The sequence below is a fragment of the Bidens hawaiensis genome, unplaced genomic scaffold (assembly GCF_021521415.1).
Source record: "Bidens hawaiensis isolate Kalapana, Puna unplaced genomic scaffold, B.hawaiensis_p1.1 tig00034611_1, whole genome shotgun sequence".
Lineage (NCBI taxonomy): Eukaryota > Viridiplantae > Streptophyta > Magnoliopsida > Asterales > Asteraceae > Bidens > Bidens hawaiensis.
In genome coordinates, this window is record NW_027495983.1 from 72,277 (window position 1) to 144,365 (window position 72,089).

At 39.4% G+C, this 72,089-nt stretch overlaps 4 protein-coding genes and 1 pseudogene across 8 annotated transcripts; 4 read left to right on the plus strand and 1 right to left on the minus strand.

Moving 5' to 3' along the window:
* Positions 1-3,709: 3,709 nt before the first annotated feature.
* LOC143586323 (protein FAR1-RELATED SEQUENCE 3-like) lies at positions 3,710-9,785 on the minus strand. Of its 2 annotated transcripts, none has more exons than XM_077067888.1 (6): positions 9,561-9,785; positions 6,096-8,348; positions 5,567-5,656; positions 5,040-5,189; positions 4,370-4,486; positions 3,710-4,047 (listed from the first exon to the last, which is right to left on the minus strand). In XM_077067888.1, the coding sequence occupies exons 2-6, from the start codon at positions 8,259-8,261 to the stop codon at positions 4,003-4,005; spliced, it is 2,568 nt and encodes an 855-aa protein (XP_076924003.1). In that variant the 5' UTR covers positions 8,262-8,348; positions 9,561-9,785; the 3' UTR covers positions 3,710-4,002. The 2 variants fall into 2 exon arrangements, with proteins under 2 accessions (XP_076924003.1, XP_076924002.1); XM_077067887.1 differs by having other exon boundaries at positions 6,096-8,338; positions 9,553-9,785.
* An 8,154-nt stretch (positions 9,786-17,939) lies between these two features.
* Positions 17,940-34,610, plus strand: LOC143586331 (uncharacterized). Its single transcript, XM_077067899.1, has 6 exons — positions 17,940-17,972; positions 23,981-24,053; positions 24,169-24,262; positions 33,220-33,330; positions 33,424-33,487; positions 34,064-34,610. Exons 1-6 carry the CDS (start codon positions 17,940-17,942, stop codon positions 34,523-34,525), a joined length of 837 nt encoding a protein of 278 aa, XP_076924014.1. The 3' UTR covers positions 34,526-34,610.
* Positions 34,611-37,064: 2,454 nt separating this feature from the next.
* LOC143586325 (uncharacterized) lies at positions 37,065-39,821 on the plus strand. 4 transcript variants are annotated; one of them, XM_077067890.1, is made up of 4 exons: positions 37,065-37,505; positions 37,581-37,678; positions 38,443-38,606; positions 38,695-39,821. In XM_077067890.1, exons 1-4 carry the CDS (start codon positions 37,072-37,074, stop codon positions 39,736-39,738), a joined length of 1,740 nt encoding a protein of 579 aa, XP_076924005.1. In that variant the 5' UTR covers positions 37,065-37,071; the 3' UTR covers positions 39,739-39,821. The 4 variants fall into 4 exon arrangements, with proteins under 4 accessions (XP_076924005.1, XP_076924004.1, XP_076924007.1 ...); XM_077067892.1 differs by having other exon boundaries at positions 37,372-37,505; positions 38,430-38,606; XM_077067889.1 differs by having other exon boundaries at positions 37,065-37,678.
* Positions 39,822-41,631: 1,810 nt separating this feature from the next.
* On the plus strand, positions 41,632-49,254 carry LOC143586330 (uncharacterized). The gene is made up of 2 exons (XM_077067898.1): positions 41,632-42,951; positions 46,949-49,254. The coding sequence occupies exons 1-2, from the start codon at positions 41,754-41,756 to the stop codon at positions 48,853-48,855; spliced, it is 3,105 nt and encodes a 1,034-aa protein (XP_076924013.1). The 5' UTR covers positions 41,632-41,753; the 3' UTR covers positions 48,856-49,254.
* Positions 49,255-62,183: 12,929 nt separating this feature from the next.
* Positions 62,184-69,141, plus strand: LOC143586334 (uncharacterized; annotated as a pseudogene).
* The last annotated feature ends 2,948 nt before the right edge of the window (positions 69,142-72,089 follow it).

The following is a 72,089-nucleotide window of genomic DNA, read 5'->3' on the forward strand; positions in this document are numbered from 1 at the left end:
GAATAACATTTTTGTATAAATATCTAGATCAACGATCTATCTTTAGACCTTTAGTCTATTTCGTATAGCTTTAACCTTGATAAAATCATTTGTTTATATAAAACATTTGGACCTTTAGTCCCCTTTTTTATTTACCGTTTATATGCTACGTTTCTTCTTCATGAAGAAACGTCTATACTGAGTTTCTTCTTCAAGAAGAAACATTAATTTCATAACTTAATCTCTTGTATTATATTTCTTAGTCATAAAGAAATACTATTTTGACTATAACTTTTGCTTAAGAAAGATTATATTATACTTATTCGTAATCAAGGTTCAGCTATAATTTCGACTATGGTCTAAGCCATTTGTAATAATAAAATAATAACTTAGGCAGAACCCCTTACCTCGCACGGGTATTCGGAGTTAAATATTCCTAAGTTTATACAGGCAACACTTCTACTCTATGCATGTTTATCGAGGCGTTTTTGATCAACCCTTCTTGTCACGCAAATCGAGGCAATGTTCGGTCGCCGGGTCGTGCACATACTTCGAGACGGAATGTCAGGTTTCTTGAGTGGCACGCACTTCGAGGAAACACCGGTATTTGGTACGGATTATGAGGTAATGATTGTCGGGTATGTGGCACGCAAAACGGTGTTCGGCACGCAAACCGCGGTAGAGAGAGGGTGAAAATTTAAAGAGAGAGTGGCTGTGATGTGTGGAAAATGAGCCGGATCCCTCCCCTTTTATAACCAATTTTGGATCCCATCGCGTCTTTTCCTGGCTTCGTCGCGTACCGCGATCGACACGTGGTCAGACACATTCTGCCACGTGTCCTGGTATGCTGCCACGTGTCACCCGGACGTGACATGTGTCCCTGAGTCATTACGGCCCATTGCGGTACGCGATGGCCGTCTTCTTGGACTCGTCGCGTAGCGCGAGGGGTCCATACAAGTGCAAAGTGTGCCATCAAAGCGCCACATTGCGCCCAACGCCCTTCGCCGTAGCCCGTGCCCGTGCGCGTGCGCGTCGGGTGCTACGCACCCTCCGCTAGGACCACTTGGTGCATGATATTCATAAAAGAATATTACTATGGAAATTCTATCTATTATAAAGAGCTTCCATTTCTTTACCACTTTCCATGTGGGATGGATTCCATCTTCCTTATTTATACCTTGGTGGAATGCTTCCACTTTCTTACATCTTCCAATGTTTGATGGAGTTTTCTCTTTACTTATTTCCTCTATGTAAGAATACTTAGCTTTAGGAAATATTTTTATTTCCTTATTTTTCTTATAACCCCTTATTTAATATTTTCTCATGACTTGTCTTGATATTATTTTTGATCCCTCAACTTTCCTAAGTTGTCAAATTTGGATCAAAATTTGGGGGATGTTACAACGGGCCTACTGATCTGCCAAGTCCGGACCGAATTTTGCAAAATTTTTATCTAAATACTATGCAATGCATGATATGCAAGTCAATCAACAACGAAAAAAATAGGTAACAAAAACAAACATTATCTATAATATATATAAACGAAAACATAAAATCATACGTGTCACGATGTGGTCGCTCCCCTGTTTTTGGAGTCATCAGATTTGCTTGATTTTTAAATGGAGGCTTCTCATTCATTTGACCCGAATTCACGGGTATGAGTCTTATCAAACTCAGATATTTCTTAAACGGGTTATAACATCTCATTAAATTAAAAACTTATCTCATCAAATATTTGATATAAAAATCCTATAAAGTAGGGATATGCTATATATTATTTATAATTACCAATTTTATAGTAAAAAAATAAACGGGTCTTGGATCTCATCATATAACATTTTAAACCGGGTTATAACATCTCATTTATCTGTGAAACAATTTATTATCAAACCATAAGTATATTATTAACTTTCATACAATAAAACAAATAAAAGTTCAAAAAGTAAATAAATATCATAAACAAATAATATAAAATAACTATCGTAATACGGGGGATGAAAACTAGTTACTTAGTTACTATAATATAAAAAAGAATTTTGGTGCCGCAAGTGGCTTATTGGGCCACTTGACGGCACCGTATTGTTAGATGAATTTTGTTTTTTAAGTTCAATTATCATAATAAATGTAATGAAAACCGACCAAACGTCATTTTTTTTGTTTTAGTTCTGGTATCATAAGAAACCTGAAAAAAAACCCGACCGAGTTCGCGCATACTCGCGACCTTATTTGAAGCTCATGACTGACAACGTTCGGGTTTTACCAATGCTCATGTTTACCGATACCACCACCACCACCCCCCCAAAAAAAATAATAAATATAATTGGTCGTTGGTCCACCTCAATTTTTATAATTGGTTCTGGTATCATAACAAACCTGAAAGAAACCGGCTGAGTTCGCGCATACTCGCGGCCTTATATAAAGCTCACGACTGACAACGTTCGGGTTTTACCAATGCTCATGTTTACCGACCCCCCCCCCACACACACACAAAATAATAATAATAAATAAATAAATAATCAAATGTTTGCACATTATTTGCTGACTTCAATCATTGTTTTATTATTCATAACCGCATCAAGTTCACAGAGTTTGTGTTTTATTAGCTTATGGAACAATATCAACAATCCTATCTTCCAAGATTAGTCCATTTAGTGGCGCGTTAAATGTATGCATCAGGTGTATATTAAGAATAAAAACTAGAAACAAACAAACTGCATCCCCCCCCCTTTCCCTTCTTAGGATAGAGGTGTACAAAAAAACCGGTTAACCAGAAACTGAACCGATTCATTTCTCAAACCGGTTCCCAAACCGCCAGTTCGTATAGCGATCTAGGTAACGTTTCAATCAAACATGTTTAAACCGGTTTAAAAACCGACCCGAACCGGTCTGGATCAGTTTGTTTACTTCTATGCTTAAACCGATTTCTAAACTGAATCGGTTTGAAATATGCAAAAACCAAACCGGTTCGGTTTGTAAAAAGAATCGGTTTTGTATATCTTTACCTTAGGATATAATCTTAAAGGGGAAGAGTAGAGGTGCACAAATCGGGTTTTCAAATACCCGGTTCCGGGCATGACCTGGTATTGGAAAATCGGGTTTGGCAATAATCGGTTCGGGTCCGGTTATTGTCTCTGAAAACCATACCCTATGCATCAGGTTCGGGTCGTGTATAGAACCGGGCATTATAAAACCGGATATTTGAATACCCTATTTTCGGGTATTGAAAAAACCATATTTTCGGGTATAGATTGGGTTTTTTAAAAGGTTGCAAATTTTTAGGGGTATTTATGGGTCTTTTTAAGGTATTTTTCGGGTATAAATAAGATATTTGATAAACCAGGTTTCGGGTATAGGAAAAATCGGTTTCGGGTATAGAACCGGTTCGGGTTTCGGGTACAAAAGGGTCCAGTTCCAGGTATGGGTTTTGGTACTGAAATGCATACCCTATCCGTACCCTACGGGTAGGGTCGGGTACGGTTTCTGGTATTAAAAACCCGGGTATAAAAAAACGGTTCCGGTTTTTTTTCCGGGTTTGGGATTTTTGTGCACCTCTAGAATCCTAACCTTCAGGATTTAGCATTCACAGACTAAGTCATGAACAAATGATAGTAAATTCATTTTCAACCCACCCTTTGAAGATGCCAATAAATAAACAATGTGCATACACACGCCATCTGATCAATCATTTTCCGGATGCAGGAGAAGCGATAAATCGATAAACAATAAAGCATTTACAAAATAAACTCGAACCAATTTGGTTTAAAATCCAACAAAGGGCCAATAAGCATGAAGTAACTATTATCAACAATGATGCTAAAGCTCGATACTGTCAAAACGTATATACATTAGATCACAGCAGCAATGATGATAAAACACGAAAACAAAAGTTTCATTCAGGGCGAAACCTACAACACCTTTTTTTCTATCTTAATTAAAATAACAAACAATATGTAATCAACAACTAACATATCTGTAAAACAAAACCTTCTAATGTCTTGTTGACATTACGGGTGAGCGGTTCCTCTATTTTCTTGGTCTCTTGGATAGAATCTCTGATCCGGGTTCAGCCTGCAAAATGGATCATCTTTCTTATAATCCGCAATTTATCATTGAAATATTGAGAGAAATTTTGGTATTAATGTTAAGTTTAGCATATTTAAAATTGTATCTTGGTATCTTACAAGGAGTCCAAATTTAGTATTGTGTAAGATTTTAAAAAAAATAAAAATGTGAGATTTCGGACTGTATAGATACAAGCAAATGTATCTATGGTCTAAAAAATATACAAAAAAAAATAACAAATGATTTTACGTCTTTTTGGCTATTCTAATAAAATAGAAACAAGTGCTTATAACAAAAATAATAATCAAATATATTATATGAAACTTACTGAATTTGAGAGCTGTTCCCGAATATAAGCCATTGATCTCAACATGGCGCCTAATGTGTCCCGAGACACCTGAAATTTCACCTCAGATTCTCCTGTACTAGTGTCTGTATCTTGAAGCTGAAAACACATCATTACATTAGTTTGAAGGCGAGTATGAAAATTGAAAATATATAACTTGAGCTTATGTATGTGAGTTCACATTTAACTTAGAGGTGGCAATTTCAATCCATTTTTGTATGAATTAGTCGGTTATGCTTTAACTCTAATGGGTCAAACAGGTACAGAGAAATAATAAACTTGAAAAGAAACGAACCAACAGGGTTAAATGGGCCGAAGTCAAATAAGTATATTTTTAATACCTGAAACATCCTAAATCTTATTACTCAAATAATAAAACTAATCTAAAAAGAATGTAATTCTGCAAACATATTTGACACTATTTACTTTTACAGAAAATAATATTTATGGACGAAAGGCTGTCAACCCTACCGACCTGTCTCGTATGAAAATTTTACCCGTTTTGACCCATTACACAACATGCCTTGTCCACCCATTTTGCCACCTCTAATATTTATAAAAATATATTTCATGCTAAATTCTCAACTACAATAAACTGGTCACGCATAATTATATTTTAATGAAAACAATATTTAGTTTCTAGATGTTGTACCTTCAAATTAATGACTGCAACCTTATTAGCAGGAGCAGATAGCTGTTCATTAATGTTAGCCATTGACCTCAACATCGCCTCTAGTGTGACTGTTGAAAGCTGAAACTTAACCTCTGATTCCCTTGCCGGCGTCCTTTTATGATCTTGTAACTAGAAATATCAATAATGAAATATCAAAGAGAACCAAATAAGATAATAAACTATGTACAGGAAAAAGCATCAAAGATGATATTCATCTTTTTAATAGCCTTAAAGAGTTTGGTCTATTGTGGAAATAAGATGATGTTAATTTATTCCCAAGCACGCATCGACACAGGAAGTTATAAAAAGTCATTTCCCCCCTTAGAATAACGTTTCATTACAATTGCAAAACTTTTTTTTATTGCAGGGATTTAAACTTCTCCCTTGTCTAGTAAGTTATGTCCAAAAGATTACCATTGGTAAGATATTTAATATCATTAAAAACATTTAAGAAATAAGCAACTAAGACAAATTAGAATATAAAAAAGACAGCGTTAAATGCATACCTTTAGGTTTATGACAGCTACTCTGTTTGCTGGAGGCAAATTTTTGTTATCCATCGCCCATGTCATTGATTTTAGACAAGGAAGAATCACCTGCGTGGCAAATATAAAGAATACAATCATACATAACAAGAAAAAGAATATGTAACAGAAATAAAGATGCCAAATGTGCGGGTTGGGTAACGAGTCAAAACAAGGATTTTAAGTACTGGTCAAGATGGGTTGACCTGATCCACTTTCTGTGCTAAAGATTTAGGCGGTTAGAAACAGTTAGCGTGATATGACTACAAATATTATATTATAATAATCTTTAACATTTAAAAAAATGATTTAACAGATACTATATAAACTATATATAGTTAAAATGATAATCATAATCTTTTTAATAAAGTGATTTACAAGGTTTTAACTACCAAGCATTTCAAAACATTCAGTTTTTAAGTTTGAGCCATATGCGGTGCAAAGAATAAAAACAAAACATAACAATAAAAAGAGGAAAACATCATAGAAAAAACAAGTCATAGTATCATACCATGTTATCAGGATATCCATCATCACGGCGCAAAGAAACTGGGGCCATACGCGGGAGATTCAAGTAAGTAGCAGGTGGAGCTAGAAGCCCACCATCATTAAGATTAAACCGTCTTGTTACTTCATCTTGGCGGGGCCACAATAAAGGTGTCATATCAGGTGCAGATGAACTGAGCTTACGGTTATCATACCCGGTGACATTGGCCCGTGAACTAGGCGGCGGTGCAAAACTTGCCACATTCGTCTTTGCAGCCGACACATTCTTCACACCTTCTCTAAGTGCCGTCATTGCAGCATTAAAGGTATCAGGAGCAACCGCCCCTTCTTCAGCAAATTTAATCGCTTCCCGGATTAACTGGTTGTAACGAGTACTTACTGACTCGGGCCCGTTTACATATAAATCTAATGAAATATTGCTTTTTGCATTCTTTGTCCATCTTTTTAGAATGTAATGAGATGGCAATGTGAGTATGTTTGTGACCGTGAAAACTGTCAAAATATGTCTACAAAGGATTCCCGAATACTCAAACATTTGACAACTGCAATTTGCCCTTAGTTCTCCAACATTTAAGGAAACAATATATAATTTTTGATCATCTTCAAACTTTGCAACCCTAAATGTGCTTACAGTACCATCTCCGTCAATCCTATTTGCAGTATACACAAATGTTTCAACTAATTCTTCTTGAAACTTTGAAAATATTGTTTTTGTGTATAAATTTGCTGCTTGTTTCTCCATTGGTGATGGTGTTCTCAATAATGATGTAGTGGACAATGAATCAAAATCTGCTACTATTTCCTTCTCGAATGAGTTTTCTAAGGCCCTTTCGTACTGTCTAAAAAATAAAGGTACAGTAGTGTGTTCGTTTAAATAACCGTCAAAAAACGAGCTCTCATAACCATGACTTAATGCAATTCCAGCAAAGAATGTATCACGAAAATATGCTGGGACCCACTGCTGTCGCATGGTGTATAATAACTGCATCCAGTCATTCCTTTTAAGATCATATCTATTAAGAATAATATCCCATGTTGCTTCAAACTCGTCATACGTATCTGTCGAGTTAATACAATTATACAACTCAACCTGAAACTCAGGATGCATGTGACAAACATATCCCAACCTTTTGTGACCCTCTCTTAGTACATCCCACTTGTTGAAGCAATGACGAGTTCCTGGGAAAACATGTGAAACAGCAGCTTGTATTGATTTCTCAGGATCAGTGATTATAGAAATGGGTGCACGATCATTCATGGCAGCAAGAAATGTTTTAAAAAGCCATGTAAATGTACACTCAGATTCATCTAGAAGCAATGCACAACCAAATAAAATTGTCTGACCATGATGGTTGACCCCAGTAAAAGGAGCAAATGGGACCTTGTACCGCTTCACTCGATACATCGTATCGAATGTAACCGTATCCCCAAAATGACTATAAGCGGTTCTTGATCTAGCATCAGCCCAAAACACACTAGCCATACGGTTATCATCGTCCAGTTGTATTGCGTAGTAAAACCCAGGGTTTTCAGCTTGCATTTTCCTGAAATAATCTAGAAGATTCTGAGCATCTCTCCCTAACGACCTTTTATTAGTTGCATGTCTAACAGAATTAGTTACCGAATCTGGAATCTGGGCCCCGTGGTTTGATTCCATAGACGCACTCCTGGAGAGATACATAACTCCATTTGGAGCAGATCCTGCAAGTGGATAACTTTCAGATGTATTATTCTTTGTAGCACCCGATAAATGTCGTTTTTGTCTACTGTGATTTATCATTTTACGGGAATTTGTGACTGGGTGGTTGTGTTCCTTGATGAACTTTGTAACCACCCAGCTATTTTGACTTTTTGACTCAATTCTAAGCATTGCATTACAGTTGCAAATCGATGCTGCACACAAAAAGTCAAACTTTGTAGTGGTTGCATCAGTGTTTTGATTGACTAGTGTGCTGAACCCAGACCGTTTAGCATACTCGTTGTAGAAAGATTTGGCAGCGTCCACATAAGCAAATTCCAGACCCACATGTGGGTCAGTTAAGTTGATTTTGTTTTGCAACGGGGAAATTCCAGCTGAATCTGTACCATTACTAAACCCATCAAATCGGTCAAAGTCAACACCATGTTGCCCCATGCAATCCTGTTCTACACTCATGAGTCCAACATACATGTCAAAGAGCACTTGTATGAATGCTTTATCAATAGTCGTTTCTCCATCTTTTGTTAGCTGAAAATTTCATTGACGGCCTTTTTTTTTCTGAAATAGAAGAGAAAATCATACTGGTCAAATACACACTCAATATCATAATAAAAAGATTACCAAAAGGAAACGTCTGCTAATTTAATTTGAAAGTTTCAATGTGTATAATGGAGCAAAAACGGACAATAGGTTTTGCCCACCATCATAATGCAAATACTCCCATCGACTTGAATACCAGATACATAACAAATGTAGTTTTTGATTTACTTTCTAAGATAAGAAATAGTCAAATAGCAGTCAGAGATAGTATCAACAGTGGCGAAGCTTGGACATATATGCCAAGGGGGCCGAAATCAATACGTATAAATAACTTCACAAACGAGAGGGAGTCGGGCTCAAAATTTTGGTTAAAAACTGGTAGAAATACACTGTATATAATAATTTTCGACCAAAAAAGGCTAAATTTACACTACCGAACAAAAAAACTGAGGGGGGCAGGGGACTAAGCTGCGCCACTGAGTGTCATTATACTTCAGAGTAATAGGTCATAGCATGTACTTACCGAACACTTAAGGAAATTTAATATTACACTGAACGATAAAAATAAGGGTTACTACATAAAGAAGTTTCCGTGTTTGATAACACTAAAAGGACCGTATCCGTAAAGAGCGGCCTCTTGTTTTGGATTCATATATTAATTTTACACATATATTAATCATATATTACTCATATATATTCTCTTTTGTTTCATAGCTAATAGTTTTGGTTAAATCCATATGATAAGATCAGAAGAGTCATTAAAAAAAATATCAAAAACCTTCAATGAGCAAACATGAACAAATAAACACGAACATAAATGGACGTAAACATACACATTATCGAACGTTCACGTACACAATTGAACGAACATAGACTCTGTCCGTGTTCATTCATTTAGTTAACCGAACGAAATTCCTTGTTCACGTCCGTTCACTTATTAAACTAACGAACTTCCTACCGAACAGTTCACCTAAAACTACAATCCGTATCCTAATTAAACATAAAAAGTAGACAAAATCAAAAGTAACAGCTTCCGTTCACCAATTTCACTATCACATATCATTCTAATCCAATGTTATCAATACTTCTAATCAAATCGATCGTAAATTCATGCATAAATTTCATCAGAACACACACAATTAGCTTCACACATATCATCAATACACAAAATACATAAATAAACGTATATACGAACACGTATGTATATATATAATATATGTACATATATACCTTTTCACGTCTGATCGTACGGAGGATAAAACCTAATCAACGATCGCCGCCGTTAGGGTTTCACCGGCGAGAGGAGAGAGTGAATTAGGTGTCGCGTAGGTTTGGGGTATAATATGTAGACGCGCGATGGTGACCGTTGGATTAAGATCTAACGGTTGTTAGGGTTTAAGAAATAATGGCTTTGGGGCAGAAGTATGGTTCGGACCCAAGCCCGCGAAGCACTCAAGTGTAGGGAAGGGAATCCATGTGGGACCAATTTGTATTTCTTTCATTTTTGGTTATTATTTATCCAAACTGAGGGTGAAAAGTACTGTTTTGCCCTTGTAAGATATTATTATTATTATTATATGACGTGGCAAAAAGGAAAGGCCCAAGACACCGTGTCGGAAGTGTTAGCGGGCCGTTATAGGGCGGTAATGGGTTAACGTTTGAGGCCTTGAGGGGAGCAAAGGAGGGATCGGCGTTAGGGAGGGTGATGCACGAGGCGTTTCTTCACAATACACAATCTTATATTTGAAATTTTGTTTCAAGCTAAAAGATATGCTTAAAAACAATAATTATAATAAATGGAATTTATTTATTTATTAAGAATTAAAATAAGTTGTAACCTTTTAAAAAATTAATTTATAGGATGAAACCCAAACAGGTGATTATTCAAAGATAAAACATTATTTTTCATTTTATTTTACAATTTGATACTTGAATTTCCAATTTCGTCCACTTTAAGAGAGGGTCACAAAAGGTAAGGGGAGGGACACCATCGGTAACCTTAAATCGGGTACTCATACCCTATAGTTAACAACGTCGTTGTCACCTTAAATGGCTTCTAGGGTACCAAAAATAATGGATTACTGCTGGATTAAGTTATGAGGAGAGAGATGACAGGTGTGTGTGGGATGATAGAGATGGTAGTTTAGTGGAGTGTTGCATTCGGTTTATGTGGTAGAGTAGTATATGGGGTAAATGAGGTGACATTATGTGATTGGTGGATATCTAAACTACGTTAACCAATCCGACAGGGCAACAATAAACGCTCAAAACACCCCTATCAAATGTGTTAATTGAGCGAGAGGTAATTGGTTAACGTTTGAAGGAGCGAAGGGGGTGGGCTAGTGGCAGATATAGAAAGAAAATCCAGGGTAACCCAAAAAAATTTTAAAAAATGTGTAACGGGATTTGACCTTGCGCAAGCAGATACCACGTGATTTACCGTCATGCATGATAGCCACTCTGGCATATCCAATTGATGATTTAAAACTGTTAAAGATAATATATATTAGTTTCTTAACAATGCTAACAACCTTGAATATTTGCATTTTGCCGACAAAGTTAAGGGGTAGCCTGGGGCACCCCTAACTATATAATAGATTTGCACCTGATGTGGGTGTCGTGATGGTGGCCGACATGGATGGTGGTGGAACCCAAGCGTTTCTCATAACACACAGCCTGATATTTGAAATTTTATTTCAAGGTAAAAGATATGATGAAAAACAATAATTATAGTTAACGAAAAGTATTTATTTATTAAAAATTAAAATAAGTAGTAACCATTTAAAAAACTAATTTATGAGGTGAACCAACACCATAACTTATACGTTCAACACATGTGTTGTCGAATGAACACATTAGACAATTTATTAACATTGCTAATAAATTTGATATTTGAATACCCAATCTCGTCTTTATGTTCTTAACTCGAATGAACACATTAGACGATTTATTAGCATTGCTAATTAGTTGGTGGTACTTAGAGTCAAATCGAGTGAAGTATGTTGATACAAATGACCAAGAAGCCGATATGTTCACTAAATGTTAGGTCGTGAAGATAGTGAAGTTTTGCAATAATCACAAGATGAAGAGTGCAAATGTCGAGATAGACTTTTAAACGAGCAGCACTTGGCTCGATAAGATGATTCGATCTAATATGAAGGGGTAACAGATGATTCATAATTGGTTACTCGTAAAACACAACCATTTCATCAAGAATTCCAGTTTCTCTTGTACTTGTTATCTAAGGAACATAATCAAACTGTTGGTATGCATCTATTAACATAAGGAAGTAAGAATCAACTTATTTATGACAACAAAAATCAATCTACAAAGTATGAAAACGATTTGGTCCACATATTATTATGGAATCAGAATAGCCAAATACTTATAAAGCACTATTACTTATGCTAGTGGCCTAGTTTTATTGGTAGCGTCTAGTGAATCAACCAAAAAAGAATAAAACATGATAGACAACTTGAATGAGGAATCTGGCTAAGACCTCATCAGGACATCAGATTTGTCGAATATCACCCCTAACGTGGCAGATCAAGTATCGGATATTAAGAGTCCTTCGATCAAAACCCGAAGACGCCACTAAAACCACGCTTGTTTTAATTCATCGAAGGCACAATCGTGACCAACAACCACAATTCAATGTCGTGCCACATAGACAAGGAAAAGAATCCGAGAACATATAGTACAATTCACTTATAAATCAAATTATGGTTTTTAAAACATAACTAGTATTAAGGACCTGCGTGTTGCGTCGAATCTGTAATCATATCCGTAATTTATGTAAACTATAGGGAATTTATTAATCGAGTATTTTACTTTATGTAATTGCTAATAAAAAAGAATAAAACATGATAGACAACTTGAATGAGGAATCTGGCTAAGACCTCATCAGGACATCAGATTTGTCGAATGTCACTCCTAATGTGGCAGATCAAGTAACTGGATATTGAGAGTCCTTCGATCAAAACCCGAAGACGCCACTAAAAAAGCGGTTATTGTTTTAATTCATCTAAGGCACAATCGTGACCGACAACCACAATTCAATGTCGTGCCACATAGACGATGAAAAGAATCCGAGAACATATACTACAATTCACTTATAAACCAAATTTTGGTTTTTATAACATAACTAGTATTGAGGACCTGCGTGTTGCGCCGAATCTATAATCATATCCGTAATTTATATAAACCACATAGAATTTATTAATCGAGTATCTGTTTTACTTTATGTAATTGTTAATAAAAATAAAAATTAGTTTTTTTAAGAAAGATTAAAAACACAAAGTAAAATAAAACTATGACATAAAAGAGATGATGAGCCAATGTTGTATATAAACGGCAAAGTTAATATCCATTTGTATCACATGCTATGGTGTTTGTACCATGTTACATGAACAGGTATAAAGAAGGCAAAAGGTACATGAATCAATTTTAATAATTATTAGTGAACGACTTTGGTACAACCGGAAGCCGAAAGACTTCGAAAAATTTACCACCCGTCTATGACCCATTTTATTTGAGTTTGAATCCTATAATAATGGTGTTCAGTGTTCTCCTCTATTAGCATCATGCACATATTGGAATCAAACGGAAACCTTGTATGATCCTCACAAAATTCTTGTCACACGTTTGGTAATTTTGATTATTATATAGATTTGTATATTTTATATTGGGTTAAGTTATCGTACAATAATCGCTTAACGCACAAGAGGTACGCAAATCACGCTCAAGCTCGTTTACAAAACGCTCAAGCTCAAAACAAAAACACTCGAAGCCAAAACACAAAAAAAGGTCAATTGAATTCAAAACCCTAATACGCTCAAGACATAAAATGAAAACGCTCAAGGAAAAACCAGTTACGCTTAGGTCAAATTGATTCGATTGAAGGTCCATATATGTTTGTTTGGATGAATTAATGATTACTTTAATCTATTTCGAAGTTTAACTGATCAATTGCTAAAACAAACTCGCTTAGGTCAAAATTGATTCGATAGAAGGTCCATATTTCCCACGGTTTGAACTTATAACCTCGAGGAGTTAATTTCCCTAAGCAACAAACTTACCAGTTGTGTTCGATACATAGTGGCTCATAAATATCGATTCCTCGTAGTCTCACATTCATATACATATATCGACTACGATCAATTCTAAACTTATTTGAGAGGGTGGTTCTAGTTCACTAGTACCAAGACTTCAACCTTAAAAACCTTCTAAAGTAGGGGTGTGCGTGGTGCGGTTCGGTTATTGACTAAAACCGAACCAAAAACCAAACTTTCGGTTTTATGATTTTTAAAACCGTTCGGTTTTGGTTTTTCGGTTTAGGTTTTTGGTTCGGTTCGGTTTTGGATGCGGTTTTTTCGGTTTTGCTAATCGAGATAAAACATTTTGGGCAAAAAATAGCACTTGACCCAAGATATTGAAATTGTGCATGATATTTTTTTCTTTAAACTAATGATTAATAGAATATTTAATATTTGGGCTTCAAATATTAAAAGCTAAAAAAAGATACATTTTAAATCAAAATTAAAACTAAAAACTAAAAGTAATAGTATTATTAGTTATTAACCATATGTAGCAACCAAATATATTTTTTAATAACCGTATGCTAAAACTAAACAAATGGTAGTCGGCAGATTTTGTTTTAATGGTTATGGTTAAGATATTATGGTTATTTCAAATTTTTGGTTATTTCGGTTCGGTTTGGTTTTTTTGGTTCTTAACAAAATACAAAACCGAACCAAAACCAATATTTCGGTTTTTGCTAAAGTTCAAAACCGAACCGTTGGTTTTTAATTCGGTTTGGTTTTTTCGGTTCGTTTTTTTTTTGGTTTTATCGGTTTTGATTCGGGTTTTTCGGTTTTGTGCACACCCCTATTCTAAAGTGCTTCTTCTTAAAGAAAAAGACAAAGTGTGACTGATTCATCTTCTAAACGCTGCAGTAACACAATTACAAGTTTATTACTAGTATAAAACCCGCGCGATGCTGCGGCGGCAAGAATTTGCAATTTGATACTTGTTTGTGTTAGTTTATCAATCCTCTCATGATATAATGTATAGTATTTATCCATACATATTCAAGTTATTCTACAAAAAGGAAATAACACTGAGAAAGATGCAAATGATTTGTGCTCATAAAAAAACCCTCAAAACAGTAATAAAAATTAGAGAAAGAAAGAAAAAGAATAAATAATATAATAAAAAAGTCATCACCCAAAATTTAATTAAAAGCGAAAAAAGTAAACAAAAAAAAACCAAAAATGTTCCTCTCGTCTTCCTCATTCTCAAAAAAAATGTTGAAAAAAATATCATTGTGTTTTTTGTTTATTTTCGTCATTAATTGTGTCTTATTTATTGATAGTGTATTTTTTCTTAATATTGTTATGTTAAGCAACATTATGTTATATTTTTATGGCATTATGTTATATTAGGTTTTCTTTATTCTTTTTTATTTATATTTTGAGTTATTATTTTTTTAATATTTTTCTTTAAATTTTTCAGGGGTTTTTCAAGGTCACAATTACTTTCACACTATTATTTTTTTCTCTCCCTTTATAGATGAACAGTTTTCCTATACTTATGATAGTTTTCTTAATCGTTATTGTGTGTTTTTCATTAGTTTGAACCTAGCCATAATATTTTACATTGAATTAATTGTTATGGCCATTATTTTTAGAGACCATTCAATAATGCAAAGTTTTAGAGTATATCTGAGAGTCAGCTGACGTAGGATGCAATCATGCAAAGAAAATGTGAAAAATAATTTGGGAGAAACATGTTTTGAACTCGGGAGGGAAGCGACATTGCGTGTACCCGTGTTGAGAAGTAGCAAGCTAAATTAGCTTGAACACTTTTGATATTAAAAGGTTGAATATATAAAAAAATACTCTATATATGCATGTTAACCTATCTACCGAGCCGAGCCACCTGGACTCGATTACAAAACAAGCCCGCTCGGCTCGATTGCTAATCTACCTTTTTCGAGCGCGTTTCTTTCGAGCGTTGGGTGAGTCGCGGGGTTTTTGGACACCCATGAATGTATATGTCACCAAAATAATTACAACTCATATCCAAAATAATATCAATTGGAGTTGATTTATTTCTTTTTATTTTGTAATTTGAGTTATATAAATGGGAAAACTGGTTTTTTGTAAATTCTAATTTGATAAAGTCAAACAGAGGGCATCTTTATGCGTTTAAACATTTTATAGGTTACTAATGCATATCTAAGTTGTACTTTAATGTTTCATTAACTTTTAAATTATAATCTACACACCGGTGTTGAAATTTTTTTATATCTAAACGTCGACAAAGACATGCACGCCGTAATATAGGTCTTGGTTCTTTTATAAACATAATATATTTAAAGATATTGAGGGAAAAATAAATATATAAATTTGTCAAATTATTGGCTAAGATGATGAGTAAAATATGCAACAATTCCTAAATATTACAAAAGCCGTATAAAGTTTAAGGGTAGTTATTGTAAATATAGTTAGAGAATGTAAATTTATTTATAGGTTTATAGTTGCATATCTAACTTGTACATTAATGCTTCATTAACTTGTACATTATAATATACATATTGGTTTGAAAGATTTTTTATATCTAAACGTCGACAAAATTAGCACGTCGTAATGGTATGTTCATTTTTTTTAAAACATAATATATTTAAAGATATAGACGGAAACAAAAACATAAACAAATTTGTCAACTTGGATAAAGATGAGTTAGATGTGTAACTATTCTTAGAAATTACAAATGATATCTAAAGTTAAGGGTAATTATTGTAACTATAGAAGGGTAATTATTGTAATTATTGAATTAAAATGAAAAGCTACGGTTAGTGAGTGTTGAGTAAAGACATAAATACCCTCAAATTTTTAAAAATATAAACATTTATAATTGTACATGTTGCATACTTGATTGTACCTATTAAAATTTAAGAGGTCCTTCACTCCCTCTTTATATATAGTAAAGATAGATATAGATTATAACCACTTTGTATGGTTCACTTATAGTTAAACCAACCCATTATGGCCCAAACCCGTTCTAACTCGACAACGTTCTGATCTGGCCCATTTATACTCGAACCCGAACCATAACCATTTTTTTGTACCGACTCATTCCGACCCTATTGTACTTTTATAAATGACCCGAACTCGCCCGACTCGACTTGTTACCCGGTTACAAATGCCTAAATGGTAAGCGCGTAACATGCGAAATATTTAAAACTAAAAACCATAACAATATTATACTCAAATTAAAGAGAATAAAATTCTCGTTTTTATGACGTAATTTTTTTGAAAAATTATTAACGTGTGAAAAAGTTATGCCCGTTAAAAAGTCGTGGGGTAGTTGGTTTTGAATTAGGGGGCATATGTGTAACTATTATTAAACTTTACAAAAAAGGTAGTGAAGTTGAGAGACCAAAATTGTAAGTATATTTTGAAAGAATTAAATTTACATAAGATTTGTAGGTAAAGACTTAATTACCCCTAGTTTTTAAAATTTTGGTGCATTAGGTGTTGTATATAAAGCAATGAGTTTGGTGCCTCTTAAAATTTAAGAGGTCCCTAACTCATGCTTTATATATAGTATTGATAGGAGTAAGCTAGTTACTTTTTAATCGGTTATAAGAAATATTTAGTCAAAAGTAATAATTTACAATTTTTTTTTACATTAATTTAGTTTTTTTTTGAACGGCCAACTAAGTAACGCCGGGTACCCCGTACGCGGCCCCCATTGGCTAAAGGTAGCCCGAGCCGGCCACTACTCCGGACGGACGGAGCCCCTAGCGGTCCACCTGTTGAGGGATTCACCGGATTAAACCCGACCCCCACGCCCGCCAAACGGCACGACAACGAGGAGCCGGTAAAACCGGTGGGATCAGAACTCGAACCCTGACAAGCCAGGGTCATCCCTCATATCTCCTATATAAATTGGTGATAGTGAGATTTGATCCCATAGCTCTCACTTGTAAATCATTGAGCCACAACCTTATTTACATTAATTTAGTAAAATATAATAATAATATTATCACCCAAATAAACTTTTGGAGGGGCAAAGGTGTACAACAACCTCCAAGTAACAAACATCCTAAATACATAACAACACACGTGTACAATGATATGGATGGATTCCTAAGACTTGCATGTCATTTGAGGCTCACGATCACTAAATTCTCGATAAATTCGGAATATTTATTGTTATTTATATCCTTTTTTTTTATTTTATTTTCTGTTTTTTCGCATCTTTAGTTTTTCTTTTACAAATTCTAGGGTTTTCTTTTTCTTAAGGTTAGGAAATCTTAGTTAGGCTTTTTATTTATTTTTTATTAATAATGAATCCATCACAATCGAAGTTTTATATAATTTACTATAAAACGATTACAATAAAGTGGCAGGCAAACAGGCAACAAGCTGCGCCGCAACCCCTTTTGAACAGCAAAGCCAATCCTGCTAAAAACGAAGCTTTGGGACCTAGAAGCTGAAGAGGTTCCGTGTACGACGCGCTGAACCCTACTAAAAAATTTCACAGCCTCTGGAGCCAGAAAACCAAATGTATCAAAGGCAAATGGTAGAAAGACATGTTGATATGAGGAAGAAGCTAGATACACGTTTCCCTGCGGTAAGTACTTCTGTTTTTTTAAACATTAATTTTGGGTTATGAGAATCATTGTTGTTGGAATATGCAAAAATTAGAACATGATGTTTTTTTTTTTATGAATGTTATTATTGGATGATGTAATAACTTGTTAATTTGATTTGACTTTATCTGGAGATTAATGTGTTTATGTTGTTTTTGGTTACATGAGTCAGGGTGTGCACGGTTTCGTTTGGGTCGGTTTTGGGCTTAAACTGAAACTTTTGATTTTTGAATTTTTGAAAAGCGTACGGTTTTGTTATTTTGGTTTCGGTTCGCTTTCAGTTTTGCCATTTGAATTTGGGCTGAAATTTTTTTTAGCACAAAAGAATGAATTTGGGGCTAATTCATTTTGTTAACTGATAACTAATTGATTATTATACATTTGGGCTAATATATCTGAGTTACATATTTATTAAATTTTTATAAATTACTTAATATAAAGATTGAAAATCTAAAAACTCAGTACGTTTTTATTGCACACAAAACCAAAACATGAATTTGGTTTTTTGGGTGATTGAGAATCATTGTTGGAATATGCACGAATTTGGGACATGTTTATTTGTTTCTTTTGATGAATGTTATTATTGTCAAAGCATGCGGTAACTTATTAGTTTGATTTGACTTTATCTGGAGATTAATTTGTTTATGTTGTTTTTAGTCATATAATTAAAACAATGCTCATTTGGAGATAGAACCTTAAATGTATATCGCGAAAGATTGACTTGTGGGCCCGAAAAGATAAAATGTATAAATTCATATCGAATCCAGAGGACCGATTAGCGACTTGTCCTCGACTAATCGTCGGTTTTTACAACCATGGATAAGTATTTCTTGAGTTGTAGAGAAGTCGGTTTTGAATCCTTCATGGTTTTAGATACAATAGCCAAATGTGAATATACACGTTTATTCTGTTTCCGTTATGTTGCTGCAGGGGTATGGTACTAAACCCGGCTTACGACATTAATTTATTATGTTTGACTTATTTTATTTTATGGACTAATACAATATTATTGGGCTGAAGGGGTTTTGTGGAGGTAACCCTAACTGGGTAGTCCTATTAGGGTACCATGATGGTGGCCATGAGGCTCCCTATATAAGGAGGTCTCCACCTCCTTATTAAGGGTTGTTGTTAGTAGTCACCTCCACACCCCCCAAAAGCCATTGCAGATCTGAGCGGAGAAGACGATCCGAGATTTGGTTAGATCTCAAGCTACCGGAGAAGAAGATCGAGTCGTGGTTCGTTCATCTCGAAGACCGGGGAACATCGTCATGGATCAGGTCAGATTCATTTCATGTTTCTATATTGGCGCCATCCATGGGACGGCAACGAGCTACCCTTCGATTTTCGTCTCGGTTCTCAGATCTGTTCATCCAAGAAAAATCCAGATATGGAAGTTTACAGAAAAATGCTTCAAGATTTGTTCTATTAAAGCTCAAAAAGATCCATAGATCTAAAAGATGCTTCCAGATCTGTGCAAAAATGAAGCTGAAAATGATTTGTAGATCCAAAAAAGAAACTACCTGATTCGGACGGTCAAGCCTCCGGATCTGTGATGGTTTTAAATTCTCTCCACTCCGAGCTTCAGATCTATCTAGATCTGGTTTACAGATCTATCTAGATCTGGTTTACAGATCTAGATCTAGGTTATAGATCAAGCGAACAAGACTCCCGACGCCGTGCATGCGCGCCCGCGAGTCATCACTCCGCCGCCATGCATGCGCTCCCGCGGAAACCAACATGTGGGTTGGAAGACGACTCCATGCCTTTGGCGCAGAAGACTCCACCGCTATGCATGCGCGTCCGCAAAAACCCACCATGTGGGTCGGAAGACAACTCCATGCCTTTGGTTTTGCGCAGAAGACTTCACCGGCATGCATGCGCGCCCGCGAGTCACCACTCCGCCGCCATGCAAGGGCACTGCGGAGGATCAAGATTCTGCTACCATGCATACGCGCCACCGGAGATCAAGTCTCCGCTTCCATGCATGCGCAGTGCCGAAGATCAAGACTTCGCCACCATGCATGTGCGCCCATGAGTCACCACTCCGCCGCCATGCATGCGCACTGCCGAGGATCAAGATTCCGCAGCCATGCATGCGTGCACCCGCGGATCAACACTCCACCGCCCGTGGAAGGTTTCGTCACCATGCATCCGCGCGTCGCGGCTGATGCACCACCATGCATGCGTGCAGCCGCGGATCAACACTCCACCACCTATAAAAGATTCCAACGCCATGCATGTGCATTCAACTCTTCGCCGTGCATGCGCACTCAACTCTCCACCATGCATGCGCGCTCAACTTTCAGCCACTATGCATGCGCGCCCGCGGATCACCACTCCGCCGCCATGCATGTGTCACATCGGAGGAACACTCCTCGCCATGCATGCGCCGCCTCCGAGGAAGCCGCATTGGAGGAACACTCTGACGCCTTGCATGCGCAACCCCGCGGATCAACAACCCGCCATCATGCATGCGCGCCGCCTCGGATGATGTATTCCGCCGTTATGAACAGGCGCCCTGCGAAACAACTCCCGCCATGCATGCGCGCTCAACTCCCGCCATGCATGCGCGCCCAACCCCAAAAAGACATTCTTAATCGCGAAGGTGACAAGAAGGAAGGCGGTGGAGAGCCTAACAGACCTTTACCAAGAATATGGACTCCCCTCACCAAACTAATATGCGTTCTATTACCTTTTGCATACATGTTTCATACTTCCTTTTATTAATTTTGAGCAATATGACAACATGGTATTGACATCAAACTAAAAATAAAACGAAGTAAAACATACATGCGCGAGCTCCAAGCTCAGACGCGTTGACGAGTTTTAACTCTAAAACGTCAGGGCCTTAGCCCAATAATATGAAACATCTGCGCGTGGCGCATATCACATGCACACAACACATACATTTAGTGTGAGAATAGAGAAGACCTTGCGCATCCTCTTGATAGGCGCATAAAGGCCGCGCGTAAGCGACACACAACAAATGAGACAATAGTCTAATCCAAATCAGGATAAGGACAACCATGATTGTACTCATCAGACAACCTTCCAGAAGGTATCTTTTAAGGAATAAAGAATGTGCTGATGTTGACAGCTGCCAATGAAGGGTGGACAACTCAGCAAAGCCCATGTGCTACCGCGTGATGGTACATGGGTCAGGTGAAATACCTTGGTCAGAGAATAATCAATGAAAAAGCACCAGGTGTCCTAAGTACACGTGGCGTGAAGCAATAGGAGGAGGCCAAAAAGGCCCTAATTGGGTCTGAGCCCAATCATTGGAAACCCTAATACTATAAATACCACACCACCTCCACAGTTAGAGCCATGCAAGAAAATATATTCTAAGTCCTTTACTCATTTTCACAACACACCGCCATGCATGAGCCCGCGGACCAACACTCCGCCGCCATGCATGCGCACTCACGGATCACCACTCCGACGCCATACAAGTGCGCTGCGGACGAACTCTCCCGGCCATGCATGCGCCGCATCGGAGGAACACCCAGACGCCATGCATGCGCAGTGCTGAGGGTCAAGACTCTAACGCCATGCATGCGCACGCAACCCTTCGCCATGCATGCGCGCTTAACTCCCGCCATGCATGCGCGCTCAACTCCCGCCATGCATGCGCGCTCAACTTTCAGCCGCTATGCATGCGCGCCCGCGGATCACCACTCCGCCGCCATGCATACGCGACCTTGGATCACCACTCCGCCTCCATGCATGCGTGCACCGCAGATCAACACTCCGTTAGACCAACACCGATCACTAAATAACGCATACATCTTCGCAACGCAACTTTTTAAAATCGACAAACTGGGGCGGAGGTCTTATTCTGCTCCGACACGGCATCCCTTACAAATTTGTGGGTCTTCGAACAAGAAACAGTTAGCTAAATAAATAATATTATAGCATGTCAGTAGTGCAACGTAGGCATTGTCAGTATCATCACATGTCATATGACAACAAAGTCTTGATGGAGGAATTTATTTCCAAATTTTCAAAACAGCCCCCTCAACTCTTGAGTCATATTTATTATGATAACAAAATAAGGATTTAAGCTGTTGACATTTACCCCCCTCTACAAGTATAACAAGGAAACCTTCCGCGATCTGAAAGAAGTCTCGCGTCAGAGGCGCGGAACACTTGCGTTAGAGGCGTGGAACTCTCATGGCAAAGCGAAAACAATTCTCGCGTCAGAGGCACGGAACACTCTTGTCGGAAGCGTGGAATCCTCGCGGCCAAATCCCAGAACGCTAACAATAGCACATGCTTGGTTACAAATTCCTCAAGTAAGTGAATTACTTCACAAGTTTTTACAAAACCTCAAACTTTTTGCCTATATTGATTTTGGTTTAACAATCAAAATAAAACAAAACGAAAAGTATGAGCATATAAGATTTACATGAAATGGCACAAAAATTGTGCTTATATTAATGCAGAACACACGGCTACGCTCCGAATACATAGGTTTGGGAATCCTCATAGACCCATACAGCTACGCGCCATACTTAAAGGTTGGGAATCCTCATAAACCCATACGGCTACGCGCCATACTTAAAGGTTGGGAATCCTCATAAACCCATACGGCCACGCGCCAAACTTAAATGTTGGGAATCCTCATAAACCCATACGGCTATAGCGCCAAACTTAAAGGTTGGGAATCCTCATAAACCCATACGGCTACGCGCCAAACATAAAGGTCAGGAGCCTAATAATATCCCAAAAGGCCACGCGCCAAACATAAAGGTCGGGAGCCTAATAATATCCCACATGGCCACACGCCAAACATAAAGGTCGGGAGCCTAATAATATCCCAAACGGCCACGCGCCAACGTAGGTTGGGCACACCTCATAATTTGCCCGAGGATGGGAACCTTGTAATACATCCACTGTTAGTTTATATGTTTTTGCAGGCTCGGCTACGAGTCGCGCAAGCACCTATGACATTATTATTATTATTTGGCCGTTTGTGCCTCAATTATTATTTTGAAGACAAGCCGGGATAGTCATCATGCGTAGAAGAGGCCCTTATGGGCCAATCATTATCATCATATTATAGCTCATAAGCCGCAACTCGCGCATGCTTCATTATTTTATAGCTCGTAAGTTGCCTCGCGCGCAAGCTTCATTATTTTCATAGCTCGTAAGCTGCCTCGCGCGCAAGTTGCATTACATTATTATCGAGATGCGCACTCTATCTTTTATCAGGCCCCGTGCCACTATTGTTATGATGCGTGCTATATCCTATTCATGCCAGTGCACCATCATTATCATAAGGATCACAACATGTCACCATCATGGAGAAAACCTCTCAAAACTCAAAGACAATAAAGACAAGGCCGAAGAAAGGGGAAAAAACCGCCTCATATCCTAACACACCTTATGAAGTCCAGCGCTCCACCTAAACGCTTGGACGCCTAGGAGCAACACTGGACTTGGGGGGCTTGTAGGGGTATGGTACTAAACCCGGCTTACGACCTTAATTTATTATGTTTGGCTTATTTTATTTTATGGACTAATACAATATTATTGAGCTGAGGGGGTTTTGTGGAGGTAACCCTAACTGGGCTAGGCCCATTAGGGTACCATGATGGTGGCCTTGAGGCTCCCTATATAAGGTGGTCTCCACCTCCTTATTAAGGATTGTTGTTCTCAATAAGAGCCACCACCATAACCATTTTTGTGTCTATAAACAAGAGATCCTCGAGATTTCTTAGCAGTCACCTCCACACCCCCCAAAAGCCATTGCAGATCTGAGCGGAGAAGACGATCCGAGATTTGGTTAGATCTCAAGCTACCGGAGAAGAAGATCGAGTCGTGGTTTGTTCATCTCGAAGACCGGGGAACATCGTCATGGATCAGGTCAGATTCATTTCATGTTTCTACAGTTACATTAAATCTTTACGTGCATATTCATTTCTCATTATTGGTTACATCGTTCGATGCTACAAATACGTTATGTGATTGTTATTTTCTTAAACAGGCTCGAATTAAAAAGATAATGCAATCTGACGAGGATGTCGGGAAGATTGCCATGGCTGTCCCTCTTCTAGTATGTAAGTAACGGTCCGTTAACTAGTAACTACAGTTTAGATAATTAAACATCAAAATATGGTCGATTTGATAAACGAAGTATGCGGACTTTTTTTTTTTTTTTTTTTTTTTTTGCAGCAAAAGCTCTGGAACTATTTCTACAAGATCTCTGTGACCGAACGTATGAAGTCACTCTTCAAAGAGGAGCAAAAACTTTGAACTCTATGCACTTGTAAGTAAACTGTAAACCGTACATAAGTACCTGAAGAGGTAGGTCCCAGCAGAGCCCAGTTGGACCCGCAGGACTCACCTTGAAGAGAGACGTCTGCGCGGAAACCAACTGGATCCGCAGGATCCACCATGCTCATAGACGTGACGTCCTTACGCGCAGTACGCAAGCTGTTCCCGCAGGAAATGCCTCCCAATGGTGAAGTACTCCGCCTGTTCCCGCAGCTGCGGATACAAGCCATCAGGGAAGGCCACCCGCGCAGCAAGGCTACACGCACAAGGCACTTAGCTCTCAAAATAAAGTAATGTCACCTGAAGAAGGAATGAGCAAAGCCGGGAACAATCCCGCACAAAGGCGGGAGGGGGAATACTCCCGCCCAAATGAGCCAGTCCGTATGATACTGGAGGATCTTTTGTACTGTACCTGACGAGGTATGGGCAAAAGATCTGACCAGAGATACGACAGCTCATTGACAACAGTATGGCGAGCAGCATGCTCTTGTACTGTATGTCACTATTAGCCGCTGCCAACTCCTGTCATACCACGTGCATAGCCTGCAGTTGGTGGAAAAGGAATAGTACACAGTAGGCCTGGTCACGGTCAGCCGCTGCCTACCCACCAACTACCAGCAAGGCACGTGCGTAGGCCACAGTTGGTAGAACAGGAATACTATTCAGCCGGCTATACCTTCTTGGAAACCTACATTCGGCTATAAATACCCCAAATGGTATGATCATCTTATCTTATCTTGTATCTTATATCTTATACCTGATATCTGCTCTAGCAATCTCTTAATATACACTTATATTCAAGAGCAATCTAGTCTGATTCTCACGCCGGAGGGTGGTCACAAGGAGGTACCCCCCCTTCTCAGTGACGAGCTCACGGTGTCTGTTTTGCAGGTTATCAGAAGAACCATCTTTGCCGGATCTAACTTCTCGTGGGAAACATCTATTTAACCCCCAGATTATCCGTAATCTGCCCGGGGTCGATTAGTGTTTCTTCATTGGCGCCATCCGTGCATAAAAGCTAGAACTTAATTCTTTTTCAGTTTTCTCAAAACTTCTGGAAAAATGGTTAAAGAAACTCCGGTAACCACAACCCCAGCTACTGGGGGGAATACCGACGACTACACAGTTTTTACGAACACTACCCCGGTTACCCAAGCCGGGGTAAGTGCAGTAAATTTTACGAACACTACCCCAGTTACCCAAGCTGGGGCAAGTGCAGTAAATAATCTCTCACTGGGATTCACCGATACCCAGTTAGAGAGACAAGGAACGAGGCTCCCCCGCCAAACACTCGTTGAAGTTAAAGCGTGGGCGGAGGCACGTCAAAAAGAATTCCAAGCTGAGTTGGATGAACACTTACGTTCACTCCAACAGCCTGAGGAATTCATAGAGTACTTGGATGATGATTCAGAGGAATCCGATAGTGACGCAAACCCTCGTCATAAGGCGAAAGGGAAGCGTAAGGAAACGGACTCCCAACCGAAAAGGCATTTTGGAGAAACCTTCAAACCAAAAAACGCGGGCGGAAACCCACGTGGCTTCTCCAAAACATTTACACCAACTGCTGCAAAGGCGGGAACGTCCAAATTTGCAAGGGACATTGCGGAAGCAATCGTCCCGAAAAGTGCCAAACAGATGTCCAACATCGGCACTTACGATGGTATATCTGATCCAGACGATCATTTGAACAGGTTCATAGCGGGGGCAACCGTCAGTAGTTGGACGGAACCTACGTGGTGTTACATGTTCCAAATGACGCTTGTGGGGGCAGCTAGAGTGTGGTTCGATCGTCTACCGGTCCACCACATCTACGATTGGGAAGACTTCCAGCAGAAGTTTAGCCAACACTTCAGCCAACAAAGAAAGTATACCGAAGAGCAATGGACAATCCTCAATTGCATTCGAGATGAAGATGAATCTTTGCCAGACTTCATCACTCGCTTCAACTCAAAGAAGCTAAGTCTGGGTAATATTAGCGAAGATCTTGTTCGCGCTGCTTTCATCCAGGGCGCGAACGACCCAGAGCTCATTCGCACCTTAACGGGTAGAGATGGCATGCCATCCACATGGGATGCCATCATGACAGTAGCTAAACGATTTGCGGAAACGGAGAAGCAACTGGGTAGAGATCTCCCCCAGAGCACAAACCTCTACACTCAGAAAACAAGAGAAGACAACGTCCTTACCGCCCGACTAAACAAAAAGCGGAAGCTAGGTATTTGGCAGTCAAGGGTAAACTTTGACACCTCATCCGGCTTGCAACATCGGTTGGGCGGAAGGGATAACGTACAGTCGAACCAAAACTCCAGATGGACGCCACTCACCAAAAGCGTCACCGAGATATTCGCCACTGAGGAGCTCCCATGGCCAAAGGCTCCAATAATCCGACATCGTTACAATGCTGATCGGAGCAAATACTGTGACTTTCACAGGACAAAAGGCCACAACACTGAAGAATGCACAGACGTAAAGGACATCGTCGAAGCATTTGTCAGAGATGGGACGCTCGCGCACCTCGTGGCGTAACGAACGCTGAGCAGGCTGATGCGTGCAGAACCCCAGTTTGGGAAAACACGAATAAAACTGCAGCTTCAATGTTGGAGACTACAAACTGCGTAAACAACGAGATCCCGAACCAGGTGCATATCGGCTCGATGACACTCCCAACCCAACAACATGGAAGGGAGCTCAATTACACAGTGCATGTAGATCAATTCAAAACTTGTAAAGAAAAAGGCCCAGAGCCACTTCTAATGGAAATGATTCTCCTTATCACATTGACGCTGATGATTTTACATTTGTACTTATGAACTTTCCACACGTATATGCCGGTCTTCACCGCATACATAAGTGTGAAAGAAAGTCGTTGCGTGGGGAAGGCGGCAAAACCCGCATAAACCCAAAAAACGGCAAACCTTCGCGCATGTCAGTTGAAGGTAAAGTTCAGTCATCCCGCTAAATGAAAGTGCCGGTCTATCCGCACGAATCATGATAGAGGAAACTGAACACTAACCTATTAACAACCGCGCGTCGAACGGTTAATTTATTCAACACTGATATGCCGGTATTCACCGCATAATTACGTGGAAAGTCGTTGCGTGGGGAAGGCGGCAAAACCCGCATAAACCCAAAAAACGGCAAACCTTCACGTAGGTCAGTCATAGGTAAACTTTGGTCATCCCACTAAATGAAAGTGCCGGTCCTAACCGCACAAATCATGAAAGAGGAAACCGAACTAACCTATTGACAACCGCGCGTCGAACGGTTAACTTATTCTAAACACTTAGAAAATTTCAAAGGAAAAGATGAGGAAAACTTCCACGCAGGTCAGATATAGGTAAAGTTTAGCCATCCTACTAAGTGCAAGTGACGGTCTTATCCGCACAATCATGAAAGAGTACGCAAAACTTTAACTTATTATCTACCACGTTGAAAAGTTAACTTATCTAAGTACTAAAGAAATTGCTAAGTTAAATCAGAATATGCGTGAAATAAACAAGGCAAGGGATTGGCAAATAATCTTTATTCCATCGAAATTCAAATATTACAAAGATTGCTGGGTACATACCCGCATACAAAAGAAGCTATACAAAAATAAAAATCTACTCTAATGGTGGAAAGGGATCTTCAGGATCAAGCTTCAGGACCACTTCCACTTGGACCAGCACCATCAGTAGAGTGTGGCGGTTCAAGGAAGGTCTTTAGAATGGCTAGCCCATCATCAGCAGCAGCAACTTCGTTCACCTTCTCCACCACCGGATGCGGGAAGGCGGCATACTGATTCACTGCTTGGTCATATACAGCTTCAGTATCAACATCATATAAAGGGAAGTTGGAAGGCGGGATGCCTTTCTCAACGAACCCTAGACCAAGCAGGAAGCCGGCCTTTTCCCCATCCTCGTGAGAAGCGTTGAGGGCTGCGCTCATGGCATCGTCGTATGATGTGTCCGTGAAGACTCGATGCACAACCTACAAGAAAAAATACAAGTATCAAAACCTTTTCTATTTACAAAGAAAAGCGTGAAGACATTAGGAAGCTAAGCTTACCTGCGACAACGCTTCTCGAAGAAGCCATTCCTTGGTAACCAGAGCCTCCTGGAGGGCAGCTTGAGCTTGGTTACGGACGCGTTCGGCTTCACTTTTGTTGAGGTTGGCAAGCAACACTTCTTTAGCCGCAGCCTCTTCAACGCCCTTTAGCTTCCGCTCAGTGTGGTCAAGCACCCCCCTCTAGTCCAAGATCTCTTGGAGCTTCTTGGCGTCTTCCATCGCCAAGGCATCATGAGCCTGTTGGAGCGCTTCTAGTTTGGCTTTTAGTTCCTCATTCTCGAGGCGTAGAGGCTCAGCAACAGCTTCAGCCTTGGTGGCCCTCTCAGTTGCGTTCCGTGCAGTTTCCTTAGCCAGCCGAAGCTGTTCGTTAACAGCTTGGGCAGCCTTGGAACGGGCCTCGAGCCGGGCCTGAACTTCAACCTCGAGGGCCTTGAAGGCCTTCTCCTTTTCCGCAGCCACTGCGGTAAGCCTCTTGTTCTCTTCCCGGACAGCCCGCGCCTGAGCTACTTCTTGAATACGAGCTGCTTTTAACTTGTCGTTTTCACGACAGAGCAGCTCGAAGCGCGGCTGCATCCGGGCCAGGAGAATCCGAAGCTCGTTGGTTAGCCTACCCTCCTGGTAGCTAGCCATTGCTTCCCCCAACGCACCACTGGGAGCTGCGTGACGAGCCCACTTCACGCACTCCACAGGCGTGCGAAGGGTTGTTCCTCGGCGGATGTTCCATCGTGGAACATACACTTCATTGGAATCCGACACTGCAAAAAACAAAAAGCAGTTAGGAAAAGATGATATATATATATATATAAAAAAGGGCCAAAAGAACCCTACACACCTGTAGGGTCGACAACAGGCCGATAGCCGCCAAACCCACATCTGAACCCAAGGGAAATCCATCCAAGAGGTCAGGCAGATGGGAAGGAGGCAGAGGTTGGCGAGAAGCCCCAAGCATACCTGAAGGATCGGCTGTAGTTGCCGACGTCGGAGGAGGCATGGAGGCCGCCGCGGTAGAAACCAACGGAGGTGAACTCACCGGAGGTGAACTCACAACCGTGGTCGCCGCTGCGGAAGAGCCCGCAGAAATAGTCACCGCCGGCTCAGTGAAAGATTCAGTAAATATGGCACTGACAGCCGGCGGAGATGTCATCACAGTTGGAACAGTTGGCTCAACTGGGTGAGCAACTGAACCAACTGAAGTAGGCACAGTCGCCTGGGTCACCGCCTCAGGTAGGTTGACCAAGCCTACCGTCATGGGTCCGGAGGTGCTCCTCCCCGCTCCACCCTGGAATGCGGCAGCATCCACGCCTGTACAAAGAAGATATAAGTATATTGGCGGAAAGATATGAAGTTAAAAAGTAAAGGAAGTTTGTACTTACGGGTTTTCTTGAGCCTAAAAGTGCGAACAGGCGGGGACGAACCCGATGGAGCCGGCCTCTTCACGCCGATCACCGTAGTTGTCCTGGGCTGCTCGGAGGTGACGGTCGTCTCAGCCTCCGGAGCAGTGGTCTTATCACCACCAGGGTTCCCCGCCACCTCCTCGCTTTCGGTCTCTGAATCAGACCGATGCACTGGATCGGCAGTGGAGGCAACCTTCGCCTCCCCCTTCCCGCCGGCAGCCTTCTTTTTCCGCACCAACGGAGGACCATCTGCGGATTCCTCATCAGAAGACAAGATTAGAGGAATTCCAGCAGAGGTTTCATCATTGAGAGGTCGAGGGTTGAATAACTCCTTACCTGGCCGCCTGGCGCTCAGGATCTCGTGGCCTGGCGGGTAGACCTCCACGAACCGATCCGCCGTCTGTTCAAGGATGGGCAACTCGTTCTCATCTAGAGCACGAGTACCCATCCGAGCGGGACCATCACTCTCCCGCGGCTGCAGGAGAGACTGCAAGTCGTTCCCCTCTGAAATAAAAAAGAAACAGTTAGAAGAAAAACCTATATCAACAAAGAAGACAGAGCATACCGTAAGGGACAGAGTTCAAACCGTATTCGAGGACGATGGGAATCTGGGACGCCTCCTTCCACACCCGGCTCATCCCAAGCATCACCATCCCAGACTCCGCAAAGCGGTACACCGGAGTCTGGATCCGGGAGATCTTGGCGAACCATTCCGCCTCCTGGTAGTTTGGGGCGTGAAGGGCGGGGAGTGCTCTCCCATTCTTAAACGTCATCGCTATCGGGACGACGCGAGCGGGGATATAAAAGAACTCCCGCTTCCACGAACGAAGACTGCGCTCGGTTGCGCAGATCTTCAACCCCTTGATCCGATTGACCAAGGTATACCACCCCTGGATGCACCTCCAAGAATAGAAGGTCATTAGGCGGTCGACATGGGGCTCCACGCCCAGAATGAGGCACACCCACTCAAAGTGGCGGATCTTGGCGATCGCCATCGAGTGTACCTCCGTCAGATGCACACCGTGCCTCTCCAAGACACGGTATACAAACTTCGTCAATGGGAACCTGAGATTCCCATAGACGAAGAATGCAGCGTACACCCTTATCTTGCCCTTGGGGGCATCGTACACCGTCTGGTGTGGCTCTGGAAACTCAGGCTCGAACGGCTCGAGCATGAACTTCCGGACGACGTACCGATAGAGGTCGGCCGGAAGAGCGCACTGGCACTCGCCAGCAGTGCTCTTGTCGTTCCTATCGGAAGTGGACGACGGATTCTCGACGAACACGTCATACTCCTCGGCAAAAGACATGTTTGGATGTACAGAAACGATTTCAGAAGAATGCTCGACGGAATAGTGAGTATTCGCCGAAAATCGTTTAAGAAGATGAAGAGAAGTGAAAGTGTGGATTGCAAAGAACCCTCTCCCCCTTTATATACTCATCGCAATTAATGCGATGAATTTAATGCGGAAGAGAGAGAAATCGCAGGTGCAATGAAACTATGACATGTGGCAAAGAGCAAGCTGGCAACAGCTGTTGAAAGGACGCGTGCCATTAATTTCGCGGCCACGCGCCCGAAAAATCGCGCCCACGCGCCTGAAAAAGCATCTGGAATGACCATGTACTGTCACGTCGCCATAACTTCCTGCACGTCCTGACACAGTCAGAAGAAACCGTCGGACGACGTTTCAACAGTTTGGACTGTTCTTATCCTTTCACCAACTCTTCAAATTTCAAAATTTCAAAAAGAATCAAAAGTAAGCGGGAATATACCCCTTACCTTGGCAACCAAGTAACTATAAGACAGGTGCGAGTACAGTGTTAAGGCAAAACCCTTCACATACTTAGCACCTGCAGGGAATTGAAGCCAATAATACCTCGGCAACCAAGTAACCATAAGACGGGTGCGGGTACAGTGTCAAGGCAAAACCCTTCACATACTGAGCACCCGCAGGGAATTGACGCCAGGAATACCTTGGAAGTAAAGTAACCGTAAGACGAGTGCGGGTACAGTGTCAAGGCAAAACCCTTCACATACCTAGCTCTCCGCAGGGAATTGAAACCAAGAAGGATCTTCTGGGCAATGCTTGCGGAAACGGGAATAACATCCCCGCATAGCGGGAACGTCGAGAACTACATTGTTTGAAGCTCCAAGATGGAATTGGTGGTTTTAACATAATTGATCACTATGTTCAAAACTACCAAAACCTCATGGAGAATCTACACAAGTGGGACTCAACGCTCCTGACTTGCGAGGAGGTTACATACCTACCCGCATCATACCCAAAGATCAAGCAGGAAAGTCGGGAATTTCTGCAAGTGACATTAGGACTTCCGCGGGAAGAATCCCCATGGAAAACCTTAAAACTAAACCCTTTTCAAAACCCTTTGCTTAAGTCCAAAAGTTCACCTCACTTATTAAACATTCATGAGAAGAACATTGGACTGGGGGGACTTGAAGAGGTAGGTCCCAGCAGAGCCCAGTTGGACCCGCAGGACTCACCTTGAAGAGAGACGTCTGCGCGGAAACCAACTGGATCCGCAGGACCCACCATGCTCAGAGACGTGACGTCCTTACGCGCAGTACGCAAGCTGTTCCCGCAGGAAATGCCTCCCAATGGTGAAGTACTCCGCCTGTTCCCGCAGCTGCGGATACAAGCCATCAGGGAAGGCTACCCGCGCAGCAAGGCTACACGCACAAGGCACTTAGCTCTCAAAATAATTCAGTAATGTCACCTGAAGAAGGAATGAGCAAAGCCGGGAACAATCCCGCACAAAGGCGGGAGGGGGAATACTCCCGCCCAAATGAGCCAGTCCGTACGATACTGGAGGATCTTTTGTACTGTACCTGACGAGGTATGGGCAAAAGATCTGACCAGAGATACGACAGCTCATTGACAACAGTATGGCGAGCAGCATGCTCTTGTACTGTATGTCACTATTAGCCGCTGCCTACTCACCAACTCCTGTCATACCACGTGCATAGCCTGCAGTTGGTGGAAAAGGAATAGTACACAGTAGGCCTGGTCACTGTCAGCCGCTGCCTACCCACCAACTACCAGCATGGCACGTGCGTTGGCCACAGTTGGTAGAACAGGAATACTATTCAGCCGGCTATACCTTCTTGGAAACCTACCTTCGGCTATAAATACCCCAAATGGTATGATCATCTTATCTTATCTTGTATCTTATATCTTATACCTGATATCTGCTCTAGCAATCTCTTAATATACACTTATATTCAAGAGCAATCTAGTCTGATTCTCACGCCGGAGGGTGGTCACAAGGAGGTACCCCTTTCTCAGTGACGAGCTCACGGTGTCTGTTTTGCAGGTTATCAGAAGAACCATCTTTGCCGGATCTAACTTCTCGTGGGAAACATCTATTTAACCCTCAGATTATCCGTAATCTGCCCGGGGTCGATTAGTGTTTCTTCAGTACCCGACCCTGCATTAAGTGGTCATAACATCATTTTTACGGTTGTTTAATATACATAATTTTTTTTCAGAAAGCAGTGTGTTCAGAGCTTTAACGTGTTCGACTTCCTACGAGACACTGTTGGTAAGGTTCCTGATTTAGGCGGTTCTGATGCTGCAGGGGAATCTGCACCTAAACGAAGGTTTGATTAATTTTTATTTAACAAATTCATATCTTTAAACAAAATTTTTTTTTAACATATGACGAACTGATGATATTGCTTTGATATTGTTAGGAAAGTTGTTGACGGTGACCATAACGACGGTGATGAAATTGAAGACTCGAAAAAGGATAAACAGGTAATTTTTTTATAGCCATTTATCATTGGCTGGTAAATAACTAAATACCTTATTATACATAAGATTTAAGAATATTTTATCAGTTTTTTTTTTAAATATGATTTTTTTTTTAATTTAAATAGTTAATTTGAGGAAATTATTTTTTTAGTTTAGTTCTGGAACCGCAACGAACCTAACTGATACCGACTGAATTCCCATCGACTCGCAGAATAAACGAGTTTTGAATTGTTATTTTTGTATCATAAGCTATGCGAGTGCCATTACTATTCTGGGCGTTCACTATGTTATTTTTCAGTTTAGTGGTGGTACCATAACGGATCAATACGCTATACGTGTGCCGATACTATTCTCAGCGCTTGCTAATTTAAGTTTTTGGGTTTAGTGTCGTTACCATAACAAACCTAGCATTGATTTAGTGTCGGTGTCATAACAAACCTAACTGATATCGACCAAGTTCGCGTCATGGTTTTTTTTTTTTTTTCCTGGCATGCAACGGGTATTGTTACCTCGTTTGAATGAAAAACAAAACTTCGCAGTTTGATCTAATTATAATTTTTTTTGTTTTTGTTTTATCAGCCAGAGATTCATCATGCAAGCGGGAGTGGTAGAGGAAGGGGTCGGGGTAGGGGCAGGGGTGGAGGCAGACCTAGTCGGGCAGAAAAGGAAGCAAACGCAGCAGCAGCGTTTAATCACGAAAAACATGAAATAAATCCCGTTATCACCAACGAACCAAAGCCAAAATCTGCGCATGTTTCAATACAAGACGCTGGTTCGAAAGAAAATATTATTAAGTTACCAGATGAAAAGACCGAAAACATGGTCAAAGTCAAAGTCAAAGTCAGAAACTTTGACCTCAACGTTGACTTGGACGAAAATGGAAACACGCCCATTGTGCCAACCGTTGAGATGAAGCCCGACAAGTATCCCGGTTGGTCGTTAGCGGAAGTGGAGAAAATGGGGATTGACCCGGTCAAACTTGCGAGTTTAAACAGCAGCAGGGTGGATGAAGATGAGGAAGATTATGGTGAAGAAGGATGAATGTGTGATTGTATGTATCCTAGTAATGAACTAATGATATTATTGTAGATGCTGACTTAGGTAGAGACATGTAGGTGTTAAATCTTGATTTTGTTGCAAAAAAATGTAAATACTCAGTGAAGAATTTTTTAGTTTTTTTTTATTGTTTTTTTCGTGTGCGCGCGCTGACATGGTAGCTAGAACTTTTCGGTTGATTTTATGGTATAAATTGGGGTGTAAACGAGCTGAGTTGTTTGTGAGTTATTTTGAGTAAGGCTTGTTAAAAACTAAAACCGAGTCAAGTTTACATGAGTTCTGGTCTATACGAGGCTCGTTTAGTAAAGAGCGTGAGCCTATGTCTCACTTGTCAACTCGACTAGGCTTGCTACTATTAGATATAGAAAGTTTTAACTATGATTTAAAAAAAAACATATAAACTATTGAATATCTATAATAAGTTTAAAATCAAACAGCGAATTATTAAATTAGTTAAATAATGATTTACGAACTATTATCGTATAATAATTAGTGACCTATGTTTATAATAGATACATATTTAATTATGTGTGTTCGCTGAATTAATAAAATATTTATAATCTTACAATTTGTATTTCACTCTAAAGAGAATGTAAAATTTAAATATGTACCGTTTGAAATGTGTGTGATAATATTAAAATTCTATAAATTCAAAAGAAAATCTTTATTACCCGATAACATAAACCCATTTACCCGATTATATACCCGATGTACCCGATATAGCTTATTATACTGTGTATATATATACTATATGCCAAATATATTATCTGTCGAAACTTGTTTATGTTAATTACTTGAGATATTTATTTTTAGGAAAATTGGTTTTAAATAATCTCAACTATGCTCTATTGGTAAATAACAGTCTGAATTTTACACTTGCCTGCTAAGAGTCCCAACTATTGTTGTATTTATTTTTAACGGGCCGCGACTAACGGACGACTAACTCTGTTAGTGATTTGCTGATGTGGCGCGTCTTGTTGTCAAAATTGCTTATGTGGCAACTTAACTGGCTTTGTATAAGAATGCTCTCTCTCTCTCCTGCAATTTACCCACAACCACCACCACCCGCCGCCACCAAACCATAGCCCCCGCCAACACTGTTGGAAAAACAAACAGATATAATTGAGAAACTCGATTGCTTCTTTTCTTCGAAAGCCTCCTGGAACGTTGCTTTGTTTTGTTCCGCTGACCAAACCCCAAATTTCTCCGATACACCACCGAAACGCCAAAAGGTACGATTCCATGTTTATTGATTCAAATTCATAACTCAGACACGATTCATAAATCCAAACAGACAACCACTGTATCACCACCATCTCTCCCCATCCATTCATCAATTCAAGTTTCAAATATCCATCAAATGCATCCGAGGTTTACTGATTCAAGAAAATAGGAGGTTGCAGAGGTGCATAACAGAAGCTGCAAGTGGCGGCGGCGACGGAGGGCGGCATAAGTGGTTAACGGAGGTTGCAGGTGCTCACGTAGAAGAAAGCTTGGAGGAGAGGCGGCGGTGGCACGAAAAATCTATTGTAGCGGCGGTGGTGACGAAAAGTCTAGTGTGGCGGCGGTGACCGGTGGTGGAAGTGGGCGGCCGTGAAATGAAAAGGTAATGGGGTTGCAGTTAGTGGAGGTAAAAAGATGGGTTTATTGAGATTTAGGGATGTTGGTGGTGGTGGTTTCCAAGTAAGATGCCACATACGCAGTTTTGACAACTAGGCGTTCCACGGCAGCAAATCACTAATGGAGTTAGTCATCCGTTAGTCGTGGCCCGTTAAAAACATATACACAAATAATTGGGACTGTCAGCAAACAAGTGTAAAATTCGAACTGTTATTTACCAATAGGGCATAGTTGAGATTATTTAAAACCAATATTTCTTATTTTTATGGTAACCATCTTTGTAATCGGTTAGTTATATTTTGTCAAAACCCGACGAGTTTTGAGCCGGGTATACCCGACGGGTTTGGGTTGGACTTTAATAACCGGGTATGGGTTTGGGAATACCTATACCCGACCCAAACCCGACCCATTGCCATCTCTAGTCTACTACCCGAACCCGACCTGAGGCCGATTAAACTAGAAATTAAAGACCGATTGCAATGTGTAAAATCAGTGTCGGTCCGGGTTCGAATTATTTAGGGTCGGTCATGTCGGGTTTTTCGGTTCTGACCTAAATTACCGGTAGATCGGGTAATTTATTTAGTTTTTATTCAACAATTTTCTTTCTATTCACTTGCTACTTGCAGAAGGCAGTAGATTGAAGATTCAAGATTGAGGTTATGCTCTCTTTCTCTGCTACTATCATCCAATCTCTTTGATTTAGTTACAATTGTTCATATGGGTGTTGATTAAATCATCTTAATTCACTTTCCCACCATTTTTTCAATCTTGTTTTGATGAAAGATTCTAACTTTCTGTAACCATCTCTGTTTCTTGATGAACCTGCAAATCTGATAATAATAATAATAATAATAATAATAATAATAATAATAATAATAATAATAATAATAATAATAATAATAACAATATCAATGTCACAAAAAAGACGATTTTACCCTTTATTCATCATCCTATTTCTATCTCTCCCGGTTCTCTTCATTCTCTCTCTCTACCACTCTCTCTCATCATCATCATCATCTCTCCCAATTACTACTCACTTCCAAAACCCTAACCCTAATCCCAAATTCTCACTCACAATCAAACTCCTAACTTTCGACCGCCTCCCGTCGCTCTCCCGCTGCCTGCGATCGCTTTCCACAGCTCATTACGATACCGACAAGGTCAACATTCACATATACATTGATCACTTCAAGGGTTTGGATCAAAATGATGAGTATTTGGATAGGAAACTGAACGAGACGCGTAAAATACTCAATTTTGTTGATGGGTTTGAGTGGAGGTTTGGGGAGAAGGTCGTGCATTACCGGACTGGGAATGTGGGACTGCAGGCGCAGTGGTTGGAAGCGTGGTGGCCCGCGTTGGATCATGAGTTTGTGTTTGTGGTGGAAGATGATATTGAAGTGTCGCAGTTGTTTTATAGGTATATTAAGGGGTTGATTGGGTATTATTATTATAATGCGTCGAATTATAGTCCGTCGGTGTATGGTGCGTCGTTGCAGCGGCCGAGGTTTGTACCAGGTACAATGTTCTTTACGTGTTATGTATTTGACTGAGTTTAGGGCGAGCCCGGGCTTGGATTTGAAACCGGGCTGAAAATTTGATCTTGATCTTGAGCTCAACCTGATTTTAAAAAAAGAAATTTAGTAAACCAGGGTTGTGCATGGGTCGGTTTGGGCTAAAACCGAAACAAAAATGGAAATGTGGATTTTTTTATAGTTTTTGACAACCGTTTGGTTTCATATATGGTTAGGTTTCGGTTTTTTTGTTTTTGCCATTTGAGCTTGAAAATTTTTGCCCGAAAAACTAAAGTTGGTCAGTAGTAATGAATCTTTGCTTAAGTTTTTTTGTTTAGGTAATATATAAAATTGATTATTATACATTTGTGCTAAAGTATTTTGGCTAAACTATAATACTATATATTTAACTATTATAGATTACTTAAAATATAAAAATCTATAAGTTAGGTTCGGTTTTTTTGGTTTTAGTTACACGCAAAACCAAAATGGAACTGAAAGTTTGTTTTTTTTTGGTTTCACGCACACCCTTACAAAAAGATATGCAAACTAATTATAACATATTATGTAGAAAGTCCAAATTAAGTTCAACCCAGCTCAGGCTCGGCTCGGTTTCAAACTGAGCCAATTCGAGTGAGCTTTTTTTGAGATTTTTCCGAGCCCGGAAAAGTTATAAACGTAAATGTATACGTGTGATTTAGAACTTGAAGAAAACGTATGAACTCTTTATTGTTGTAGCTTATCAGTTTAATCAGCTTATGATGTCAGGTAAACATGGGAACAAAATAAACGTAAACAAAGACACGAAGGTTTTCTTGTATCAGCTGGTTGGTACCTGGGGTCAGCTTTTGTTTCCAAAATCGTGGAAGGAGTTTCGTTTATGGTACGACACGCATAAAACAAAGGGCATGAAACCGATTCTCAATGGAATGGTAATTTGTAACCTGATATGCATACACACTCGACTATTTATAAAGTTTGTCACTTTTTTAATATTTGTTTTAATAAATTGATGCATAGGTGACAACGGGTTGGTATAAAAAGATGGGAGATAGGATATGGACGCCTTGGTTTATTAAGTTTATTCACGAGCGTGGCTATTTTAACATTTACACGCATTTCTTAAACGAGTCAGCGCTTAGTGTGTCGCATAGAGACACGGGGGTTAACTATGGGAAAACTGCGGGGCCCGATTCAAATCTGATTCAGGAGAGTTCTCGTGAGAGCGACCTTTTCAAATTAGAGCCGTTGAGGAATCTTAAATGGTATGATTTCTGTTTTAGAGAAGTTGTTCCTGATAGGATTGTGACTAGTGTTAATGAACTCGGACCCGTTTTGAAATCGGTCCAGAAAAGGAATGGGTTAGTGGTTGTGAGTGTAGATCAAAAGTCAACGGCGTTGACCCGAAACTTATTGTGTCATTTTGAGAGGCTTGATGTTTGGAACTATATTTTTGTGGGTCCAGGTGCTGATTTCTTGCTTGATCTCGCAAGACGTGGGCATGCGGTGGTTAATGCAGATGCGTTATTTGGCACGTTGAAGGAATACAAATCGAGTAAATTAAGAAAGGAGGTTATCGTGAAGGCGTTGGTGGTTAAAACAGCGTTGGAAATGAAGTATGATACATGGTTGTTGGATCACAACATGGTTCCGGTCAAAGCTGACTTTTTTGTTGACTCGGTCAAACTCGATTCCACCGTTGACTTTTATGTCGGGAAGAGACTTGGACTCTTGTTTGCCAGGAGCTCGGGGTCTGGGACCTGGAACGATCTATTTGTGAACGAGATTGCACAGAGTGTAGGCGGGGGCGGTTTTGGGTTTATGGCGGGAAAGTTGTTGGAGAGGAAAGGTGTCAGGTTACAAAGATTTGACGAGGGTTTAGGGTTTAGTGTTAAAATTGATGCGGGTAATGATAATGGGGCCTTGTTAAAGAATGACACAAAGGTAGTGTATTGGTCTTCTGATACGGGCTCGGGTTTGGTACAAAATAAGCTTGAAAGTTTAGGTTTGTGGATTATGGATGGAGAATCCAACTGTAAGGCTGTTATTTGTCACCCATCATAGTATTTGGTCTCCAAACATGTTCTTTTTTGAGTTGTCATTTGTAAAATGTGAAATGGATACTAATTTAAGCAGTTTTGTTGGGATTTATTACAGTGTTGTTGGAGAGGAAAGGTGTCAGGTTACAAAGATTTGAATGGCCTGGTTTCAGCTTAAAGATATGGTCCGCGGCCCACTGACCCAACTCGATATTCCCATGAATTCTACAAGCTCCAAGCAAAGACCCCCAAACATTCGCATCGGCCTCCATTCCTAACCCGTTAATCATCTCTACAGCCTCATTCATTAGCCCGGCGGGCCCAAAAGATCAACCATACACGCGTAATGCATTTGTGTCGGTTCAACCTTATGCTCCTCCATCTATTCAAATTACTTCCTTCCTAAATACATTGAATGTGATGTTCAATTTAGATTATATTCACAAAAGTGAATGGAAGCAAACATGATAAGTGAGCCCAATGTAATTAATTTTCATTTAATTTTGAAACCAATTTCAACCTCGACTTTAATTATTTTTCTTTTTGAATTAAAAAATCTTCTTTTTTTGTTTGTTTTTACTTTTAACGGTAAATTGTTTATGTAAAATTAAAAAAAATTAATAACTTTTTTTGTGTGTGGTTATTTTATTAATTGTTTATGTAATTTTAAACTTTTATTTTAAATGTATCTACTAGAACTTATTTTATTTTTAAATAATATGAAATTAAAAATAAGATACCTATAAAAGTATGCTAGTTTATAGAAATAAAATATAGAAATAGGTGATTATATGGAATATAAAGATGTTTAAAAGTGGATGTAGTGAAAATCTGATATGGCAGCTGATGTAGCGTGTTTTGTTTCTTTTTACGCATCCACCATTGTGGATGCTCTTAAAGTAGGTGTGCCAATAAATTTACTAAGGAAAATTGTTCAAAAGAATGGCATGTGCAATGGATCTAGACTTCAAGTTATTCATTTGGGTAGGCGTGCTATCTATGTCAAAGTAATTTCATGTACTATTATTGGTTATCGTACTTATAGCAGTCGTAGTGGTCTAACGCCTTCGGTTAAGAAACTTCCATTTAAGTTGAAGAGAAGAGGGTTTTAAGTTGAATAGAATGCAGTTTCTAGTTTCAATTTGTTTTTCAATGACCATTAACAAAAGTCAATGTCTAGCAATAGTTAGACTATATTTGAGAGACAACCAGTATGGTTTATAAGAAAATATTTAGTAGTTTATAAATTTTAAAGTTTTAATTTATATTTCCAAACAATGTATACTGCGTCTCACTTTTTTTTTTTTGTAATTTTATGTGTTTAAAGTACTTTGTTTACATACTTATCTGAATTGCAATTATATCCAACAATCCTACCAATAAACATATAACGAAAACATTTGTCATCTTAAATCATATATATCTAGATGTCGATTTATATATTTTCACAGTGTCATACACGGGTTAATAACCTAGTAAATAAACATAATAATTGAACAAAACTTACGACTAACCTGTTTCTTTCCACCCAGGAATGATAAGCCAATATTTTTTTTTGAACGACCAATCAAACCAAAATCCATAAAAAAAACAACCAACACTAGCAAGAAAATAAATAAACTCTTTATAGGTACGTATTATTTAAAATGGAGAAGAAAATAAATTTAAAAGAAAATGAAGTAATTTTGTATGACTTAAAATGCAACACACTGATCCCACTTTGATTCTTCTTCAGAAATAATAATAATAATAATAATAATAATAATAATAACATTCATTCATCATTTCATAGTTAGTTGAAGCATTCATTAATCAACACAGCATCAGCTCCCTTTGTTTTTGTTTTGTCTGCTGGATTGGATGATGATGATGATGATGATGATGATGATGATGATGATGAATCGTTCTATTAATGCTTTCATCAAATCCAGAGGTACCCATTTCTCATCTTTCCAGTTATTAGGTTTACAATTATCTCATTATTATCACATTATTAATCCAGCTTCCTTTCACTCCAATACTGCTTACTTAAATCGATCTATGATTGATAAAGTTAGGAACTTGAATGATGCCCTCAACCTGTTCGACGAAATGTCTCAAACACGCCCGCTACCCTCAGTTGTTAAGTTTACTCAACTGTTGAATGCTGTTACCAAAATGAAACATTTTTCATGTTCCCTTGATCTTTTCAACCAAATGTGTGCAATTGGTGTCCCGGTTGATGAATACTCCATCAGCATTGCAATCAGGTGTTGTTGCCAGTTGCATCGCACCAAAGACGGTTTTGCACTCCTTGGATCTTGCTTCAGGCGGGCTATTGCACCCAATGTGTACATATTCTGTGCACTCTTAGACGGATTCGTCGTTGAAGATAGGATTCTTCAAGCAGAAATGTTTTTTAAGAAGCTCATCAAACAAAAACTTTGTGAACCTGATGCGGTTATGTACAACACAATGATTAAAGGGCTTTGCAAGTTCAGTAATAACGTTACCGCAATTGCTCTGCTCAGGCTAATGGAACAGGAAAACTGCAAGCCTGGTATTGTTACATATAACACCATCATTGATAGTCTTTTGAAAGATAAAATGATTGATGATGCTTTCAACCTTTTTGAAGAAATGGTGTTTGAAAAAAGAATTATGCCAGATGTCATCACCTACACCTCTTTAATATGTGGTCTTTCTAAGTTAGGTCGTTGGGATGAAGTCTTAAGGTTGCTAAAAGAGATGGAGGATGAGAAGATTTCTCCAAATGTGCAAACCTTTACTGCATTAGTTGATGCGTTTTGCAAGGAAGGCAAAGTTGAAGAAGCTGAGGCTATTTTCAACATCATGGGTGAGAGAGGTAAGCTTCCAAACATAGTGACATACAATTCACTTATTGATGGTTACTGTCTGCGAGGTGACATGGTTAGAGCAATGGAAATTTTTGATTCAGTGACTCTTAAAGGTCTCTCCCCTGATGTTTTTACTTACAATAGTTTACTGAACGGCTATTGCAAAATTTTGAATATAGAAAAGGCTATGAAAATATTTCGGGAAATGACAGATGTAGGATTAAAACCCGATGTGGTCACTTATAGCACCCTGTTACATGGATTGTTCCTTGTTGGGCGTTGTGTAGATGCACGCAAACTCTTCGATGATATTGTTTTGATGAATTACAACTTTTTAAAACTCTTTTATACCTTTATAAAAAAGGAGAGCATTGATAATGTGTTTACTGTTTACACATCCAGTTAAGTTTGGGAAACTAACTGGTTCAAGCAATATGTCAAAACTCATTTGGTACCCCTGCAGATGCATACACTGGTTTGTCATTTCTCAACTAAAAACTCATTTGTTATTTAAATCGGAATTCCCGAAACTATATTTATTATAGAGTTGACTGATATGTCAACAAAAAGGGTGGGTTAGTGTGCTGTTGGAATGGTCCTGGTATGAAGGGCAACTTGGGAATTTCTGAAAACATGATGCAGTGCTTGAAATTGCTGGTCAAAGTTAAAGTCAAAATCGGGTTTATCCTAGCCAAGTCAAAAGCTGATTTAAAGAAAAATTGGATCTTTTTTTTATTCAACCAAATTAAAAAAAGAAAGAGTTTATTTATAGTTAAATTAATCTGATTAAAACAAACTATTTGTCTAATTTTAATTATGAATTTCAAGACTGCAATACTTAGTTAAAAGTGTATATGTGCATGTTTACATTTTGATTGGGGCTGTTTAAAGAGCCAGTCACTCAGTCAACCCATCTTTGGCTTGGGCTCGATTATTAAGTCAACGCTGCTAAACTCTTATTATTAACAAGCTTAAATTTGAGCTTGAGCTCAGCTCGTAAAAGAACTCGAACTAACTCGTTTAGATCAAAAATATTGTCTAATATTGTTTTTAATATATAAGTAAAAAAGTTAAAATTCTAATGTTCTCTAGTTGGTTCATGTAGGGCTGTAAACGAACCGAACCGGATGAGACCTTGTTCGTGCTCGTCCGTTAAGCTTTTTCTCGGACAAACAGACGATTCACGAACACTCTACTTGTCGAAAATTTGTGTAGGTGTACATTCATTAAGGAATTGAGATTGTTCATGTTCGTTCGTGTCTGTTTGTTAATATTGTAAACGAACACAAACGAACACTAATGAACACTATCGGACATAATTGGACGCTAACGGACACCAATGGTCAGACAAGCATAAACGACCCTAACGTAAACGATTGCATACCAATTTGAGAATAAAAATCACAAATCTACAGAAATTCTGCCACAAATCCAGAGTTACACCCAAATCTACAGAAATTCTGCCACTAATCGGATGCACGTAACCGGACGGATGTAAACGGACACATTACCGAACGTTCACGAACCCTATTGAACGAACGCGACCTCTGTTAGTGTTCGCTCATTAAGCTTACCTAACGAATTTTTTTTGTCAATCTTCCCATATAAAGCTGGAGCTCGATGAGACTCGACTCTTTTTGAGTTTTTTTTTTGTGAATTCGATCTCGAGTAGCTCGACTCAATTGCACAGTGTTTAAAACCGATATATTACGCGCATATTGGATTTGAGCCGATCCCCAGGTTGACTAGACTCTTTTCAATTTATAAGAGCTAGAGCCCGGCTCGTGAGTCTTTTTTTAAGCTCAAGCTTCTGCTTGTTTATTATTTACTAATTGATCACACTTCAATCTCATTAGTTATTTGTAATCATGACATGTAGGCAAGTAAATAATCTTCAAATAAACAAAAGATTAAAGAGTGTTTTAGTGAGATAACTAGATTAGAGCTCATGCTCCACACGGGTATAAAATATAATAAAAATAGAAAATCATTATATTTAATACGTAAATTTAATTATGTCATATAATAACTTTTATTTATGACTTTTTATATTATGCTTTTGATATGTTATGCTTATAATTTTAAGTTGAAAACCAAATCTTGGTATTTGATTTATTTAAATAAAACATTTATACCAATATTGTTATATTAAATATTGTGTATATGAAAATGATATTTATAACAAAATATTGTCACAAATTTAGAAACTTAATTTGCAAAGATTAAGGTTTTGTTGTAAAAGAAAAATAAATAAAATATATTATATTTTAAAATAAAAAGAGAAACGGCGAACAATCTTAAATGGTTGTAATTATGCAAATGTTAACAGTTAAGGTCTTAGGTTAAGAATTAAGAGATATGAGAAGACAATGTGATATTGTAAATTATGCAAATGTTAACAATTAAATATAATTTTGGTTTTATACTTGAAAAGAATCGCATTTATATATGTTAAGTCAATAAATAAAACACAATTACCACTTGAGTGGAGTTGGTAAGTACCTTTGGTTGGAAACATAAGGTCTTAGGTTTGAAACCTGTATCACACAATAATTAATTTTTCAAAAGTACCAGTGAAAAGATCAGATTTTGATCTCTGCTTGATCCGTGTTAGCTCACTTCTCGTTTATCTAACACCAATTGTTAATTGTGTAATTATATCATAAAGTAATTACATAATTACTCTGCTTGTATATATAATTACTCTACTTATTTCATTTGTATTTGATCCAAACCAATTGTTAATTGTGTAATTATATCATAGAGTAATTATATAATTACTCTACTTGTATATATAATTATTCTACTTATTTCATTTGTATTTGATCCAAACCCTGAACACATGAAGGCTTTTAGAAAATGTGTCAACATTAATTGATGTTTGTTGATTGTTCCTGTTTTGGCTTCTTTTTTTATAGGCTGCATTGATGTTTATTAGAGGGATCAATTTTGGCCATTTTTATAATGAATCGATTTGGGTTGTGTTTTATTGAAATATATTTAATATATTTTGCTAAAAGGGGACAGGTTAAACATAGTGAAAGTCGCTCAAAGGCCTTTATTTAATGAGTTTTTTAAATTGGTAAATTTGAAGGGGGTGATGACTTGCGGGGTACTTATTTTAAAAGATGTTTGAGAATAGGGTACGTCGCTATCCAAGATAGGGACATCTCGGGGAATGAAGATTAAATACCGATGTTATGATTGATCAATTTAATCAAGTTCGTGGAACGGTCATCAGTTGAAGGGCATTTTCGTCTTTCCTTTATTAAGTTTTACTTGAGGTTGTGTCGGAGGTTCTAGTCTTGAAAGATAAGGCGAGAAGGAGGTGAATTTTTTGTTTACCTATTTATCGCATTTCAATTCTTTTATTTTTAATTTTTGATATTAAAAACATGCATTTCAAAGAACAAAAGGTTTTACATTTGATCAAATAACGAAGACTAAATATATAACCTAAGATACTAATTCTTTCTGATTTTAATCTTGGCATCATTCAAATTTAAACCATGAGTTATTCATTAGTTCAAATGATAGTGATGATTTGATAAGTTTAGAATCGTATGAGAGAAGAAACTAAGATATAGAGAAGATTTACTCAAATTCTGGAAATTCTCCGGTATGTTCGATTCATTCATTATATAATATAAAAACTAGACTTACAAAGTTGACCCCAACAAATAAAAACAAATCACATTACATCCTATAGAATACAAAATACTTACAACCTAAATAAACTAAAACGACACGGATTATGATTATAGAAGTAAACAAAATGATGTAAGCAATCTCATGTTAGAAAATATTTAGATGAATTCTACACTTATATTTGGTCCAACTCTTTAGGTTTTTAAATGGAGAAAATTAACTTAAAATCATTTTCTAATACTAAATTAAGAAAAATGAAAAAATGAAGTTATTTTATATTACCTAAAATGCAGAATAAGACAAAAGACTAGATTCCACTTAGATTCTTTTACAAATACAAATAAGATGATGATACATACATACATTCATACATGCTTTCTGCATTTCATTCATAGTCAGGGGCGGACCTAGATAGTAGCCGTCGGGGTCCCGGGACACCAATGTTTTTTAAAATTTATTTAGAAGCGATATAGAAAATTTTTGAAGGACCCCATATAAATTAACACTTGGACCCCATATCAATATTACCATTCTAGTCTGGTGGAAACCCCCTTCCAATACCACACAAATGACCCGAGTTCGAGCCTTGCTCTTTCCCATTTTTTTATGTATTTCGTTTTTTTATTATGTTTCTCGTATCGACTCTTGAACCGACCCGAAAAGTTTGAAAACCGACAAAAATAGGACCCCATTGTCAAAAAATCCTGGGTCCGCCACTGTTCATAGTTGGTATTTGGTTGGTTGAACCAGCATTCATTACACATTCAGCATTCATTAGCTCTGTTTCTCTTCTCTGCTGGATGATGATGATGATGATGATGAATCTTTCAAAATCTGCTGCTGTTGATTATGCTTTCAGAGGTACACATTTCTCATATTACAAGTTCTTAGGTTTACAATTTGGTACTCACATTATTATTAAACCTGCTTCCATTCACTCGGATAATAGTGACCGCAGCCATCGGTCTAAGCTCGATAAAGTTAGGAACTTGAATGATGCACTGAACCTGTTCGACGAAATGTCACACACACGCCCGCTGCCCTCGGTTGTTATGTTTAATCAGCTGTTAACTGCTCTTATCAAAATGAAACATTTTTCATGTTCCCTTGACCTTTTCAGCCAAATGTGTGCAATTGGTGTCCCTGTTAGTAAAATTACCATGAGCATTGCAATCAAGTGTTGTTGTCAGTTGCATCGCACCAAAGACGGTTTCGCACTCCTAGGATCTTGCTTTAGGCGAGCTATCGTTCCCCATGTGTACATATTTAATGCGCTCTTAGACGGACTCGTCATTGAAGACGAGATACTTGAAGCAGAAATGTTTTTCAAGAAGCTCATTAAACTAAAGCTTTGTGAACCTAGTGTGGTTACATACAACACAATGATTAAAGGGCTTTGCGGGTCCAGTAATAATGTTACAGCTCTTGCTCTGCTCAGGCTAATGGAACAAAAAAACTGCAAGCCTGATATTGTTACATATAGCACCATTATTGATAGTCTTTGCAAGGATAAAATGACAGATGATGCTTTCAACCTCTTTCAAGAAATGGTGTTTGAAAAAAGAATTATGCCAGATGTCATCACCTACACCTCTTTAATATGTGGTCTTTGTAAGTTAGGCCGTTGGGATGAAGTCTTAAGGTTGCTAAAAGAGATGGAGGATGAGAAGATTTCTCCAAATGTGCAAACCTTTAATGCATTAGTTGATGTGTTTTGCAAGGAAGGTAAAGTTGATGAAGCCGAGGCTGTTATAAACATCATGGTTGAGAGAGGTAAGCTTCCAGACATTGTGACATACAGTTCGCTTATTGATGGTTACTGTCTGCGAGGTGAAATGATCAAAGCAAGGGATATGTTTGATTCAATGACGCTTAGAGGTCTCGTTCCTAATGTTGTCACTTACAATAGTTTATTGAATGGGTATTGCAAAAGTCAGAATATAGAAAAGGGTATGCAGGTATTTCGTGCAATGACTGGCCAAGGTTTAAAACCCGATGTGGTCACTTACAACACCATGTTACATGGGTTGTTTCAGGTTGGCCGTTGTGTAGCTGCACACAAACTCTTTGATGAGATGCACGCACAAGGCCAAATTCCAAACGAGTGCACTTATGGAATAATTTTAGAGGGTCTTTGCAACAACAATCTACTAGAAGATGCGCTCTCTTTGTTTCATTTGGTGGGCGACGGTAGACTAAATAAAAATATTGTTGTTTATAATATCCTCATTGATGGGGCAGGAAAAGGTGGGAAATTTCACATTGCAAGGAATCTTTTTCGTGACATAGTTGATAAAGGTTTGCAACCTAATGTTAGGACATATAATGTGATGATTAGTGGTTTTTGTCGGGAAGGTGTACTGCAGGATGCAAAGGACTTGTTTCTTAGAATGGAAGAGAGTGGCTGCCCACCAAGTAATGTTACTTATTGTGTTCTTCTCCAAGGATACCTAAGGAACAAATGTTTTGAAGATGTGGAGATGCTTTTACAGGAGATGGATGGTAGAGGTTACTCTCTTGATGCTACAACCTTATCGTTGTTAATAGATGGAGTTGCAGCTGGTTCATTAAGTAGAAGCTTGCTTAGGTTGTTAGGTAAGCTTGTGCCAAAAGAATTATTGGATGACCCTAGCTTGTGCTCCTTAAAGAGACACTGAAATGGTAATTGTGGGATTTAAAATGAAGATTGTAACTTACATATTGTAGAATTGGTCTTTATCTGTTTGGTCTAATTAGACATTTTTTATTTAATGAATTCACAACGCTTAGATATTTGTGTTTGTTGTAGGTTAATGATGTTTTGGTAGTTTCATGAATACTAGCGGTAACATCTTTGTGTTTTACTTTATGCTTCATGAGGCATGACCTTATATGCTAGTTTTTGTAAGATAGCAACAATGTGGATATCATAGCTTGATCACAGTTACTTTTTCAAAAGTCAACCCTTCATATCCAGATCGCCATCCTTTTCACTTCTTCAATCAACCACTAGAGTTCTGCATACATATCGCTATATTTTTACTGTTTCATTGATTTATAGCCACTGTGGAATTACAATAGACCCCCTGCTTTGTGATTAGAGGGCCCGTTTCCGTGTGTATTTCTGTCCTTTTGCCATCAGCTTTTATAAGACGTAATTGACCCGTTAGTGATTGTATTTGGATTGGAAAACCTCTGACTAAATGTGAGTTTGACCAAAAAGTCTTTGGTTACAAATCATTTCAAGTAGAGATGGCCATAGGATTGAATTTGAAGAGTTGTGACTCTTAAGGGTAATTTGGTCAAACTACAGTGGAATCTAAAGGATATGAAAACCACCTGACTAAGTTTGAATGTATAGACAAGTTTGACTTTTTTAGTCAATTTGGACTTTTTAAAGTCAATTATGATTTTTGGATATCTTTGACTTTTTGGTCAAAGTTGAGCTGATTTGTGATGTCATAGATGCAATTCTTTGTTGTTTTGAATTGCATATATATATATATATATATATGGTCTAAAAGCTCAAAAGTTTATTATTCTTGATATGGGTAATTTGGTCATTGGGAATTACAAACAAGATACTCAGAAACTACATAATACAGATGGAGTTTGAAGTCATTAAGGGTAATCTGGTCATTACTGATAGCTAGCAACTTGTGAGTAATTTGGGGGTAATTGTGACTTTTTGGTTTATTTTGACTATTTTTGGGTCAATAGTTGTCTTTTTGGTCAACGTTTCCTTTCCTTTTTCTTCTATTTTTGGGTCAATAGTTGTTTTATTGACTCTCACCGTTAGTTGACCGTCAATTGACTGTTGGTATTTTAGTAATAAGACTAACATATTAAGGGTATTTTAGTAATCTTCTAATAATAATAATAATAATAATATAATAATAATAATATAAGTCAAATTTCAAAATGAATCATCAATCATCTGATCCATCACCGTGAAATATATTGTGATAATATATTATCATCATATATTAGCTAATCATCAGCAGCTCATCTTCATCATCATCAACCTCAAACATACTTGATGTTCATCATCATCATCAACCTCAAATCCTCAAACCTCAAACCCTAGATTTCATCACTCAAACCCTCAAATCTCTCAAATCCCACCACCAATCGCTTCAATAATTCAACCACCGCACCCATAAATCATTCCGATCAAAACCCCTAACCTCTGGCACCACGCCGCCGCCACGACAGCCACCGCCGCCATGGATACTAATTTAAACAGTTTTGTTGGGATTTATTACAGTGTCGTTTAATACATAACCAACGTTAAGTAGTGAAGAAACACTAACCGGACCCCGGGCTAGTTACTAGTAACCTGGGGGTTGGAGAGATGTTTCCCACGAGGGGTTAGACCCTTGGAAGATGGTTCTTCTGATAACCTGCAAAACAGACACCGTGAGCTCGTCACTGAGAAGGGGGGGGTTCCTCCTTGTGACCACCCTCCGGCGTGAGAATCAGACTAGATTGCTCTTTAAATATAAAAGTATATTAAGAGATTGCTAGAGCAGATATCAGGTATATTATGATGATAATGTAATAAGATATGATCATACCATTTGTGGTATTTATAGCCGAAGGTAGGTTTCCAAGGGGTTTAGCCGGCCCAACACGCTACCAACTGTAACCTATGCACGTGCCCTGCCTGTGAGTGGTGGATAGGTAGCGGCTGACACAGAGCAGGCGTGTCGTGCACTCTTCCTCTTCTGCCAACTACAGGCTAGGCACGTGGTATGGCAGGAGTTGGTGGGTAGGCGGCGGCTATTGGTCACAGTGCTGTGGCGTGCTGTCTGCCATGCTGCTGTCAGTGAGCTGTCGCATTCTTGGTCAGATCTTTTGTCTGTACCTCGTCAGGTATCACACAAAAGATCCTCCATCATACGGACTGGCTCATTTAGGCGGGAGTTTTCCCCCTCCCGCCTTTGCTCATTCCTTCAGGTGACACTGGGGAGAGTTAAGTGCCTAGTGCGTGTAGCCATGCTGCGCGGGTGGCCTTCCCTCATGGCTTGTATCCGAGGCTGCGGGAACAGGCGGAGTCCTTCACCATGGGAGGCATTTCCTGCGGGACCAGCTTGCATACTGCGCGTAAGGACGTCACTTCTCTGAGCGTGGTTGGTCCTGCGGATCCAGTTGGTCTCTGCGCAGACGTCCCTGTTTAAGGTGAGTCTTGCGGGTCCAACTGGGCTCTGCTGGGACCTACCTCTTCAAGTCCCCCCAGTCCAATGTTCTTCTCATGCGTGTTTAATAAAGTGAGGTGAACTTTTGGACTTAAAAAGGGTTTTGAAAAGGGTTCTGTAAGGTTTTCCATGGGAAGTCCTTGTCACTTGCAGAAATGCCCGAGTTTCCTGCTTGGTCTTTGGGTATGATGCGGGTAGGTCTGTAACCTCCTCGCAGGTCAGGAGCATTGAGTCCCAGTTGTGTGGATTCTCCATGAGGTTTTGGTAGTTTTGAACATAGTGATCAATTATGTTAAAACCACCAATTCCATCCTGGAGCTTCAAACAACGTAGTTCTCGACGTTCCCGCTATGCGGGGATGTTATTTCCTTTCCCGCAAGCATTGCCCAGAAGATCCTTCTTGGTTTCAATTCCCAGCGGAGCGCTAGGTATGTGAAGGGTTTTGCCTTAACACTGTACCTGCGCTCGTCTTACGGTTACTTTACTTCCAAGGTATTCCTGGCGTCAATTCCCTGCGGGTGCTAGGTATGTGAAGGGTTTTGCCTTTACACTGTACCCGCACCTGTCTTATAGTTACTTGGTTGCCGAGGTACTTGGCTTCAATTCCCTGCGGGTGCTAGGTATGTGAAGGGTTTTGCCTTAACACTGTACCCGCATCCGTCTTATGGTTACTTGTTCGCCAAGGTTTTCTTGGCTTCAATTCCCTGCGGGTGCTAGGTATGTGAAGGGTTTTGCCTTAACACTGTACCCGCATCCGTCTTATGGTTACTTGTTCGCCAAGGTTTTCTTGGCTTCAATTCCCTGCGGGTGCTAGGTATGTGAAGGGTTTTGCCTTAACACTGTACCCGCATCCGTCTTACGGTTACTTGCTTGCCAAGGGGTAAGGGGTATTTTCCCGCTTACTTTTTTAATACTTTCGAATTTTGAATTTTGAAAATCGAAGAGTTGGTGAAAAGATAAACCTCTGAAACGTCGTGCGACGGTTTCTTCTGACTGTGTCAGGACGTGCAGGAAGTTATGGTGACGTGACAGAACATGGTCATTCCAGTCGCTTTTTCAGGCGCGTGGGAGCGATTTTTCGGGCGCGTGGCCGCGAAATTACTGGCACACGTCCTTTCAACAGCTGTTGCCAGCTTGCTTTTTGCCACGTGTCATAGTTTCATTGCACATTTGATTTCTCTCTCCTCCGCATTAAATTCACCGCATTAATTGCGATTACTATATAAAGGGGGAGAGGGTTATTTGCAATTCACACTTTCCACTTTCATCTCTTCTTCTCAAGTAATTTCCGGCAAATTTTTCTGTTCAGTAAAGCATTACCTTGAAATCTCTTTTCGTCTTTCTTCCACCATGTCTTCTCATGATGCTGATGACCAGAAAACTGCTGGCGAATGCCAGTGCTCTCTTCCTGTCGATCTGTACCAGTATATCATCAGGAAGTTCATGCTCGAGTCTCTCGAGCCTGAGTTTCCTGAACCCCACCATACTGTGTACGATGCCCCTAGTGGCAAGATCGGGGTTTATGCTGCATTCTTTGTCTATGGGAACCTTAGGTTTCCGTTGACAAAGTTTGTGTACCGTGTCCTAGAGAGGCACGGTGTGCACCTGACAGAGGTGCACCCCATGGCCATTGCCAAGGTCCGGCACTTTGAGTGGGTGTGCCGGATACTGGGCCTTGAGCCCCTCGTTGATCGCCTGATGACCTTCTATACATGGAGGTGCATCCAAGGGTGGTACACTCTTACAACCCGTATCAAGGGTTTAAAGATTTGTACCACCGAGCGGAGTCTTCGCTCATGGAGAAGAGAGTTCTTCTTCATATCCGCTCGCGCCATCCCCATCGCCATGAAGTTCAAGAATGGCCAGGCGCTTCCGAACCTTCCCGCCCTCAACTACGAGGAGGCGGAATGGTTCTCGAAGATTTCCCGGGTCCAGTCCCCGGTTTTCCGTTTTCCGGAGTCGGCGATGGTGATGTTGGGGATGAGCCGGGTGTGGAAGGCGGCGAATGCGGATAAGGTTCCGATCGTCCTTGAATATGGTTCGAACTCTGTCCCTTATGGTACGTCTTGTTTCATTTTGCTGACTTCGATTTTTACTAACTTTCTTGTTGATTTCAGAGGGGAACGATCTTCAGTCGCTCCTGAACCCGCGGGAGGAAGATGGTCCCGCGCGGATGGGTACTCGTGCTCTGGACGAGAACGAGTTGCCCATCTTAGAGCAGACCGCGGGTCGGTTCGTGGAGGTTTACCCGCCAGGCCAAGAGATCCTGAGCCTCCGACGGCCAGGTAAGCCTATCTTCTACCCTGAACCTCTCAATGCTGTGCCTGCTGCTGGAGTTCATGACATTTCTTCTTCTGAGGAATCCGCAGAAGGTCCTCCACTGGTGCGGAAGAAAAAGGCTGCCGTCGGGAAGGGCAAGGAGAAGGTGGCCTCTACGGCCGACCCGGTAGTCCTATCTGACTCGGAGTCAGATAATGCAGAGGTGGCGGGGAAGCCCGGTGGTGAGGAGACCACCGCTCCGGAGGCTGCAGGTGTTACCTCCGGGGAGGCAGCGACGACGACGGTTACCGGTGTCAAGAGGCCGGCTCCATCGGGTTCGCCCCCGCTCGTCCGTGCGTTCAAGCTCAAGAAACCCCGTGAGTACCCCCATAATTCTTGTCTAGATTTGTTGTTTCAAATAAATTTTTCTAACACTTTTGCTTGTGCAGGTGTGGATGTTGACGCATTCCAGGGTGGAGTTGGAGCAAGTATTCCCCCGCCAATGACGGTAGGCTCGGTCAGCCTTCCCGAGGCGTCGACCCAGGCGTCTACGCCTGCTTCCGCTGGTTCCAGCCTTCCTGAGGCTGTTCCAGCTGAGAAGGTGTCTCCGCCGGCCGTGAGTGCAATTTTTACAGCATCTTTCACGGAGCCGGCGGTTACTGTTACTCAGGAGGTGGCGCCAAACATGGCTACCACAGCGGCTGCCACTATACCTGCGCCACCGGCACCGACGGCCGGACCATCAGGTATGCGCCAAGCTTCCCGCCGATCTATGCCACCTTCCCGTCTGCCTGACCTGTTGGATGGATTTCCTTTAGGTTCAGGTGATGGGTTTGGCGGCTATCGGCCTGTTATTGACCCTACAGGTACGTAGGGTTCTTTTTCCCTTATATATTTTTATCATCTTTTCCTAACTGCCTTTGTTTCTTTTGCAGTGTCGGATTCCAATGAAGTGTATGTTCCAAGATGGAACATACGCCGAGGAACAACCCTTCGTACCCCTGTGGAGTGCGTGGACTGGGCTCGCCACGCTGCTCCTCATGGTGCGTTGGGGGAAGCCATGGCTAGCTACCAAGAGGGTAGGCTAACCAATGAGCTTCGGGTTCTCCAGGCCCGGACGCAGCCCCGCGTCGAGCTGCTTTGTCGTGAAAACGACAAGTTAAAAGCAGCTCGCGCCAAAGATGTATCTGAAGCGCGGGCTCTTCGGGAGGAGAACCGGCAGTTGGCCGCTGCCGCAGCCGAGAAGGAGAAGGCATTCAAGGCCCTCGAGGTTGAAGTCCAGGCGCGACTCGAGGCCCGCTCCAAGGCTGCCCAAGCTGTGAATGAACAGCTTCGGCTGGCCAAGGAGACTGCGCGAAACTCAACTGAGAGGGCTACCAAGGCTGAAGCTGTTGTTGAGCCGCTTCGCGAAGAGAATGAGCAGCTTAAATGCAAATTAAAGGCTCTTCAGCATGCTCATGACGCCTTGGCAATGGAAGATGCCAAGAAGCTGCAGGAGATCCTTGACCAGAGGGGGGTGCTTGACCGTACTGAAAGGAAACTCAAAAGCGTCGAAGAGGCTGCCGCCAAGGAAGTTCAACTTGCCAACCTTGATAAAAACGGAGCCGAACGTGCTTACAAAGAAAGTCAAGCTACCCTCCAATGGCTGCTTCGAGAAGCGTTGCCTCAGGTATCTTTATCTTTTTCTTTACGCTTTCCGCTCGTAATTAAAAAATGTTCTAACTTGTATTCATTTGTAGGTTGCGCGTCGGGTCCTTTCAGAGACCTCTTATGACGATGCGATGAGCGCAGCCCTCAACGCTTCTCATGAGGATGGGGAGAAGACTGGCTTCCTGGTTGGTCTAGGGTTTGCTGAGAGAGGCTTTCCGCCCTCCAACTTCCCTTTATTCAATGTTAATACTGAAGCTGCTTATGACCAAGCTGTGAACCAGTACGCTGCCTTCCCGCATCCAGTGGTGGAGAAGGTGAATGAGGCTGCTGCTGCTGATGATGGGCTAAACATCCTTAAGGCTTTCCTTGGGCAGCCACGCTCAGACGGTGCTGGTCCAAGCGGAGGTGGCCCTGAAGCCTGATCCTGAAGATCTCTTCCCACCGCTAGGATAGACTTAGCTTTGTATAGATTTCTTTTAGGCGGGTAGTTACCCGGCCACTGTTGTAATACATCATTGAAATATTAATCTTTTTGCGTATAAGACTGTTATTTCCTTCTTTGGGTTCCTTGCTTTATAAACTTATGACTTGCATACTTAGTTTAAATTAGCAATTTTCCAAGTGTTCAGAATAAGAACCTTTGAACGTGGTTGATAGTGGGTTAAAGTTTCGCTTCCTCCTTCGTGATTGTGCGGGTAGAACCGTCACTTGCACTTAGTAGGATGGCAGAACTTTACCCTTATCTGACCTGCGTGTAGGTTTTTCTCATCTTTTGAGGATAAGTTAACCTTTGAACGTGGTTGATAATAGGTGAAGTTTTGCTTCCTCTTTCGTGATTGTGCGGGTAGAACCGTCACTTGCACTTAGTAGGATGGCAGAACTTTACCTTTATCTGACCTGCGTGTAGGTTTTTCTCATCTTTTTAAGAATTTTGTTTTGAACCGTTCGACGCGCGGTTGTCGATAGGTTAGTGTTCATTTTCCTTTCATGATTCATGCGGATAGACCGGCACTTTCATTTAATGGGATGAACTCTTTCAACTCACCTGCGTGAAGGTTTGCCACGTTATTGGTTTCGTGCGGGTAAGACCGCCTTCCCACGCAACGACTTCACGTAATGTGAATGTCGTCACCAGTGTTGGATAGTTTTAACCGTTCGACGCGCGGTTGTTGACAGGTTATTCAGTTTCCTTATTGATTCATGCGGATAGACCGGCACTTTCATTTTTGGGTGCTGAACTTTTTCCCCTTCAACTGACCTGCGTGAAGGTTTGTTACGTTATTGGGTTCGTGCGGGTAGGACCGCCTTCCCATGCAATGATTTCACGTAATTATGCGGTGAAAACCGGCATATTAGTGTCCAGAAAAGTATAAATGTAAAATCATCAGCTTCGATGTTCTAGAGAGAATCATTTCCATTAGAAGTGGCTCTTGGCCTTTTCTTTACAAATTGGAATTGATTTACATGCAAACTGTGTAAATGAGCTCCCTTCCATGTTGTTGGGATGGGAGCGCCATCGAGCCGACACGCACCTGTTTCGGGATCTCGTTCTTTACGCAGCATGTAGTCTCTATTGAAGCTGATTTTTTATTCGTGTTTACCCCAGCCGTGGTTCCACACGCACCTGCCTGCCTGCTTAGCTTTTATTTCGCCACGAGGTGCGCGAGCGTCCCATCTCTGACGAATGTTTCGACCATGTCTTTTACGTCTATGCATTCTTCAGTGTTGTGGCCTTTTGTTCTGTGATAGTCACAGTACTTGCTCCGATCAGCATCGTGACGATGTCGGATTTCTGGAGGCTTTGGCCATGGGAGCTCTTCAGTAGCAAATATGTCAGTGACGCTTTTGGTAAGTGGCGTCCATCTGGGGTTCCGGTGCGGCTTTACATTATCCCTTTCACCCAATCGGTGCTGTAAGCCGGATGAGGTGTCAAAGTTTACCCTTGACTGCCAAATGCCTTGCTTCCGTTTTTTGTTCAATCGGGCGGTGAGGACGTTGTCCTCTCTCGTCCTCTGGGTGTAAAGGTTTGTGTTCTGCGGAAGGTCTCTACCCAGTTGCTTCTCCGTTTCCGCATAGCGTTTGGCTGCTGTCATGATGCCATCCCATGTGGATGGCATTCCATCTTTACCCGTTAGGGTCCGGATAAGCTCTGGGTCCTGCGCGCCCTGGATGAAGGCTGCGCGAACAAGATCCTCGCTGATATTGCCCAAACTTAACTTCTTCGAGTTGAAGCGAGTGATGAAGTTTGGCAGAGATTCATCTTCTTCCCGTGTGCATTTGAGGATTGTCCATTGCTCCTCGGTATACTTTCGCTGCTGGCTGAAGTGTTGGCTAAACTTCTGCTGGAAGTCTGCCCAGTCGTAAATGTGGTTAACCGGTAAACGATCAAACCAAGCCCTAGCAGCCCCCACTAGCGTCATTTGGAACATGTAACACCACGTGGGTTCCGTCCAATTGCTAACGGTTGCCCCCGCTATGAACCTGTTCAAATGATCGTCTGGATCAGATAGGCCATCATATGTGCCTATGTTAGGCATTTGTTTAGCACTTTTCGGGGCAATTGCTTCAGCAATGTCCCTTGCAAATTTGGACGTTCCTGCATTTGTAACGTTTGGTCTGAACGTTTTAGAGAAGTCTCGTGGACTTCCATCTATGCTTTTCGGTTTGAAGGCTTGTCCAAAATGCCTTTTCGGTTGGGTTTCCGTTTCTTTACGCTTCCCTTTTGCCTTATGACGAGGGTTCGCGTCGGAGTCGGATTCCTCCGAGTCATCCTCCCAGTATTCGAATTCGTCGGCCTGTTGCACGGAACGCAAGCGTTCGTTCAACTCAGCCTGGAATTCCTTTTGTCGTACCTCCGCCCATGCCTTGACTTCGTCGAGAGTCTGGCGGGGGAGTCTTCGTTTTTCAAACTGGGTATCGGTGGATCCCAGTAGGCGGTCATTTACTGCACTTGCCCCTGCTTTAGTAAGTGGGGTAGTGTTCGTAAAATTTACTTCACTTGCTCCGGCTTCGGTAGCCGTAGTGTTTGTAAAAACTGTGTTGCCGGTATTCCCCCCAATGGCTGGGGTTGTGGTTACCGGAATTTCTCTAACCATCTTTTGTATAAAGTTTTGAAAAAACTGGAGAAAATTGTAGTTCTAGCTTTATGCACGGATGGCGCCAATGAAGACGGTTATAACTATTAGTTTAAGTGTAATACATAAGACGGTTACACCCCCACTAACCCCTTTCTCTCTCATATTATATTTGAACAACGCTATATACAAGTGTTTTCTGCTGAACACAACTAAAACCAGGATCCATCTGAACTCCATTATATTCTTTTGAACACAACCAAACCTACCACCACACTAATATAAAGTTGGTTTAGATTTGGCTTTAATTTGTTCATATTCACCGATTGATTCCATTGGGTGTTGTATCTCAATTAGGTGCTTTGGACAATCTCCAAACTAATCTTGCTTCTTCTTCTTCTTCTTCTTCTTCTCATTTCTAAGGGAAATCCTTAAGCAGGTATTTAGGTTACTTTTTTTTATAATTCACATTTGATTTTTTTTTTAATACCAGCAATCACTCAGGGTCATTGGTCCCGATTTGATTGGGTCAATCTAATTTAAAAGGTTGAGTAATGTTCAGGTCAAAAATAGTTTAGAACTAAACAGGAGCTAACCTTATTTATGAAGAAATATATATATATATTTTTTTAGAAAATATTGATCCTTTTATATATAACACAAACCGAACTACATCTGGATAATGGGAAAGCGAGCAACAAGCTGCGCCGCTATCCCCTTTTGAATAGCAAAGCCTATTCTACTAAATATAAATCCTTGGTTCCTCGGGCTCTGCGAGTCACTGTGGACTACCTTTTGCACCCGCTCCAAGAAGCGAACCGCCTCGGGAGCTAGGAATTCAAAAGTGTCGAAGGCAAATGGAATGAACACGTGCTGATTCTCCAAACACAATGTCTCATGCTTAGCAACCTTCCTAGACTCCGCTCTCAAAACCGTCTGTCCCGGTACGACACCACTGTCTCTCAGCCCCACCAACGGGGACACCCCAGTGAGGTTAACACACGCATGCTTACCCCCTGCCTAGCCAAACACAAGAACATCCGCAAGACGCAGGGTAGATCTTCCCTCACGCGGATCAGTCAAAAAGTTAACAGGTGTCTCTTTCTTGGCTGAGATCCCGGCACGTCTAAGCACATCCCATAACACATCTCTAACCCAGTCATGACGATACTTGAATCCCGGCAATTCCTTACAGCGGAGGGCATGCTCACCGAATATATCCAAACAAGCTTTTTACAAATGGGGCATAATTCATCTGGAGGAAAAAGGGGAATCATAAGCCGGTATTTAAGGATGGCTTTGTATTCAACTGCCGACATCCGTTGCCCAAGACCTTCAATGGGCACAACAGTCAAAAAATCCTGGGCATGAGCCCCCTTGAGACAAGCTAAAACTGCCTTTTGTCTTAGGGTCATATCGAATCGCTCCTCCAAATCATGTACGTGTTTACCATAAAGAGCACTCGCCAAGGTTTGTTGAGGTTTCTTGGGGGCGGTCTCCTTATCAGTAAAACCGCCTATATCAAGGTTCGGGAGAGTTGTTCCAATATTACCAAGTGCAAAAGAGTAGTCATGATCTACCCCCATAACACCAGCGTTCGCAGGACGTGGTCTTGCAATTTCCACGACTGAGACCTGGAAGAAATATGAGGTTAGTTAAGAAACATAAACCCAAACGCGCTACCCAAACACAACCCGTTAAGAATGTCCAGTTTGGTTCGGGTAAAACATGGTTCAAACTGAAATAGGAACTAACCTCACTTTGAAGAAAAGATGAGGTTAGTGAAGAGTTAAGACACGTGAACCTGAATACAACCCGCATATTCACAGGTTGACCCCCGTTGTGTTTTTTTTTTCCTTTTTATGTACTAATTTCTGATCCATATTTTGGTATTTGAGTAATTTGGATGACGAAAAATTTGTGTCTTCCCAGTTTCCACACAATTCAGAAGCTGTGGTATGTCTTCTTGTAAGCTGTCTTATTATTAATGTCAATGCAGCAGGTCCAATTATCCAGAGTATATTGCAGGCTTGCAGCAGGTCCTGATTATCCTTTTTGCAGAAGGGATTGTGACAAAAAAGAGATACATTTGCTTATTATTTGCATTAACTCGGTGATATAGTGATATGCTCTTACATTTATGATATATGGATATAGCATATTACATTTACGTATCTCATTGTTTCCTTTGCTTGGTTTTGGTCTTTTAGTTTCTTTACTCTTTTTTTATATATGTTAATATTTATAAAAATAACGAATTCTATTTGAAATCTATCACTATCTTCTGTTGTATTTAGAATGCAATTTTTACCTTATTCTGTCTTTGTTATAAGGTTGAAAACTGGATGTCATTTCCAACTACAAGTATTACAATGACATGCTGCAGAGGACTAAAGGTAGATGTGTTACAATGATGTGTTTTAAGGTAGATGATGCCATGTTGAAAAATGAAATGCAAATTTCTTTTCTTTTCCCCTTACTTTTTTGCATTATACCGCGTTAATCTTTTTTCATATGAGGGCTGGATAGTGGCATCATAATTGTGGTGTAACGATATATATTATTTAGTTATTTACAGTTTTATTATTCTCCGCACAGTGTTGTGCAAATTTCCCTCAGTGGAGATCACTACCTTGACCTCCTTTGTGCAATATTAGCAAGACGAATCACATTCTAAATTGAACTTTTTTATGTCCTCATTGAAATTACTACTGTTTACGGCTTTACCATTCTTATACCAACTAATAGATAAAAGACGTTAAACATGAGCGATTGATTTAGTGAAAAAAATATGATCGACTCCTCATAACACTTGTGACAATTTTTTAATTTTTGACAGCTATAATGTATTATGGAGCGATACACGCAGGTTTGAGCATCACCTGGTATTTATTGGCTTGCTGATAATGCAATATAAAAACTTATGGCACTCCAAGAAAGAGGTTTATCATGTCTTTGGTAATATTTAGATTTTTTTGTTATTTAGGAGGTGTTTGGGATTTGCTTATTTTATCTCCTTATGACTTATAAGAACTTATAAGGTGTTTGGGAAAGCTAAAGGTTATGAGTTTATAAGACAATTTTGTAACTTATGACTTATTATATAAGTTATAAGGTTAAATAAGGAATCCCAATTCCCAAACACCTCCTTACTACGAGATATTCATTGGGCTTTTAGCTATTTTAAGCAGATGCTACGAGGTGTGTTATAATTAATTAGATGAGTACTATGAATCCGGGACAAAAAATGATCAACTATAAAAAAAACATTCATGTAAAAGATGGAAGCAATGTATAAAGAGAAAAATTTGGAAATTAAGTATTGGAAGTTTGATCACATAAATCTGCTCTTTATTATCTATTACTTAAAAAGAAGTTTTTTGAGATTTGTTATTTGTGTTTGGTGTTACAAGTTTGCATATTGTAAATATAAAATTAATACACAATTTCTCAATAAAACATTATGAAATATAATATATGTTATTTATTATAAATTTTTCTTAATTTCATAATTTTTGTACCCAGGATACACGGGTTTATAACCTAGTAAACTATATATAATATATTTTTTTAACATGGAGACCTTAATTAAGTGTGGACTTAAAGCCCAGCTTATTTCCGCTGTCACACTAGCAGAACCTTGTTTACGGTTATCATTTTTACTCCTTTTAACTTCTCCGTAAACTTAAAATCATTTTCTAATTGAAAGACAAAAGACAAGATTCCACTTATGATTTTTTAAGAAATACAAATACAAACAATTAAATATACACAGATGCTCCGTTTGTCTGCTGGTAGATGATGATGATAATGATAATGATAATGATGATGAATCGTTCAAATGCTGCTGCTGTTGTTGATGTTTTCATGAAATCCAGAGGTACCCATTTCTCATCTTTCCAGTTAATAGGACAATTATCTCATTATTATTACATTATTAAAGCACCTTCCGTTCACTCCAATGCTGCTTCCTCAAATCTATCTAAAGTTAGGAACTTGAATGATGCCCTCAACCTGTTCGATGAAATGTCTCATAGACGCCCGCTGCCCTCGGTTGTTAAGTTTAATCAGCTGTTGACTGCTGTTACTAAAATGAAACATTACACTTGTCCTCTTGACCTTTTCAACCAAATGTGTTCCCTTAGGTTCCTGTTGATAAATACTCCATCAGCATTTCAATCAAGTGTTGTTGCCAGTTGCATCGCACCAAAGACGGTTTTGCACTCCTTGGATCATGCTTTAGGCGAGCTATCGTACCCCATGTGTACATATTTAATGCGCTCTTAGATGGACTCGTCATTGAAGATAAGATTCTTGAAGCAGAAATGTTTTTCAAGAAGCTCATTAAACTAAAGCTTTGTGAACCTGATGTTGTTACGTACAACACAATGATTAAAGGGCTTTTCAAGTTCGGTAATAACGTTACAGCTGTTGCTTTGCTCAGGCTAATGGAACAAAAAGAGTGCAAGCCTGATATTTTTACATATAACACCATCATTGATAGTCTTTGCAAGGATAAAATGATAGATGATGCTTGCAACCTCTTTAAAGAAATGGTGTTTGAAAAAAGAATTATGCCAGATGTCATCACCTACACCTCTTTAATATGTGGTCTTTGTAAGTTAGGTCGTTGGGATGAGGCATTAAAGTTGCTAAAAGAAATGGAGGTTGAAAAGATTACTCCAGATGTGCAAACCTTTAGCGCATTAGTTGATGCGTTTTGCAAAGAAGGTAAAGTAGATGAAGCCGAGGCTGTTATACACATCATGTTCGAGAGGGGCACAGTTCCAAACATTGTGACATACAATTCACTTATAGATGGCTACTGTCTGCTAGGTGAAATGATCAAAGCAAGGGAAATGTTTGATTCAATGACGCTTAGAGGTCTCGTTCCTAATGTTGTCACTTACAGTAGCTTATTAAACGGGTATTGCAAGAATCGGAATATAGAAAAAGCCATGCAAGTGTTTCGAGAAATGGCCGGAAAAGGTTTTAAAACCCAATGTGGTCACTTACAGCACCATGTTACAAGGATTGTTTCAGGTTGGGCGTTGTGTAGAGGCACGCAAACTCTTTGATGAGATGCACGCGCAAGCCAAATTCCAAACGAGTGCACTTATGAAATAATATTAGAGGGTCTTTGCAACAACAATCTAGTAGAAGATGCGCTCTCTTTGTTCCGGTTGATGGGTGATAGCAAGCTAAATTCTAATATTGTTGTTTACACTATCCTCATTGACGGGGCGGGAAAAGGTGGGAAATTTCACATTGCAAGGAATCTTTTCCATGACATAATTGATAAAGGTTTGCAACCTAATGTTAGGACATATAATGTGATGATTAGTGGTTTTTGTCGGGAAGGTCTTTTGCACGATGCAAAAGACTTGTTTCTTAAAATGGAAGAGTGGGTGCCCGCCAGATAATGTTACATATCGTGTTCTTCTCCAAGGATACCTAAGGAACGAACATTATGATGATGTTGAGATGCTTTTAAAGGAAATGGATGGTAGAGGTTACTCTCATGATGCTACAACCGTATCGTTGTTAATAGATGGAGTTGCAGCTGGTTCATTAAGTAGAAGCTTGCTTAAGTTGATAGGTAAGCTTGTGCCAAAAGAATTATTGGATGACCCTAGCTTGTGCACCAGAGTCGGAAACTGAAATAGTAATTGTGGGATGTGAAATGAAGATTGTAACTTGCATATTGCAGAAATTAGGAAATCTCTGGTCCTCACGTGTTTGATCTAATTAGACATATTCCAATTAATGTATTCACAACGCTTAGACGTTTGTGTTTGTTGTAGGTTAATGATGTTTTGGTAGTTTCAAGAATACTAGCAGTAACATCTTCTATTTGTTTTACTTTTTGCTTCATGAGACATGACCTTATATGTAGTGTTCCGGTAAGATAGCAACAATGTTAATATCATTATGCCTAGAGTATTTTATGCCTTGAGTATTGCTTTTATATTTTATATGTTATGATCTTGTGGAATCACTTAAAGTAATGTTCTTATTCAGTTAAGGCTTTACAAATATCTTGAAATCGACACTAATGTCGAGTTCTAGCTGCTCCGTTTGGTTCGGCTTGTGAATAGTGACTGCCATTTGGCATTTCTTAACTAAAAACTCATTTATTATTTAAGTCGGAATTCCGGAAACTATATTTTTTTATAGAGTTGACTGATTTGTCAACAAAAAGGGTGGGTTAGTGTGCTGTTGGAATGGTCCTGGCATGAAGGGCAACTTGGGAATTTCTGAAAATATGATGCAGTGCTTGAAATTGCTGGTCAAAGGTAAAGTCAACATCGGGTTTGACCAGATATGCAAAGCTGATGATCAAATTAATGTATGGTCAAATGCAGATTATTCGTTGATTAATAAAATCAAAGTTGCTAAATATCATAAGTTATTGGGAATGCTAATGCGAATGATCAAATTCAAAGTGAGGTGGTATTTAAGCAGACTGATTTTTAAAGATGAAAATGATGTGTATGGATGATATGTAATGTCAAAATTGATGATGATTTTGACTTTGACTTTGACTAACAGGTTCAACCTAGCCAAGTCAAAAGCATATAGTGTGCCCTAATGATGCATATTTAAGGTTAATTGGAAATTTTAAATTAAGAACACGACTTAAATTTGGTTTGTCTGTGTAATCATGACTACTTGTTTTATTAGAATTATTATTCTATCTAGTGGGATTAAATGAAATTTCAAGTGAGGAAGCACACCAAGTGTTCGATAAAATGCATACTTAAATGTGGATACTTGAAATAATAACACAACTGTTTTCGGGTGACGGAGGTTATTAGTTGTATAAAAAAAAATGGAGTTTATGTTGATAAATTAATGGTTGTATAGAAGTGAGCTTTTGAAGCGGTTGATGACTCATGAGTACTTATTTTTAAAGATGTTTGAGAAGAGGTATGCCCCTATCCAAGATAGGGGCATCTTAGGGTACGAAAATTTAATCCCGATGTTGTGATCGATCGGTTGAAAGGTAGTTTCGTCGTTTCTTTATTAAGTTTTACTTGGGTCTATTTAGATAGTGATAGTTACAATATAAATTTGCGGGTGATTTTTGAGTCAATATACTCAGTAGGTTATATATTAGGGGTGATTTGGGTTTTGTAACGGTACCTTTCAATTCTATAAAAACGTAAAGACGTCGTGGACCTCGTGGTAGTACACAAAAAGTTGTGTTCATGTGTGATTATCAATTGTTTATTTCAACGATTGTTAGCTATGACTTGAGAAGATCATAGGATGATTTGATGCTTTAAAATAATAATAATGTATATAAATTATTATTTATATTGAATAATTTAGGGAAAATTCCCAAAATAGGCGTTTATGAAAAGTTTTTCAGGTTTTAGGTGTCATTTGCAAGAAATTCCCAAAATAGGTATTATAAACTAGTCGAGACGAGTAGTTTATGATTACACACGAGTAGTTTGTAGAACCAGTTAAAATTTTCCACGTGCCCTTAAACTAACCGTAACGAGCAGGTTCACTTATCATTTGCTCGTCACGACTAAATAAGTTTCATGGCTCGCAATCAACGCCCACGAGTAATTCATAGGTCATTTAGTCGCGACGACTAGTTTGCATGGTTTACATCCCCCACACGAGTAGTTTATTAGTACTTAATTCGCCGCAACTAGTTTAACCTTACAATCTACTCATCGCGACTAAAGACCTTATGAATTACTCGTGGGCATTGATTACGAGGCATACACTTATTTAGTCGTGACGAGTAAATGGTTAGTAAATCTGCTCGTTACGGTTAGTTTAAAGACACGTGTCCAGTTGTAATTGGTTATATAAAATACTCGTCACGACTAGATTATAATCCCTATTTTAGAAATTTCTAGCAAATGACACTTAAAACCTGAAAAACGTTTTCATAAATGCTTATTTGGGATTTTTCCCAATAATTTATATACATCAGTATTATTCACATCTAAGAAAATATTTAGATAAAATCCACAATTACACTTGGTTCAACTCTTTAGGTAGAAAATAAACTAAAAATCATTTTGTATTACTATTTTATAAAAAATAAATCATTTATTATTAGTTACTTAAATGCAGAATAAGACAAAAGACCATATTCTAATTTGATTCTTTTAGAGATACAAATAAGATACATACATACATACATACATGCTTTCTGCATTCCATTTGATAGTTGGTAGTATTTGGTTGGTTGAATCATTCATTACACATACAACATTCATTAGCTCTGTTTCTCTTCTCTGCTGGATGATGATGATGATGATGAATCTTTCAAAATCTGCTGCTGTTTGATTATGCTTTCAGAGGTACCCATTTCTCATATTACAAGTTCTTAGGTTTACAATTTGGTACTCACATTATTATTAAACCTGCTTCCATTCACTCGGATAATAGTGACCGCAGCCATCGGTCTAAGCTCGATAAAGTTAGGAACTTGAATGATGCACTGAACCTGTTCGACGAAATGTCACACAAACGCCCCTGCCCTCGGTTGTTATGTTTAATCAGCTGTTAACTGCTCTTACCAAAATGAAACATTTTTCATGTTCCCTTGACCTTTTCAACAAATGTGTTCCCTTGGTGTCCCCTGTTAGTGAAGTTACCATGAGCATTGCAATCAGGTGTTGTTGCCAGTTGCATCGCACCAAAGACGGTTTTGCACTCCTTGGATCTTGCTTCAGGCGGGCTATTGCACCCAATGTGTACATATTCAGTGCGCTCTTAGACGGATTCGTCGTTGAAGATAGGATTCTTCAAGCAGAAATGTTTTTTAAGAAGCTCATCAAACAAAAACTTTGTGAACCTAATGCGGTTATGTACAACACAATGATTAAAGGGCTTTGCGGGTCCAGTAATAATGTTACAGCTCTTGCTCTGCTCAGGCTAATGGAACAAAAAAACTGCAAGCCTGATATCGTTACATATAGCACCATTATTGATAGTCTTTGCAAGGATCAAATGATAGATGATGCTTTCAACCTCTTCAAGAAATGGTATTTAACAAACACATTCTACCAGATGTCATCACCTACACTTCTTTAATATGTGGTCTTTGTAAGTTAGGTCGTTGGGATGAGGTCTTAAAGGTGCTAAAAGAGATGGAGGATGAAAAGATTACTCCAGATGTGCAAACCTTTAACGTGTTAGTTGATGCGTTTTGCAAGGAAGGTAAAGTTGATGAAGCCGAGGCTGTAATAAACATCATGGTCGAGAGGGGTAAGGTTCCAGACATAGTGACATACTGTTCACTTATTGATGGTTATTGTCTGCGAGGTGAAATGATCAAAGCAAGGGAAATGTTTGATTCAATGACGCTTAGAGGTCTCGTTCCTAATGTTGTCACTTACAGTAGCTTATTAAACGGGTATTGCAAGAATCGGAATATAGAAAAAGCCATGCAAGTGTTTCGAGAAATGGCCGGAAAAGGATTAAAACCCAATGTGGTCACTTACAGCACCATGTTACAAGGATTGTTTCAGGTTGGGCGTTGTGTAGAGGCACGCAAACTCTTTGATGAGATGCATGCGCAAGGCCAAATTCCAAACGAGTGCACTTATGGAATAATATTAGAGGGTCTTTGCAACAACAATCTAGTAGAAGATGCGCTTTCTTTATTCCAGTTGATGGGTGATAGCAAGCTAAATTCTAATATTGTTGTCTACAATATCCTCATTGATGGTTTAGGCAAATTTGGGAAAGTTGATGTTGCAAGGGTTTTTTTCCATGGGCTAAGTGATAAAGGTTTGCAACCTAATGTCCATACATATACTGTGATGATTAGTGGTTTTTGTCGGGAAGGTCTATTGCAGGATGCAAAAGACTTGTTTGTTAGAATGGAAGAGAGCGGATGCCCGCCAGATAATGTTACTTATCGTGTTCTTCTCCAAGGATACCTAAGGAACAAACATTATGATGATGTGGAGATGGTTTTAAAGGAAATGGATGGAAGAGGTTACTCTCTTGATGCTACCACTGTATCGTTGTTAATTGATGGAATCGCAGCTGGTTCATTAAGTAGAAGCATGCTTAAGTTGTTAGGTAAGCTTGTGCTAAAAGAGTTGTTGGACGATCCCAGTTTTTCTGCAGATCTGCGTGGTTTGGCGATTGTTGCATGTCTAGAAGAGAAACAAATATCGTGATTAGTGGTTTAAGTTATTAGTGAGATAATAGATTAAGATTTTACTGCAAAATGCTGAAAGTAGGAAATCTCTATAAAATTCTTGTTGGTCATTAGATATATTCCATTGAACGATGTTTTGCTTGTTTCATGAATGCTAGATTTGAGAGTTTCTTGTGTTTTTATTTATTTATTTTTTTATTTTGCTTCTTTACACATGATGTTTCTGGTTTTATTGATTTTATATGCTAGTTCGTATTTAATATCAACAATGTGTGTCGTACATTAATCATAATCTTTTTTTTTTTTTTCTAAAATCAACCGTGTATTAACAATCAACCTGCAGATTATTTGAACACATTAGGACCGCTATCATAGAATATTAACCCACTAGAGTTCTGCAGTCTGCAGACAGATCACCTTATTTTCTACTGTAGCTAAGATAACGAAACATAACATAGATCTATAGGCATTGTGAGATTTATTACCAATCCCGTTCTTTACCTATAAACAGGGTCTGCTTCTCATTTTTTACCTGCATGGATTTGTTGACTAATGTTAATTTCGTTGTCGCGTTACTACTGCTTCTTCTCAGTCTTTCGTTCGCCATCGTTTTTTTTTTTAAATAGAGCCATTGTGTTCTTTTGATCATGTGTTAACTTCAGCAATAGACCTGTTTTACTTTTAATATTTTCTATGCGGGATAAATATCAAAGTTTGCAGCTAGCGCGTTGGTTAAGCCTTAGTGATTGCTGTTTAGTTGCGCCAGTTCGAATCACGTAATAATATTCTTTCCACCCTCGATTTACAACTTATAGAACAAAAAACTGGATTGGAAAACCTCTGACCAAATTTGAGTTTGACCAAAAAGTCTTTGGTTACAAATCATTTCAAGTGGAGATGGCCATAGGATTTGAATTTGAAGAGTTGTGACTCTTAAGGGTAATTTTGTCAAACTACAGTGGAATCTAAAGGATATGAAAACCACCTGACTAAGTTTGAATGTATAGACAAGTTTGACTTTTTTAGTCAATTTGGACTTTTAAAGTCAATTATGAATCTTTGACTTTTTGGTCAAAGTTCATGAGATTATTTGTGATGTCATAGATGTAATTCTTTGTTGTTTTGAATTGCATTGGGGTAAGCTTCTATTGTGGAACTCCAACTTGAGGATATATATATATGGTCTAAAAGCTCAAAAATTTATAATCCTTGATATGGGCAATTTGGTCATTGGGAATTACAAACAAGATGTTCAGAAACTGCATAATACAGATGGAGTTTGAAGCCATTAAGGGTAATCTGGTCATTACTGATAGCTGGCGACTTGTGAGTAATTTGGATAATTGTGACTTTTTGGTCTATTTTGGGGTCAAGAGTTGACTTTTTGGTCAATGTTTCCTTTCCTTTTCCTTGTAATTCCATTTTTTAGATTTATAAAACGTTTTCCGGGTTTCGTCCCCTATACCCCCAAAAAGGAAAAAAGCCATTGGTAAACTAAACCGGTTCAGGTGACAATGTGACATGCCAAAACGGATTTAGGTCATAACAGTTCTTAGCAAAATGAATTCAGGTTAAAATAGGTCCTTTTTAATATTAAAAAAAAAAACAATTTGGTTAAGGTCAAACGAGTTCGAGTCAAACTAGGTCTGGGTCAAATCAGGTTATGAGCAGTCAACGCCATTTCATGAAACCGGGTCACAATAATTTGAGCACATTTGGTTGTTGACACAAACCGGTGTCGTTTTTTCTCTTAATACTATTTCTTCTTCATGCCCCATGAAGCTTATGTACAAATTGAAAACTAACTTGAACAATTAGAATTAGAAGATGCATAGAGGTGTCATTTTTGTTCACTTAATGATTTACAAATGTTTTGTTACTTGAAACATTAACTATTTATTTTTCAATTAGAATTAGAAGCTTCCATGAGTTTGTTTGTAGTTCCATTCAAGTTATATTCTGATTGAAAATAATAAGAGAGGCTAAAAACCAAAATAATGCACAAAGTGTTAAGACCAAAGGGTGCAAAACATCTTTATTCATGGGCAGGAGACCAATAATGTGGCGATTTTAATGGCGACGCTCGAATCACCACGAGCTGCTTCGCAACATAACACTCTGAGGGGTTCAAATAACTCGAAGCTTGTTTTTGAATGAGCCAAGCCAAGCCAAGCATGTGTCAAGATTGGCTTGCTCGTTTAAATTAAACCCCAAGTTTAATAATAATAATGTGGATTAAATACAAATGAGTTTTATCATGAGAATTGTAAAAAAAAAAACTAGTGTAATTGTTATTACAATATAATTTTTGAACTAGAGTAATTATTATCACATTTTTTTATAAAAAAAATTGTTTTAGTTCAAAATTGTACAATATAACTTTTATTTGTGTTTTTCAATACGTTTATTTTATTTGTACCAGATCCCGGCCCATAATAATAATAACAAATAAAAATATTGATTTAAAAAACAAATATCATACGAATAATTATTATCCACCATCCGTGCCTAGTGGAGGCTTGGGTTCTCCAATTGAGACCCAAGTTCGATTCCCACTTGTGGCACTTTGGGTGGATGTTGATAATAAAAGATTTGCGCTAGAAATTGCGAGGTTGTCAGTTCGAATCCCGAGCCCACCCGTATTTTAGTTCCACCGTGTGTTACGCCAGAGAGTTCTGCTCTTGTGGTGACACAACGACTGTCAAGTGACATCCGACGGTATGATTTCTGGTTTAGATGCATCGTGGGCCCAGTTTAGACAACGTAGTCTGATCAGAATTAGACAACAGGGCTCTCCAAATTAAAGAATGCGGTACCTAACACACACAAAATTTGTGATTTTGAAAAGAGAGAGAAAATTTGTTAGATTTATGTTTGCCTATATCTTACTCTTGGTATAACTTCTATTATTATTATTTTAAAACTTTATAAGTTTATATTATTATTCATTTTCTTTTTGGGGATGATGCACGAGTCCAACAAACGCCGTAAATTAAGGTCAATAATCACGGGACACCCAACAAATAAAAAGGCAACAGTCAAACTCGACATGCGCCAATTTTGATAACTTTAAAACATTTTTATTTTAGGTCTATTTTTTAAAATATAAATAGAAGCTTTTAACCTTTTTTTGTTTTAAAAAAAAAAACTTATTTAGAAGCTTATGTGAATTTTACTGGAGTGTCTTCGGGCTTAGGAACACTTGCCGGACAGGCCGTGTTAAAGACAGAATCCGAAAAAAAATTGTTAAGCACAGGAAATTTGTGCTAACAATCAAAATGTTTTCATTCCATTTGTATTTGTTACAAAGATATTAGCAGAGTATGGGAAGATGGGATACGAACCGTATATTCGTACATGTATCCTGAAAAATAGAGGCTATTTTTAAAGAGACTCCCGAGTCCAAATTCCAAAATTATAACCAAGTATTTATATATCATATATATATATTTAGTAATAATACGTATGGCATTGAATATTTCATCTACTTACATAGACTTGTTATTACTTTGACCTTCTAGAGTTATGAGCACTGTTTATATATTAAAGACTTATATATATTATATAATATATATTCAACATTGTAG

Bases quoted from the DNA above. Each gene is read 5' to 3' on its own strand.
- LOC143586325 (XM_077067889.1), top strand. From the start codon at position 37,072: ATGTCACAAAAAAGACGATTTTACCCTTTATTCATCATCCTATTTCTA. The intron at 37,679-38,442 runs GTACAATGTTCT...TTATGATGTCAG, and splicing joins GCGGCCGAGGTTTGTACCAG to GTAAACATGGGAACAAAATA. The intron at 38,607-38,694 runs GTAATTTGTAAC...ATTGATGCATAG, and splicing joins AACCGATTCTCAATGGAATG to GTGACAACGGGTTGGTATAA.
- LOC143586330 (XM_077067898.1), top strand. From the start codon at position 41,754: ATGATTGATAAAGTTAGGAACTTGAATGATGCCCTCAACCTGTTCGAC. The intron at 42,952-46,948 runs GTTAAGTTTGGG...TGGTTGAACCAG, and splicing joins GTTTACTGTTTACACATCCA to CATTCATTACACATTCAGCA.
- LOC143586323 (XM_077067888.1), bottom strand. From the start codon at position 8,261: ATGTATGTTGGACTCATGAGTGTAGAACAGGATTGCATGGGGCAACAT. The intron at 4,487-5,039 runs GTACAACATCTA...ATGTGTTTTCAG, and splicing joins TTGCAGTCATTAATTTGAAG to CTTCAAGATACAGACACTAG. The intron at 4,048-4,369 runs GTAAGTTTCATA...TCCATTTTGCAG, and splicing joins GGGAACAGCTCTCAAATTCA to GCTGAACCCGGATCAGAGAT.
- LOC143586331 (XM_077067899.1), top strand. From the start codon at position 17,940: ATGAGGAAGAAGCTAGATACACGTTTCCCTGCG. The intron at 24,054-24,168 runs GTAAGTAACGGT...TTTTTTTTGCAG, and splicing joins GGCTGTCCCTCTTCTAGTAT to CAAAAGCTCTGGAACTATTT. The intron at 24,263-33,219 runs GTAAGTAAACTG...ATTTTTTTTCAG, and splicing joins ACTTTGAACTCTATGCACTT to AAAGCAGTGTGTTCAGAGCT.